This window comes from Primulina tabacum, chromosome 13 (genome assembly GCF_025594145.1).
Source record: "Primulina tabacum isolate GXHZ01 chromosome 13, ASM2559414v2, whole genome shotgun sequence".
Classification (NCBI taxonomy): domain Eukaryota; kingdom Viridiplantae; phylum Streptophyta; class Magnoliopsida; order Lamiales; family Gesneriaceae; genus Primulina; species Primulina tabacum.
Genome location: NC_134562.1, coordinates 920,868 through 992,956, shown reverse-complemented (window position 1 = coordinate 992,956; position 72,089 = coordinate 920,868). Strand labels below are relative to the sequence as shown.

General features: G+C 36.4%; 3 protein-coding genes across 3 annotated transcripts; 1 reads left to right on the top strand and 2 right to left on the bottom strand.

Annotated features, from left to right (window-relative positions):
• The first annotated feature begins 29,511 nt into the window (after window positions 1-29,511).
• On the top strand, window positions 29,512-31,837 carry LOC142522830 (uncharacterized). The gene is made up of 6 exons (XM_075626387.1): window positions 29,512-29,681; window positions 29,852-29,928; window positions 30,022-30,169; window positions 30,758-30,880; window positions 31,020-31,244; window positions 31,461-31,837. Exons 1-6 carry the CDS (start codon window positions 29,598-29,600, stop codon window positions 31,602-31,604), a joined length of 801 nt encoding a protein of 266 aa, XP_075482502.1. The 5' UTR covers window positions 29,512-29,597; the 3' UTR covers window positions 31,605-31,837.
• Window positions 31,800-32,549, bottom strand: LOC142522831 (uncharacterized). Its single transcript, XM_075626388.1, has 3 exons — window positions 32,282-32,549; window positions 32,073-32,187; window positions 31,800-31,992 (listed from the first exon to the last, which is right to left on the bottom strand). Exons 1-3 carry the CDS (start codon window positions 32,501-32,503, stop codon window positions 31,919-31,921), a joined length of 411 nt encoding a protein of 136 aa, XP_075482503.1. The 5' UTR covers window positions 32,504-32,549; the 3' UTR covers window positions 31,800-31,918.
• Window positions 32,550-33,089: 540 nt separating this feature from the next.
• Window positions 33,090-44,596, bottom strand: LOC142521760 (dynamin-2A-like). Its single transcript, XM_075624951.1, has 22 exons — window positions 44,246-44,596; window positions 42,527-42,577; window positions 42,302-42,425; window positions 42,119-42,208; window positions 41,792-41,853; window positions 41,495-41,609; window positions 41,074-41,416; window positions 39,671-39,818; window positions 38,601-38,702; window positions 38,376-38,495; window positions 37,904-37,987; window positions 37,675-37,802; window positions 37,358-37,442; window positions 37,012-37,162; window positions 36,200-36,276; window positions 35,825-35,881; window positions 35,222-35,369; window positions 34,990-35,138; window positions 34,700-34,813; window positions 34,568-34,635; window positions 34,193-34,365; window positions 33,090-33,613 (listed from the first exon to the last, which is right to left on the bottom strand). The coding sequence occupies exons 1-22, from the start codon at window positions 44,393-44,395 to the stop codon at window positions 33,384-33,386; spliced, it is 2,769 nt and encodes a 922-aa protein (XP_075481066.1). The 5' UTR covers window positions 44,396-44,596; the 3' UTR covers window positions 33,090-33,383.
• Window positions 44,597-72,089: the final 27,493 nt, after the last annotated feature.

The window sequence follows — 72,089 nt, the reverse complement described above, 5'->3', positions numbered from 1 at the left end:
CAAAGATTGGGAAATGGGACAAGAATTGGTGATTCCAGCTACTTCCCAAAGTCAATCTTCCGAAGAACAAGATGAACCTTCAAAGCATCAGCTAGAGCCATCCCAAGAAGCACTAACTGAACAGTCTGAGCGAGCAGCTGATATTTCTTCCAAGGATGCTCAGCATCCATCTTCTGCTCTTCCATCTCCTCCAGCAGATCTTCAACTTTACACCGATGCTGAGTTGTCACTAGCCAATGTTGATGAAGTAATACAATTAGTTGCCGCTGACATCCAGCTGAATGCTACAACTGATGAACTAGTTGAAGACCTCATCTATACTGAACAAATAGTCTCAGAGGTTGTAATTCCACAAGTCGTAGAACCATGTCAGTTGTCTGTCACAACTGAACAAGTGGTCCAAGCTGAAGCTGATATGGCTCAATTGCACTCAGAACCAACTGAAAAAGTGCCAACTGAAGAGCCAACTAAAATATAGCTGATAGACCAACTGAAGAGCCTATCAGCTCTACTGCTACTCAGACTTCCACCCAATCTCAAGAACCTCAACAGGAGGTAGTTGAAGAAATTATTCGAGAAATGATTACAGCTGTGACTGAATCACAAAATAGGGCCTTGGTCATTTTCAATGTAGAAGACATGAAGCAAGAACCAGAATCGTCTGAAGCCTTGTCTCCTCAAATATCAATGGCTACTGATACTATGATAGAAGATATTCTTTCCAGTCTGCACAATTTAATTTCAAATATCTTCGATATGAAGTCAACCCAATTGATGCCCACTTTGAAGATTGATTCTACAAAGGAGAATACAATAAAAAGCCTACACCAAGTTACTAAAGATATCACTTCCTTATTTCTCCAATTGGATTAATTGAAAAAGGATAGAGTGATAGTTCTAGCACTTTTCCAGACTCAAGACATGCTAATCAATAGAATGGATTTTATACAAACCAGCATGACCAAGAGATTGGATCTGATACAGGAACAGATGTTGAATACTATATCTATGGTCACCACAGAGTTCCGTAATTTATCCAGCAAGGTTGATGGTTTTGACAAAAAGAGGGAAGAGCAGCTATCTAAGAAAAGATCCAGTAATCCAATTGATCAAGGACCAGCTGATAAAAGAGCAAAGAAATAAAGAAGTCCAGATCAGTTAGAAGACGGAAAATTTTGGTAGATTTTTCATTCTTTTATTCTTTAATTCTTTGCACGAATCTGTATATTGAAAGAGTTATCAATAAAAGATTATTTTATCTACTAAGAGCTCAGTTTGATCAGTTCATATATTCTAGGTTTTGTCAAACACCAAAAAGGAGGAAATTATTGGAACGAAATATCGGAGTTTGATAAATTGAGCATGAAAAGATTGAACAACTGATCAAGAAAACTGAATGTAACTGAACTGAAGATTCGTAAACTGATAGCCGCCTAAACTGAAGATTAATGCGTATATAATTCTAGGCAACTTAACTGAGCGAAACTAACTGAAATGTGTTGTCAACTGAACGATCAGTTGAGACTGATCGTTACACTACAATCAGTTGAGAATGATCAGTTAATCATATCGGCTAAATTAGTCAACTGATTTTATCAGCTTTACACGTCATCAGTTAAGGACGTAGCCAACAACCGACAGTTTGTATAGAATCAGTGGGAACGCCGCATTTCATAAATGATACAGTATACGACTGTCAGAAGAATGGTGACATGGCTATACAACGGATATAAAGATTCAAATGCATTCATTGTTATCGTTGGAATCAAAGCCTATAAATAGCTGAGAAGATCAGCTGAGAAACAATGATAAAAATAATAACACATACGAAGTCAACTGAGTCATCCAATTATCAAGCCTTTCAGTTAGAACTCTACGCATATTCTTTCAAAGCTCGGTTTTATAAAAGCTCACACTTATCATACATATCCATAACTTTTAGGCTATACTTTGAGCTTCAAGCACATACATTCATTGTTGTTTATTCGATCTTAGTAAGATCGGTTGTGCTTAGAAAGTATATCAGTTGAGTACCGACACAAATTGTATTGATACTAAGATTTTCAGTTTTGGCATTGTTAAGACCAAACTGAAGTGGGTTTGTACAAATCATTTTATAAATCAAAGTCTTTTAGTGAATATCTTATCTTCGAGATAGAAAGGGTGACGTAGGAGTTGTTAAAATCTCCGAACATCCATAAATCTTGTGTTCTCTCTTATCAATTATATTATATTGTCTTTCAGTTATTTCCGCACCTTTATTAAGTTAACTGATTGACATTGACAACAAGATTCCTGAATTCAGTTTATCACTAAGCTGATTCATTCATCAAAAAGTTGTGAAAATTGTCAAATATTTATTCAATTCCCCTTCTAAACACTTTTTCACACCCAACCAACCGATCCTAGCAATAGATATAAAACTGTCTTTAATGTTCAATAGGACATTATGAATGGACAGTAATGTCATTTGGCCTTAAAAATACTCCTTCGGAATTTCAACAAATTATGAATGATATTTTTTATTCATACAGTAATTTTATAATTTTTTATAGTGATGATATTCTAGTTTTTTCAAAAGATATTAAAACACATTTTAAACATTTAGATATGTTTAAAAATATTATTATCCAGAATGGTTTGGTTATATCAAAACTAAAATGATTGTGTTTCAAATTAATATTAGATTTTTTGGTCATATAATTGAAAAAGGAAAAATAATTCATATTCAAAGAAGTATTGAATTTAGTTCAAAATTTCCTGATATTATAACTGATAAAACTCAGTTACAAAGATTTTTAGAAAGTTTAAATTATATTTCTCCTTATATTAAAAATCTTACTAAGGATTATGCTATCTTATACGATAGATTAAAGAAAAATCATATATATCATGCATTATCAAGAGTTGAATTTTCATAATATATTAAACATGAGTACTTTAATTAATTAATGAAAATAGAAATTCTGATGGGAGTATGGTTATGTATCCTAATAGGAGAAGGATTGCTGATGTGATTCGGAATCAAAAACCATAAATATTTTATTGATTGTCGTATGACATAAAACTATTTTTGGTCATTTTTCCTTCTTTCCCCCCTTAAACCAAAATTTCAGGCCATCTTGATTTTTTACAAGAAAAATTCCACGGCCACTTCCACACCCACATCGCCGCAGGATCTCTGAAATTCCATGAAACATCTGCTATTCGTTTTTCTTAAAAAGTACTAGAATGATTTTTTTTAAGTTATCGGCCGAACACTCACATATACATAAAAATATTTTTATAAAATATTTTGCACCATTTTAAAAATAAAATCACCAACTAGTATTTGAAATCAAAGGACATAATCAAATCGTTAAATATTTTACCAAACCAAAAAAGCACTAAATTTGAAAAGTGTAGCCCAAACTAAACGTCTCAAAATCTCTCTAAAAGCATAAATAAAAAGTCTTAAAATCTTTAACATAATGATAAACTTAAATCATAAGTGCGGAAAATAGAAACGTCGGTTCTCGGGTTATGTGCACCTCCAGTCCAGTCAAATTAGGCATCCAAGCCTCCCTCAACATTATTATCATGTTCACCTACATCAATCACACCTAGTGAGTCTAAAGACTCAACACATCATATTCTTGATATCAAATAATACGTATAAAACCACAAGCAACAGTGAAAAATACTTTTACGTAAAATCCCATTTTCATGACATGCATAAACTTCAAACATATAAATTTTCATATCATCTTAACATATTCATATACATATTATCATCAACATATATGTATTCTTTTTTCCTTTTCGTTGAATTCAGATCGTTAATTGTGACTTTCGTGTTCATCTACGTCTACGTCTACGTGTTGGGCGATTGATCCATCTACATGTAACCACAGTACTGGGCGGCAGGGACATCAGCAACACTCTCACCTGTCAACTGAGCCCTAGCCTTACGTATTAACATATCATCGTATACATATTCGTATCTACGGAAACACGATCGTCGGGCTCCCACTTGGACCATAACCCTCACGATATCTCCAACATATCATCATATTAGTCACAATTACTTCACTTCCTTCAACGTTTCATATTCTCATCACTTTATAAAATTTAAACATGCATATAACGTTTTTCTTTTAAACCAAGCATTCAACATATCTTTTAACGTTATCGTTTAATCATAAAAATACTTAAACATTTAAAATAAGCGTTTTAACATATAAAAATTTCTTAAATAGTTAGAATAAACATTTTAACATCATAAATATTTAAAATAAACATTTAAATCATAAACATTTAAAATAAACGTTTTGACATAATAGACCGAAAAAATTTAAAATAACATTTTAACATATTAAGAATTCATAAACATTAAAAATAAACATATTAACATTATAAAATTCATAATCATCCATAATCATTGAAAATAATCATATTAGCATATAAAACAGCATTCAGAACACTGCCATGAATGTTTATTATTTTTAGGTGTAAAATTACCGTTTTACCCCTGGACGTGAAATTCCAAGTTTTTGGACATTTTATTAATTTAGTTGACTCTAACATGTCCCAAATAATTATTAAAGGACTACATAAATTTTCTCGTATTTTTATTTAGCCTGATTCGACGACTTTCAAATTAATCTTTAAATATAACGTATTAATGCATTTTAATCCCGAATTAAACCAAACCTTAATATAAAATTCTCATATTAAAAACTTAGACTTTTAATAATTAATTGAGATTAAATATAATTTTTCATAATTTTATAAAGCTTAAAACTAGGTTTTTCAATTAATTCTTTAATTAATGTTTCGTGAGGCGATTCAATCTCGGATAAATCCGAAACTCCATATTTTGATCCACAATTTTAAACATGACATTTTTATTATTTATACAACCCTTCCAATCATGAGCCACACCCGTGGACACATGGTTTTAATTTTAGTTCTTTAATTTTCGTTTTTGCCACCTTATCGAACCACCCGAGCCATCTCCCAATTTACTCGAGCCATGGTCAAGCCACCTCGAGCCAAACCTGAGCCAACCCACCTAGGCACCCTCTGGACCAACCCTGACCCACAAAACCTAACCGTAGATCATGTCCAAGACCTGCAACCGAGCAACAGAAATCTGTACGTGAACACTTCCTTGCCCAAGACTCCTAGTGACCCTAGGAATCCTCTAGCCATCTAAACACTGACCACCCACGACCCTTATTGACCCTAGACTAGTCCCAAACCCGAGCCACCCCAAGCTCAAGCCCCTGAGCCACGCAGCAAGATCCTGCGCAATCCATCTTCTAGCCGCAGCCCCTCCCTTACGTGATTTAAGAGTTTTGCAATGCTAGGACTCCTCCATCCTCTAGATCCCGACTCCCTCTATCTAACCGTCCCTGCACCACCCTCTAGACCTTCCTGCACCACGCCTAGACCCATGCACCAGCCTAGACGCTTACACCAGCCGCGTGCCACTTTCTTCTTCAAGCGGGTCTCGCGCGTTTCCCTTTTTCCCTGCGTGCAGCAGTGCCCAGCCGCCCTAGGACACCTCCTAGCCTCTCAATGACCCCATCCAAGGCCCTACCAGCCCTAGCCGAGCCCCCTAGCCCCATGCAAACAATCGAGTCCCTTGGACCCCCACATGCACACAAATTCTTCAAAAAAACCTCACGACTCTCTTCCCTTAACCCACGTTTGTTCCAGTCTATCACATTGCAGCGTGTTTGTGCATGTTTCTAGACCCTTGAACTTTGTGTAAAACAATCTCATATTACTTACTAATCATGGCAGCCCCTTAGGTACATGAATTTCATGATTTATGGATCAAATTACATGTTTTCAAAATCACCTAAGATGCTTGTACGAAAATAATAAGGTGCAACTTGTTTTCATGCAATTTTCATAAAAAAAATACATAATATGGTGTGATGATGAGTAAAGGAAAGAATATGGCGTGCCTTTGCGTATTTTACGCACGATTATTCGTTAACGATTGCGAAGAATGACGACGACAACCTTGGCTTGATTTTTCCCCTTGAAACTTTTGAATTTCCTCTAGAATATAAGGTGTGTGCGTCGTGTGACTTGTGGGAGTATTTGAGAGTGTGGGGCGTGGGGTTTAGGGTTTTAATGGGGTAGAATTACATATTATATAGTTAATTATGTACTAACCAAGCTTAGGCCCAATAACCATGTTAATTAGGCCCATTGCTTAATTAAAATAATATTAAAAATAATTTTGTTTAATAAAGTTTGTGAATTTATTAGCCGGGTTGCCAAAGCGTTTGTATTTTGTTGGAAGTCCAATACCGATAAAATTACGTCCCTACGTATAAAATCACCTCAAAACCCCTTATTTTCACTAATAAGAAAAAGCATCACCCTTAATTTAAATAATCGAAAACAATTAATTAATATAAACATTTTACGTTTTTCAGCTATCGGTCTCCGTTCCTCGATCGCAACTTGAATAACCCTTAAAACTACAGTTTTATGCATAATGACAATAAAATCCTATTTAACATATAATCATGCATGTCACATAATCGATTAAGCAATTAAAATCAGTTAATTATCCATTTTTCATATTTCCTAGATTTGCATGCAGTTGGATTACGTCGTCTTAATTTTGGACCTTACAATTCCTCATCCCCCTTAAATAAAATTTCATCCTCGAATCGCTTATCTTTAATAACCAAAAGTTTAGGTTCAATTCTAATATCCCAAAAATCCACGCTTCCGCTGCGCTACTCTGATAAAATTTAAATGCTATAATGTCCTTATGTCTCCTTGATCCCAATTAAATTCTAATAACCAATTTAACATTTCATGCAATTAAAAGCAATATAAAAATGTTAAATGACTAGGTTACCCGTAATAAGCGTAGTGTCTGCCTCCTTTTCAGCTTTTTTAGCATTCATAACATATGCTCTTCCAACAGTAGGTCCATTCTTCTTCGGGCAATCAGCAGCCTTATGCCCTTCCTCCTTGCATATGAAGCATCGAAAAGATCCCCACATGCACTTGCCAAAATGAAACCGATTGCACTCTTGGCATGGTTTCCTCTCAACAGGTTTTGGTACTCCAGGTTTCGTTGTGGCTTTGGTGGTCCTGGCTGCTGTACTTGACCTTGGGGCTTTTGAGGCCCTTGAGGTCTAGGAGGACCCATATATGGCTTCTTGTTTGGCTGATTATTATTCTGATGCTGCTGCCTCTTGCGCTGTACCTCAAACTCAATGTCCTTCAAAGATTGCTCAAATTGAAATGCATAAGTCGTAGCAGTAGCATAATCCAAAGGACACATCATCATCACATTATTTCGATGGTAGGTCGTAGACCATCCATGAAGTGCCTCAACTTCTCTGCAGGATCCCCCAAAATAAGGGGTACAAATTGACAACCCCTATCAAATTTCTTCACAAATTCAGCAACGGTCGAGTATCCTTGGCGAAGGCCCATAAACTCCCTCTTCAGTCGCCCTCTAACATCAGCAGTAAAATACTTCTCATAGAATATCTCCTTGAATTGAGCCCAAGTAAGTGTAGCAAGATTAACACCATGCTCGGCTCCTTCCCATCATACAGAAGCATCATCTCTAAACAGATAAGTGGTACACCTCACACGGTCAGCATCCCCCATATTCAAATAACGAAAGTGTACCTCGAGTGAACGAATCCAACTCTCAGCAGCAAAGGAATCGGTGGTGCCAGAAAATTCCTTTGACCCTAACCTCCGGAAATGATCATATATGGCATGATGTGGCCTAGGTGCCTGCTGCATCTGCTGTAACTGCTGCTGTTGTAACTGCTGCTCGAAGAAACGAGTCATCCCCTCTAAGGCACGAGTAGCAGCATCCCCTGGAGGAGGTGGGGGTGCATTCCCTTGTTGGTTCACACTGTTTTCAGCTCGGTTCTCATTAACAGGAGCACGTCTATGAGGCATTTTATCTGAACGTTTTCCAAATTCTAACGTAACCAACATGCATTTAAATCTAAGCTTTCTTATCATGTGGCATATCCTAATTCATTTAGCAATTTAAGCATGCAAAGCATATATACACAAAAAGCTAGTAAACATATAACGTAAACATATTATTCATGTATTCATTCATGTAACATCATATTAAATCATATAAAGCATGTAAAACTTACAAATTGAGGCTTGACAACTGATCTTCCTTGGCGTTGATGGCGGCACAACCCTTTACAGAACCATTGCTCTGATACCAACTGAAATGTCTGCTATTCGTTTTTCTTAAAAAGTACTAAGAAGGATTTTTTTTAAGTTATCGGCCGAACACTGACATATACATAAAAATATTTTTATAAAATATTTTGCAACATTTTAAAAATAAAATCACCAACTAGTATTTGAAATCAAATCGTTAAACATTTTACCAAACCTAAAAAGAACTAAATTTGAAAATTGTAGCTCATACTAAACCTCTAAAAAATCTCTCAAAAAGCATTAATAAAAAGTCTTAAAATCTTTAACATAATCATAAACTTAAATCATAAGTGCGGAAAATAGAAGCGTCCTCGGGTTATGTTCACCTCCAGTCCAGTCAAATCAAGCATCCAAGCCTCCCTCAACGTTATTATCATACTCACCTGCATCAATCACACCTAGTGAGTCTAAATACTCAACACATCATATTCTTGATACCAAATAATAGGTATAAAACCACAAGCAACAGTGAAAAATACTTTTACGTAAAATCTCATTTTCATGACATGCATAAACTTCAAACATAAACGTTCTCATATACATTTTCATATCATCTTCAACATATTCATATACATATTATCATCAACATATATGTATTCTTTTTTCTTTTTTGTTGAATTCAGATCGTTAATTGCGACTTTCGTGTTCATATACGTCTACGTGTTGGGCGATGGATCCATCTACATGTAACCACAGTACTGGGTGGCAGGGACATCAGCAACACTCTCACCGGTCAACTGAGTCATTGCCTTACGTATTAACATATCATCGTATACATATTCGTATCCATGGAAATACGATCGTCGGTCTCCCACTTGGATCATAACCCTCACGATATCTCCAACATATCATCGTATTAGTCACAATTACTTCACTTCCTTCAATGTTTTATATTCTCATCACTTTATAAAATTTAAACATGCATATAACGTTTTTCTTTTAAACTAAGCATGCAAAATATCTTTAACGTTATCGTTTAATCATAAAAATCCATAAACATTTAAAATAAGCGTTTTAACATATAAAAATTTCTTAAACAGTTAGAATAAACATTTTAAAATCATAAACATTTAAATCAAAAACATTTAAAATAATCGTTTTGACATAATAGACCGTAAACATTTAAAATAAAATTTTAACATATTAAAAATCCATAAACATTAAAAATAAACATATTAACATTATAAAATTCATAAACATCCCTAACCATTGAAAATAATCATATTAGCATATAAATACAGCATTCAGGACACTGCCATGAAGTTTACTAATTTTTAGGTGTAAAACTATCGTTTTACCCCTGGACGTAAAATTCCACGTTTTTGACATTTTCTTAATTTCATTGACTCTAACATGTCCAAAATAATTATTTAGGCCTACATGAATTTTCTCGTATTTTTATTTAGCTTGATTCGACGACTTTAAAATTAATCCTTAAATATAACGTATTAATGTGTTTTAATCCGGAATTAAACCAAACATTAATATAAAATTCCCAAATTAAAAACTTAGACTTTTAATAATTAATTTAGCTTAAATATAATTTTTCATAATTTTATAAAGCTTAAAACTAGGATTTTCAATTAATTCTTTAATTAACGTTTCGTGAGGCGATTCAATCCCGGAGAAAATCCAAAACTCCATATTTTGATCCCAAATTTTAAACATTACATTTTTATTATTTATTCAACCCTTCCAAATCATAAGCCGCACCCGTGGAACCCATGGTTTCAATTTTAGTTCTTTAATTTTCGTTTTTGACACCTTATCGAACCACCCGAGCCATCTCTCAATTTACTCGAGCCATGGTCGAGCCACCTCATGTAAAACCCAGGACAACCTACCTAGGCACCCTCCTGACCAACCCTGACCCATAAAAACTAATCCTAGCTCATGCCCAAGCCCTGCAACCAAGCCAAAAAATTCTGCGCGTGAACCCTTCCTTGCCCAAGACTCCTAGTGACCCTAGGACTCCTCTAGCCGTCTAACCACTTACCACCCATGAACCTTATTGACCCTAGACCAGTCCCAAACCCGAGCAGCCCCAGCCCAAGCCCCTGATCCACGCAGCAAGCCCTGTGCAAGCCATCTTCTAGCCGCAGCCCCTCCCTTACGTGATTTAGGAGTTTTGCCATGCTAGGACTCCTCCATACTCTAGACCCCGACTCCCTCCACCTAGCCATCCCTGCACCACCTTCTAGACCTTCCTGCACCATGCCTGGACCCGCGAACCAGCCTAGGCGCTTGCACCAGCAGCGCGCCACTTTCTTCTTCAAGCGGGTCTCGCGCGTTTCCCTTCTTACCTGCGTGCAGTAGTGCCCAGCCGCCCTAGGACTCCTCCTAGCCTCTCAACACGACCCTAGCCAAGGCCCTACCAGCCCTTAGGTACATGAATTTCATGATTTATGGATCAAATTACATGTTTTCAAAACCACCTAAGATGCTTGTACGAAAATAATAAGGTGCAACTTGTTTTCATGCAATTTTCATAAACAAATACATAATATTGTGTGATGATGAGTAAAAGAAAGAATATGGCGTGCCTTTGCGTATTTTACGCACGATTATTCGTTGACGATTGCGAAAAACGGCGACGACAACCTTGGCTTGATTTTTCCCCTTGAAACTTTCGAATTTCCTCTAGAATATAAGGTGTGTGCGTCGTGTGACTTGTGGGAGAATTTGAGAGTGTGGGGCGTGGGGTTTAGGGTTTTAATGGGGTAGAATTACATATTATATAGCTAATTAAGCACTAACCAAGTTTAGGCACATTAACCATGTTAATTAGGCCCATTAATGCTTAATTAAAATAATATTAAAAATAATTTTGTTTAATTAAGTTTGTGAATTTATTAGTCGGGTTGCCAAAGCGTTTGTATTTTTGTTGAAAGTCCAACACCGATAAAATTACGTCCCGGCGTATAAAATCACCTCAAAACCCCTTATTTTCAAAAATAAGAAAAAACATCACCCTTAATTTAAATAATCGAAAACAATTATTTAATAAAAAAATTTATGTTTTTCAGCCATCGGTATCCGTTCCTCGATCGCAACTTAAATAACCTTAAAAATACAGTTTTATGCATAATGACAATAAAATCATATTTAACATATAATCATTCATGTCACATAATCGATTAAGCAATTAAAATCAGTTAATTAGTCATTTTTTATATTTCCTAGATTTGCATGTAGTTTGTTGGAAACTAAATTCTGGAGTTTGACAAACTAATCAACCAACTGAAAATACGAACCAACTGATCGAGCAAACTGGACTTAATAACTGAAAATCAACTGACTGATAAGCTGGAAACTGATCAGTTGATATATTCAGCCGTATGCTAAGCATTCTTCAGCTGAACATAACTCGGAAAAGAACAATCAACCGTCAAGAGACATAGAAGATTGCAACGACTGCACTTAAATCAATACAGCTTAGAAAAACGCATTTCGGCGAAAGCAGTTAAGACGTCGCATCACAATAAATGAAGGAAACAATATCCAAGGAATAATCAAGTAGAAATCAACGGATACAAAGATTCAAATTCATCTCAAGTTACCGTTGGAGAAGGGAAGCTTATAAATATGACAGAAGAGCAGTTGAAACAAGAGAGAGATCATTCTATTAAAAAGCTTGCTGTTACTCTGCCAAAATCTTAGCTCACTCTTATTTGATATATTCGTAGCAGTTAAGGCTACAATTTGAGCTCACTAGCAAGTTGTAAAATGCGTTGAAATTCGATAGTGCTAAGATCAGTTACGCACTGAGAACATTCTGTAATACTAAGAGTTTCAGTTTTTGGCAGTGATAAGTCCAAACTGAAGTAGGTCAGTACAAATCTTGTATTCGATCAAAGTCTTTTAGTGGAAATCCTATCCTTGGGATATAAGGGGTGGCGTAGGAGTAATTTAAATCTCCGAACATCCAGAAACAATCTTTGCCTACTTTATTTCAGTTTCGTATTCTATCTTTCAGTCAGTTACTTTCCGCAACTACTTTAGATTAACTGATTGTCATTGACCAACAAGATTCCGAGAATCAGTTTGTCACCAAACTGAACTCAAAATTCGAAAAGATCAGTTTTAATTGTGAGTGTTTATTCAACCCCCCCTTCTAAACACTCTTGATACGTTAATCGATCCTATCAAGTGGTATCAGAGCGGTTGAATCTTGTTCTTGAATACTCTTGATTTATAAACTTGCTAGCATGACTTCATTCAACAAAATTCCTATGTTTTCCAGAGAAGAATTTGATGATTGGAAAATCAGAATGCAGGCTCATTTGGCTGCACAAGATGATGACATGTGGTATGTCATAACTGATGGACCCATGAAGATTCTAAAAACAAATACAGCAGTTGCCATTACAGAAGGAGCACCGCAAAGAATAGAAAAGCCCAGAGATGAATGGACAACTGAAGATAAAAGAAAAGCAAATCTTGATAATGTGGCTAAAGACATTTTGTACAAAACGCTGGACAAAGTAACCTTCAGCAAAATAAAAATGTGTAAGACAGCCAAAGAAATTTGGGAAAAGCTAATCCAGCTGTGTGAAGGAAATGATCAAACCAAAGAAAACAAACTTTCTGTTGCAGTGCAAAAGTTTGATAACATCAAAATGAAAGCAGGAGAATCGATGCTTGAGTATGATGAAAGAGTAAGCAGTATCATCAATGAGCTAAATGCACTTGGAAAAGTGTATACCAACAAAGATATTGCACTAAAGGTAATGAGAGGTCTTCCCAAGGAATGGGATGTCAAGACTATGGCAATGAGAGAGTCCAAAGATCTGAACCAAATCGAACTTCATGATCTGTTTGCTGATTTAAAAGCCTATGAATTTGAGATGCAGACCAGAGAAGGAGAACCATCTACCTCTGCAGCCACAACTGCTCTAGCTGCTGTCAGAACTGAACCAATCAGTTCAGTCGAAAAATCTGCTGATCAGTTGAGTAATTATGCTATGTCATTGTTCATCAAAAAATTTGGAAGATTCATGAGAAAGAATCAAGGGAACTTCCAGAAGCCATACCAAAGGAACAATTCCAAAGATGAACCAAATGCCTGCTATAATTGTGGCAAATCAGGTCACTTTATTGCTGATTGTCCTAAACCCAAGAAGGACAGTCAAGGCTCAACTGATAGAAGAAAGAAATCATATGAACACAAAAGAAGACCCAAGGAAGATAAGAAGATCTTCAGAAAGAAACATGAGGTACTCTTAGCTGAAGAAAACAAATCTAAATGGGCAGAAACTGACAGTGAAGAGTCGGAACCAGAAAGCTCATGCAGTTCTAGTGATGATGAGGAAGTAAAGTGCTTGATAGCTAATGATGCAGCAGAAGAATCATCTAGCCAACAGGTATTTGATTTCAGTTCAACTGATTTCACACGAGAAGAACTCATTCTCACACTACATGACATGGTAAATGAGTATCAAAAGCTTGCATCATCATTTGAAAAACTCAAAGCAAAGCAGACTGATCCCACAGACAATAAAACCAAAACTGATGAATCAGTTGATGGGTTGAGTCTAAAAAGGGAAATTGCTGAGCTAAAAATAGAAAGAAACAAAAATCAGGAATTAATCCAGAAGTTAATTCTTGAAAACTCAAAACAAACTGAGCTTATTCAGGCTTGGAACAAATCATCTGTTGCATTGACTGATATACAGAACTCCCAAAAATTAGTAACTGATAAAACTGGTTTGGGGTTCTGTAACCAAGATGAAATGTCAACCAATGATACTCAACCAAAACTGAATATAGGGCAAAGTGAAATACATTCACTTTGTCAAATCAGTTATGGTACAAGAACAATCAGAGCCAAGTAAACTGGTTGAAAAGCCAACTGAAAGTATGAACAAGGGCAAAAGATATGGTATTGGTTATAGCCCAAAAGTGGTAACTGATTCATGCAGTCAGTCACCAAAAAGCTTTTACAAAAACTATTCGAATAGTTATTCTAATTACTATAACTGCAAGCCAGTTCAGAAGAGATATAGACTGAACAATCAGTTGAATAAAGCTAAAACACATATTGTATCATCCGTACACTACACAAGCACACAAAAGCCGAGAAAAACCATTTGGAATGCAACTACTGGAAAGTCTGTTAGACTATTCCAAGTATGGGTTCCTAAGGGACTAATCAGTTCAGGACCCAAATAGATATGGGTATCAAATTATATTATGTGCGTGACTGCAGGTAACAGGTACAAACAAGAACTCAATATGGTATTTGGACAGTGGATGTTCGCGACATATGACAGGAGATGCAAGTGTGCTATCTCAACTGATCAAATACAGTGGTCCAAATATCAGTTTCGGGGACAATTCCAAAGGTAGAACTGTGTGTAAGGGTAAGCTTATCCATGGTAATTTTACTTTTAAAGATGTTCTATTAGTAGAAAACCTGAAGTATAACTTGATCAGCATCAGTCAGTTATGAGACAGTGGATTCTCAGTACATTTTGACAAAAACTCATGTTCAGTCAAAACTTCAACTGATGAAATCATACTAACTGGCAAACGTTGTGGAAACACATATAAAGTCAGTTGGAATGATCAAACTTATGCACCAGTTTGTTTTATTGCTTCCAAATCATCTAAAAACTGGTTGTGGCACAAGAGACTAAGTCATCTAAACTTTAAATCCATTGCCTATCTGAGTAAACATGAACTTGTAACTGGTTTGCCCAAAATAGACTTTTCAAAAGAAAAACTTTGCTCAGCATGTCAGTATGGTAAACAAGTACGATCTTCTTTTAAAAATAAGGGTTGTAAATCTTCATCCCGATGCTTAGAACTGTTGCACATGGATCTCTTTGGTCCTATACCAGTCATGAGCTTAGGGGGAATGAAATACACCTTGGTAGTCGTAGATGATTTTTCAAGATTTACTTGGGTTATTTTTCACAAATCTAAAGATCATACTGTTTCACAACTGATAAAGCTCTTCAAAAGACTTTTAAATGAAAAATCGGTTGGAATTGATCGAATAAGATCAGATCGAGAAACTGAATTCATCAATCAAACTCTTTCAAATTTCCTAGAAAATGCTGGAATTAAGCATGAGCTCTCAGCAGCCAAAACTCCTCAGCAAAATGGTGTAGCTAAGAGAAGAAATAGGACCCTTAAAGAAGCTGCTAGAACAATGCTTGCTGATTCTGGTATTTCTCAAAGGTTTTGGGCAGAGGCAGTAAACACTGCATGTTATACTCAGAACAGATCAATGATTAATAAGAATTATATGAAAACACCATATGAGATCTGGCATGGAAGAAAAAGTATAATTACTTATTTTAAAATATTCGGCTGCAGATGTTTTATCCATGACAATGGTAAAAATTATTTAAAAGCATTTGATGCTAAATCTGCAGAGGGAATATTTCTTGGATACTCATCAGTTAGTATAGCTTATAGAGTCTTCAACAAGAAAACCCTAAATGTTGAAGAATCAGCTCATGTTGATTTCGATGAAACTGAACTAACTAATAAGCCAACTGATCAAGTTGAGTTAGTTGATCGATTTACAGATATCAGTTTGGAAGATGGTGACAAAAATGAATGTCATAATAATCAAAACATATTTCAAACACCTGAACCAGAAGTATTGGATCAATCAGATGCACATGAAGTCGTTAGTGATGATCAGTTGATAGAGCATAATGATAACACTCAAATACCAGTTGACGAAGCACCAACTGAGACTGAAAATTGTGTTCAGTTACCAACTGAAGGAATTGCTGATACAACAAATACTGAGTACAGATGGAAAAAATCACATCCACCTGAACTGGTAATAGGAAATCCATCAGATCCAGTAAGAACTCGAAATCAAATGCTAAACTTATTTATCCATTCAGCTTTTGTTTCACAACTGGAACCGAAGAAAACTGATGAAGCTCTTGCTGATCCTAACTGGGTAAATGCAATGCAAGAAGAGCTAAATCAGTTCACTCATAACAATGTCTGAAACTTAGTTCCAAGACCGATTTCAAAATCTGTCATAGGTACAAAATGGGTTTTCAGGAACAAACTGAACGAAGATGGTTCAGTTGGACGCAACAAAGCAAGACTAGTAACAAGAATACAGACAAGAAGAAGGAATTGACTATGATGAGACATATGCTCCAGTTGCAAGACTGGAAAGCAATCAGAATGTTTCTTGCTTATGCATCATACAAGAATTTCAAGGTCTTTCAGATGGATGTAAAAAGTGCATTCCTAAATGGCCCAGTTACAAGAGGAAGTATATGTTGAACAACCCCCAGGTTTTGTAAATCACAACTTTCCTGATCATGTATATCATTTGAACAAAGTCTTATATGGTCTTAAACAAGCTCCCAGAGCTTGGTACGAAACTCTTTCAAAATTTCTAACTGATCATGACTTTTCTGTTGGATCAGTTGATAAGACCTTGTTCAAATTTACTAAGAATGATCACATCTTACTAATTCAAATTTATGTTGATGATATTATTTTTAGGTCAACTAACCCCAAATTATGCGAGAAATTTGCTAAGTTGATGCAGGATAAGTTTGAAATGAGCATGATGGGTGAACTGACATTCTTTCTTAGACTGCAAGTGAAGCAATTGGAGACTGGTATATTCATCAGTCAGACTAAATATAAAAAGGAGCTGCTGAAGAAATTTGGCATGGAATCATGTTCAGCTGTAAATACTCCCATGAGCTCATCAGTAAAATTGGACACTGATCAAGGGGGAATATCAGTTGAGGCGACATTATATCGAGGTTTAATAGGGTCATTGTTATACCTAACTGCCAGTCACCCTGATATTGTATTTGATGTATGTATGTGTACTAGATTTCAGGCAAATCCTAAACAATCACATTTCTCAGCTGCTAAAAGAATTTTGAAATATCTTAAGGGCACACAAAATGTTGGGTTATGGTATTCTAAAGACTCTACTTTCAACTTAGTTGGATATTCAGATGCAGATTATGCAGGGTGTAAGCTTGATCGTAAAAGTACAAGTGGATCTTGTCAGTTTTTAGGAGACAGACTGATCTCTTGGTTCAGCCAGAAACAGACATCTATAGCCACCTCAACAACTGAAGCAGAATACCTTGCTGCTGGTAGTTGCTGTGCACAACTGATCTGGATCCAGCAACAACTAAGAGATTATGGAGTAATTACAAATAATTCGCCCATATTTTGTGACAATACGAGTACAATTGCCATCACCTATAATCCAGTTCTTCATTCAAGGACAAAGCATATAGATGTCAGACACCACTTCATCAGAGATCATGCTTTGAAGAAGGACATTAGACTGGAGTATATATCAACTGAGCAACAAGCAGCTGACATCTTCACCAAACCATTACCCGAGGACTAAGTTTTCTTACTTTCGCAATATTCTTGGTTTAATTGATTTGTCTTAAAATTATTACTAATGTTGTTTTACTAATAGAATTATTTGCAGAAAATAAGAACACAACAAATTGAAAATAATACTTTATTAAGAATACCATCGATCCCAGTTTACAGAAGATATCATAGAACCAACTGAATCCTGTCATTCTCTAATCCAATCATTCAACTCATAAATTTGGATTCTAGAAAATGACCTAGTTGTAGAAATCTTCTCAACCACATGCCATTCTTTCCATAACATTGCTTCTAACAGACATTTGTCATCAATCAGATCTATAACATGCCTAACTTCAAAACGATCAATATATTTTCTTGCTGTTGCTGCTTGAGCACGAGTAGAAACAGCACCACTGCTACTTACCCTCTGCAAATCATGAATCTTGAACCATGTTGACATCACTTTCATCAAGACATATTCTTCCATTGTCTTCTTCAATTCTTCTAAATAAGGACTTAATTGCTCATTAACTTGAATATGCGAACTACTGCATGCATCAGAGTTACTCGAATCCGACATATTGAACTGTTAATTGTCTCACATTCTATCATCTTATTTATAGACAGATGAAATTCAAATGTTGAAGAAACTGAAGAGACTCAAGTCAACCGAAGCGTTTTTTTTTTTTTTTGTTACCGAGGCTTCTTAACTATCAGTTGATCATCATCAACTGATATCAGTTTGACATTTATTATTTAACGCTTAACTAATTTCAGTTCATAGTCAAATTATATAAGTTAGTCTTTTATCAGTTCATTTGTTTAAATTCGCAATTCATATATAATAACTAATGAAACTTATTACTTGTAGGAAAAAGAAAAACAAAGTTAAACCAAATAAATGTTTTATTCAACCATAAATATTTGCTTGGATTACATCTTCATATTTTTCCTCTATATCATCTATCCACATTCTCAACCAAATGGATAGAGATGAGGTAGATGTCTTGAGAAAGCTGTGAGAAGAAGCTATGCGATTAAGGATCTCCAGTTCCTTTCGAAGCATCAGCTGATAGATACGACCATCCGTAAAGATGTCCACCCACACAGCTATGTGCAAGTGCTCCCGCACTTCTCTCAACTTTGCCATCAATTCTGGAGTAGTATCCTCGCCAGTATTATACAGAACTCAAGCTTCTGAAGCTTCTCCCAGTAGTGAAGACTCTCATAGAAGACTTCATCTTCTATCACAGCCTTCCTAGCTTCCAGAGAAAATGGCGAAGCACTCGAGCTACTCGCATCTGCCATTCTTTCGTCTTGAATATTTTCACCAATATGACTGAAACTAATCGTGTTACTTCTATTTATAGCAGAATATCAAGGAAAGCTGAAGGGTCGTCAACGTTTCAGCAAACGATAATCTTTCTGACCTTTAAATTTATTCGCTTTAATTATTTTATGCACTAATTAAGGGGGAAAAAATGGTTTTAAGAGGTTAACTGAGAAGACAAATGTTAGTAAATTCTCAACTGAAAGGACACAGTCTTACAACTGATCGTTCAGTTGGGTATTTCACTAATCTTCTCATATAAGTTAACTAATTAAAACGTATTATATTCCAAATCAAGTGACGTGACTGTCTATTATCTAATGATGAATCTCTTTTTGAAAACGTGGAAGCATTTGAACCGTTTAAATTGTACACACGCTTTTAGCACACGTACACACGTGTTTAGTCAAAATTTTGATGGACTGACATGTGTCCAGAATTTAAACAGTCACATACATATAAATAATTTCCCGCTTCAATTCAGCTTTCTTTCTTACGCGTACATCATCTCTCAGAGCAAACTCATACACTCGGAGCTTGTATTTCGCAAAATTTCAGGTTCCCTTACTCTCAGCAATGGCGAATCAAATCCCAGCTCACATGTTGAACGCCATGGCCATTGATTTTGACTCAGTTCTATTAGTTCACGAAGCTGAAATTAAGAACGTCTTTCTGAAGATTGAATCTGCTGGTCTCATAATGTTTTTGGGACAATATTCGCAGGAGATTTACCCAAAAGAACTCCAGAACCTCTACTCACATGGATACATCAACTCTGATGGAAGCATCATTGCCACTATTAATGGTCAGTTGGTGACCATTTCTGAAGATTCTTTCGGAGAAATCTTTTCATTACCCTCTGATGGATTAGCATACCTTGCTGATGTTAAAGCATCGGATATTGAAGAAATGCAAACTGCTCTCTCTGCTGATGGACGGAAAATCAAAGTTTCCGATCCTAAGAAGGAACTGAAACATGAAGTCCAGTTGCTGGCTGATATCGTAGCCAAAGGGCTTTTGGCCAAGGCAGGATCGTATGCTGCCCTGACTTTAGAGAAGTTTCAAGCTATTATGGTGATTATGGCTGGAAGAAAATTCAACTGGAAGCAACTTATTTTTAGTATCTTGAAGAATATGTTTTCCTCCACCAAGCAATCCAAAGGATTTGCAGTGCCGCTAAGCTATTTGATGAAAGTCAAAGGGTTGGTGGCTGATGATTCTGAGCGATTATCTAAATTCAAAATTTTCAATGGGAAGAATGTTCTGCCACCCAAGACTAAATTAGATATCTCTCCTGATCAGTTCGTGAAGATCAAGAAGGAGATTGGGACACAACAGGCTGCTCCCAAATCAGTTAAACAAGGGAAGACATTGGCTCAATTGAAGACAGTTAAAAGAAAACTGATTATTAGTGAATCTGATTCTGAGAAGACGCCCTCTCCAAAAATTGCCAAGAAATCGAGAACACAAAGGACTAAATTACCAACCGCAGTAGAATCTATTCCTACTGAAAGACTGATATCTTCAGATGCCCAACAGCCTATCAAAGCAGTGCCTCTAAAGATTATTCCACCAGAAATCTCAGCTGGTGTAACAAAGGAAACAGTTAGAATCAAAGCTCGTCTAATCCACATCAATCGTCCTACCATTCTAGCACCTGCCAGACCCAAAGGTATAAAGATTATAGAACTGGTGGATACTACTCGTACTGGATTAGAAATTCCACACATCCTCAGTACTGAAAAAGGCAAGGGCAAACTGATTGAAGAGCCAAGACCATCTAATGCCATTCAAACTCATATTGACCTTGTTTGGGAACAGGTTAATAATTTTGCAGCATCACAACTTAAAATCTATGATGATTGGACCGCCTACAGAACTCAAATTTTTGCTAAGCAGCTGAAAAAGAAGTCCCAGCTGAAAAAGAAGTCCCAGCTAAACAAGTTTATCAGACTAGAAGCAATTGTCCTCAAGGTGGTCAAAGCTGCTACAATTGTTCAGGCTCTGGAGAGAAAAACATATTTTTTTGATCAAATTCGAGCTAAGAAGCTATCTCAACTGCTTGAGAAATTAAAGGCAAACTACATTCCCACCAATCCAACTACCTATAATGATCGAGCTGTGATCACTCAGCTAGATACAGATCTTACTAGCTTGCAAGCTTAGATAAAAATGTGGGAAATGGATCAGGAGTTAGTTCTTCCTGAGGAAGCCTCTGAAGAAGAAGAAAAAGAACCCTCCTCTCAGCAGAAAGAGCCATCCTCAGAGCAAACTATTGTTACAACTGAAGAACCAGTTCAGGATGTGCCACAATCATCTGCTATGGAACATCAGCTGTACTCTGAAGCCGAGTTGAATTTAGCCAACATTGATGAAATCATTCAAGCAGTAGTGACAGAATCCATTAATAATGAACCCATTTCTGAAGAAATTGATCACTCAACTGATCAAATCACTCAAGAGATTCCTATCTCCTCAGAAGCACCAGTTCAGCCAGATTCATCTGCTGAACAAACTTTTTCAACTGTTGTGCCAATTGATCCCCAAGATCATCCTCTAGAGACACAAATTTTGGCTTCATCAGACTCTGTTATTCCTCCAGGCAGCTCATCTGCTGATCAAAATCCACTCTCCCCGCCTCAAGTTCCAGAAGAAATTGCTGCAATAATCACTTCAGTTCAGAATGTTGCTGAAACAGTAGCAACTGACCAAGAGTTGGTTATATTTGATCAAACCACAAGAGGACCGTAATCCTCTCATCAGTCACCTCCTCCTCAATCCACAGAAATGGATCTTGTTCTTGAAGAGATCCAAAATATGCAGCACAATATGCAGCAGATGATTACTGAAATCAAAAGCATTCAATCTACCCAATTCTCTCACACTGTCAAATTGGATTCTTCAATTGAATATGAATCTGCAAAACTGAAAGCTATTCAAGCAAACATGGAGTCTCTTACCCAAACTGTGGATGAGATGAAGAGAGGTCTAGCTCAAAGTCTATTTACAACTCAGGATATAATTAGTCAACGAGTTCAGCGATTGGAAACTTCTGTTTCTAATAAGATGGAATTGCTGCAGACTTGTTTACAAACTGCTGTCTCAAGTATCTCCGCAGATGTCAAAATTTTTTCAACTGACGTTCGAAAATTATCTGACAAGATGGAACTGTTTGACAAAAAGGGGGAAGAAATCAAAGATCAAAGAGCATCTTGAGAAACAGCAGAAGAAACCATCCTGTTAAAATAGCAGTTAATCAGATTATTAGATTCAGCAGTTATTAAATCAAGACTTCTGTCAGTTCAAGAAATTCAACCTCTTATTTTATCTACAATGAGTTCAAACGTTCAGATATTATTTACTTAGTTTTGTCAAACACCATAAAGGGAGAAATTGTTGGAAACTAAATTCTGGAGTTTGACAAACTAATCAACCAACTGAAAATACGAACCAACTGATCGAGCAAACTGAACTCAGCAACTGGACTTAATAACTGAAAATCAACTGACTGATCAGCTGGAAACTGATCAGTTGATATATTCAACCGTATGCTAAGCATTCTTCAGCTGAACATGTCTCGGGAAAGAACAATCAACCGTCAAGAGACATGGAAGATTGCAACGACGCACTTAAATCAATACAGCTTAGAAAAACCCATTTCGGGGAAAGCAGTTAAAACGCCGCATCACAATAAATGAAGGAAACAATATCCAAGGAATAATCAAGTAGAAATCAACGGATACAAAAATTCAAATTCATCTCAAGTTACCGTTGGAGAAGGGAAGCTTATAAATATGACAGAAGAGCAGTTGAAACAAGAGAGAGATCATTCTATTAAAAAGCTTGCTGTTACTTCTGTCCAAAATCTTAGCTCACTCTTATTTGATATATTCGTAGCAGTTAAGGCTACAATTTGAGCTCACTAGCAAGTTGTAAAATGCGTTGAAATTCGATAGTGCTAAGATCAGTTACGCACTGAGAATATTCTGTAATACTAAGAGTTTCAGTTTTTGGCAGTGATAAGTCCAAACTGAAGTAGGTCAGTACAAATCTTGTATTCGATCAAAGTCTTTTAGTGGAAATCCTATCCTTGGGATAGAAGGGGTGACGTAGGAGTAATTTAAATCTCCGAACATCCAGAAACAATATTTGCCTACTTTATTTCAGTTTCGTATTCTATCTTTCAGTCAGTTATTTTCCGCAACTACTTTAGTTTAACTGATTGTCATTGACCAACAAGATTCGAGAATCAGTTTGTCACCAAACTGAACTCAAAATTCGAAAAGATCAGTTTTAATTGTGAGTATTTATTCAACCCCCCCTTCTAAACACTCTTGATACGTTAATCGATCCTATCACAGTTGTGTTGGAACTTTTTAAGTTCGCAATCTTGATTTTGATGCTAACAAAACTTGTTATTGTGTTTCTAACATATTTACTCAAATGTGAAGTTATTAACACAAGAAGCAAACAGTAAATGAATTCTGCACAAACTGAATTTCTGGCAAGTTTCGAAGTTTGGAAGATATCTCTCATCTGGACGATCCAAATTACAATCCGCCGATTGGACTGATCAGAAAACTCAATTTGAAACAAGTTGTATCTCACGTCAGTTGGGCAAAATCGGATGTTATCATTGTCTAATGGATCGCTGAATTACTGAACTGATTGCACGAAAACAGCAATCAGTTGGGTATGAGAAGTTGCGATATTTTGCTCATATCTCTCAGCTCGGTTATCGAAATATAGCGATTCAGTATGCGTTGGAAAGATAAGACGATGATCTACAAATCACTTTCGGAAGTAAAAGTCTGAATCGAAGCTTAAGATACTGATAACTGACGATGAAGTTACTGATTCTGCACAAACTGAAATCAGCTAGGCTGATTTCAGCACACCAGCTGAAACTGAACTGAACCGAACCATTTGAACTGAACCAGACCAGCTGAAGACCAGTTGAACCAGATCAATTGAACGAACCAACTGAACTGAACCAGACCAGCTGAAGACCGGTTGAACCAGACCAGCTGAACTGAATCGAACCAGTTGAACTCAACTAGACCAACTGAACCAGCTGAACTAAACCGAACCAGCTGCTGACATGTTGAACTGAACGACCAGTTGAGTTGATCAGAGTTGACCAGTTGAATAGAGTTGATCAGTCGGGAAAATGCCCAGCAAGATGAATTTGACCTGCCAATTTCAGAAACAGTACAGAAACTTTCCAAACGGTCATATTCTTGTGTCTAACGTATATATCATTGTTGGGGCTTATAAATACAACATCTTGAAGATCAAACAAGAGATTTTGAAGGGGATTTAAAGCATGGGCAGTTAGCATGAAGAAATCAGCTAGTTGAGAGCACAAGCCCTTGTGTGAGGATGCATTTGAGATGAACAATGTAAAGGATAAATTCCTCACACATAATCACTCACACATATACAAGAGAGTTGAACTTCAAAGTTTAGTTGAGTGAGTCTTCACACAAAGACGTAAAACAATGTGTTTGTAGTCTTTGCATATGAGACATTAAACAATATGATGATTGTAAGGTGCTGCCTACAATCTTGAGTGCTAGGAGTTCAGTTTAGGCAGTGGGTAAGTTCTAGCTGAGTGGGTTTGTACAAGTGTTTATATAAATCAATTCTTCTAGTGAATATCCTTCCCAAGGGGAAGAAATGGTGACGTAGGAACATTTGAAGTCTCCGAAAATCCATAAACAAATTCGTGTCTATTTGTTTATTGCATTTACTTATCATTTCCATAGTTTTTGAAGATGCATTATTGAAACATTTTATGTGTTCTTCAAATACCAAAATATTGCATACCAAGTGTTTGATAAAATGCTTCAACTAAAATATTTTTACTCATTCAACTTGCATATATTTTAAATGGTTTACAAAATATTTAATCGATTTCTACGAATGATTATTTCGAGTATTTTCCGCTTGATTTGAACACCAAACTCGATTTAATTCATTGGTGTTCAATATTTCAAGAAGCGAGTTGTTGTAGCTCAACGGTGATGCCTCTAACGATCCTATCAAGTGGTATCAGAGCGGGTGTTCTTGAAAGAATATTGAAACAGATTTTGATGTTTAAAATTCGAAAATTTCAGATTTTTTACACATATATGCAAAACTGAATTTTCGCGCATCTTACAGCGACCGTGGGAAAAATGACATATCTCCTTGGTCGAGTGTCCAAATGACAAACTGCTTTTTGCGTTGCAAACTAGACTCATAGAGGATTACAGTAAAATTTGCAGCCTAATTATGCACTAGAAAATACAGTTTATTTGTTGAAGACAAAGCATATGTGCTGCAGCAGAAAATGAGTCATGGAGAAAATTGGTTAGTTATCCCTCTTCTTTTATAATTTTCAAAATTTCAAAAATATAGGGGGAGACCTCATTAAAATTTTAATGGAGTTATTATCTTTAAATATTGAGGGGGAGAAAATTTGTTTAAAATATTTTGAAAATATGACTTTTTGATTCACACAAAAAATGGGAGAAATATGTTAGTTGAGTTGATTGTTTATCCAAGTTTTGTGATCATCAAAAAGGGGAAGATTGTTGGAACTTTTCAAGTTCGCAATCTTGATTTTGATGTTAACAAAATTTGTTATTGTGCTTCTAACATATTTACTCAAATGTGAAGTTATTAACACAAGAAGCAAACTGGAAATGAATTGTGCACAAACTGAATTTTTGGCGAGCTTCAGTATTTGGAAGATATCTCTTAGATGGACAATCGAAATGACAATCCGCCAACTGGACTGATCAGAAAACTCAATTTGGAACAAGTTGTATTTCACGTCAGTTGGAAAAAATCGGATGTTATCATGATCTAACTGATCGCTGAATTACCGAACTGATTGCACGAAAACAGCAATAAGTTGGGTATGAGCAGTTGAGGTATTTTGGTCATATCTCTCAGCTCGGTTATCGAAATGAAGCGATTCAGTATGTGTTGGAAACATAAGACGATTATCTACAAATCATATTCAGAAGTAAAAGTCTGAATCGAAGCTTACGATGCTGATAAATGACGATGCAGTTACTGGTTCTGCACAAACTGAAATCAGCTAGGCTGATTTCAGTACCAGCTGAAACTGAACTGAACCGAACCAGTTGAACTGAACCAGACCAGCTGAAGAGCAGTTGAACCAGATCAGTTTAACTGAACCAACTGAACTGAACCAGACCAGCTGAAGACCAGTTGAACCAGACCAGATGAACTGAACCGAACCAGTTGAACTGAACCAGACCAACTGAACCAGCTGAACTGAACCGAACCAGCTGCTGACATGTTGAACTGAATGACCAGTTGAGTTGACCAGAGTTGACCAGTTGACCAAAGTTGACCAGTCGGGAAAATGCCCAGCAAGACGAATTTGACTGTTGCAATTTCAGAAATAGTACAGAAACTTTCCAAACGGTAATATTCTTGTGTCTAACGTATATATCATTGTTGGGACTTATAAATACAACGTCTTGAAGATCAAAGAAGAGCTTTTGAAGGGGATTCAAAGCATGGGCAGTTAGCATGAAGAAATCAGCTAGTTGAGAGCACAAGCCCTTGTGTGAGGATGCATTTGAAATGCACAATGTAAAGGATAAATTCCTCACACAAAATCACTCACACATATACAAGAGAGTTGAACTACAAAGTTTAGTTGAGTGAGTCTTCACACAAAGACGTAAAACAATGTGTTTGTAGTCTTTGCATATGAGAATTAAACAATATGATGATTGTGAGGTGCTGCCTACAATCTTGAGTGCTAGGAGTTCAGTTTAGGCAGTGGGTAAGTCCTAGCTGAGTGGGTTTGTACAAGTGTTTGTATAAATCAAAGTCTTCTAGTGAATATCCTCCCCAAGAGGAAGAAGGGGTGACGTAGGAGCATTTGAAGTCTCCGAACATCCATAAACAAATTCATGTCTATTTGTTTATTGCATTTACTTATCATTTCCATAGTTTTTGAAGATGGATTATTGAAGCATTTTATGTGTTTTTCAAATACCAAAATATTGCATACCAAGTGTTTGATAAAATGATTCAACTAAGATATTTTTACTCATTCAACTTGCATATATGTTAAATAGTTTACAAAATATTTAATCGGTTTATACGAATGATTATTTCGAGTATTTTTCGCTTGGTTTGAACACCAAACTCGATTTAATTCATCGGTGTTCGATATTTCAAGAAACGAGCTATTGTAGCTCAACGGTGATCCCCCTAACCGATCTTATCAAGTTGGATTACGTCGTCTTAATTTTAGACCTTACATTCCAGCGATCTAGTCTCAGTGCAAAATTGTTTGAGATCTCTAGTGCGATCCAAACAAGGAATTCAGTATCTAATTGTGGAACTGATTAGATGATTAAAGGAGGTAGATCTGTTTGAATAGATTTACAAGAAATGATATATCCACATAAAAACCGAAATAGTCGAAGCCGACGTTAAATATGCAAGGGTAAACAATTCTATGAACCCTATGGATGTTTTAATTCATGCAACGCGCAAGGAACTTTTCGAACATCAAAACTAAAAATTTTAAGCTTTCGCTGCGTTTTGGGCAGAAGAAAACGATACTCCAACAAAAAAGTACTTGTTTTGTATTCTTTTTAGCTGTATTTCACGAATGTTTTCTGAAAGTGTATGTATGTGCATAGGAATTGCGAAGACATAAAAGATAAGAAATCAAAGTTGAATGTTTGACAGATTTCTACTCCCCAATACAAAGGAAAAATAATCATAGAATATCTCCACAACTAAATTGGAAAAACATTGATGGACAGATTTCTACTCCCAATACAAAGGAAAAATAATCATAGAATATCTCCACAACTAACTTGGAAAAACATTGATTGATAGATTTCCAACAAGAATATAAGAAATCAGTGTTCTTTAGTAAATGAAAAATGGAAATATTGGTGTTAATGTATTTGAATTTTGGTGGGTACCGTTGACAAAGTCAACACCACTTACCTTATAAATCCACGCAATCACACCTATAAAAGAGTGCTGCAGCTACCAAAGTAAAATATAACTGGATAGAACAAAAATGAAATACTCCTTGGTCTTTTCCATCATGCTCTTTGTAACTCTTTTAGTCCCATCTTTCGGTAAATAAATATATATATATATATATATACCTATGTATAAAATTCCCATTATTTATATTTTTCAAAAGCAATGTCATAATAATATATTTATTTATTTTTGACAGGACAGAAAGAATTCAAATTCTGCCCGGCCAGGATCCCAAGAAAAGGTTCATGCGGTGCGGGAGGAAACCGTGATTGCTTTTTTCTTGTACTAGGCCACTTTCCAGCTAGCAAAATGCCCCGTAAAATTAAATGTGTGGATGTTAGACATCACAGCAAATGCACTTGTGAAATTGTTTGCGATTGATAATTAAATCCAAGTGTCATCCGTCATTTTCACATCTATTAATAAATTGTTTAAATTTCTACCTAGTAATTCCTATATATATATTGTGAAATCCATCTTTAAATTTCTACCTAGTCATTTTAAAGAAATGAATGTGAAAAAGGAAAAAAAAATTCCTAATGAGAAAGTATCCATCTTGCTAATTTCAATTTAATTGTGAATATTTAGTTTAAAAAATGATTAAAACCTCAAGTTGTGTCATAAAAAAAAAGGGAGATTTTCTTGAATGGAGCTTCACGCAATTACTATAATCAATTTTAATCTTCAGTTAAATTAATTTACTAAAATAGAGTCTTTTATCATATCAAATTACATAGATATCCCCTATCATTTAAACTCTATTCACTATCAATTTCTTTATCTCAAACTCTTTATTTGATTTTCGTAATTTCTCGAATAATCTTATGAATTCCATGCATTTGGACACAGAGTGGTGATAATTTGAGATAATTCTTTTGTCGAGTATCATTTTTATGCATTTTATTTGTTTAGAAGGTTTGTTGTGCATACTCATAAACTGTTAGAATGAAATAAAGTAGAGACTTAATTGAGATCATCAGATTTTTCGTTTATATTTGTATAAACTCACATTGATGTAATTATTACGTTTCATAACCATGGTAATTGGTGATTTTGTTTATATTATTTTAGATGAGCAACAATCGTAATTAAAATATTATAATCTTGGTGGTTTCGTATGCACTAATTCAAACTAACAATTCATAATTTTATTAAAATATGTTTATTGATATAAGTAAGTAGTATTAAAAAAATTAATATATTATAAATTAAATAAAACAGAACAAATGTTAAATCAATTCTTAAAGAGAAATAATAGATAATTAAACAAATAAATCACGAAAATGGAACATGTGTGTTCGTAGGAAAATGGTATTTTAGGATTTTTTAATTAAATAAGATATAATGCAAAATGTGTAATAAAGAAGGCCATTTTTGAAATTATGACTTTGAAATATACTACAATAATCAATTTCCCTAAAATTCAAAGGTTATTCAAAAAAGAAATTGACTTTAAATCCCAAAAAAAATGGAGGAGCAAATTGAAATTGAGATTGGGCCGTTTGATGAGCCACTTGTCGATTTATGAAGAATTTAGGAGTCAAAGCCCAATACGCCTTGGAAAGAAAAGAGGCCCAACTGCTAGGTCAATTTCACCACCCTCACGAAGAGAAGTTTTGTGATTCTGATCGATTGGGAATCAAACAATGGTCGGTCAATGGAACTGAAGCTTCTTGCTCAATCTTGTCCTCCGCCCAAAATCTTCAAATCCTCTGCATTGTTTGCCAAAAACTTCTCGCAGGTTTCTTTATCCCCACTTCATCTTTTTGTTAGTTGATGACATTGTTTTATAAGCAGTGGAGTGAGTCCTGAATGAGCTTGTATTTGTTTAGGAAATTGTAGGAAGATTGGGTTTTTTTTCCATTTTTGTGAAAATGAGCTAAAAACCGTTGCGGGTTTTCATCGTTACAGAGATGTAAGCTTCATCTTCAGCGGATATCTTGGAAGAGTCAAGATAAGAAAAGCTTGGTTCATGTTTTTGTCAAACAGTAAATCCATTTCACTGAATTTCATTTACGTTCATTTGCTACTTATTCTCTAACAAATTTGTTGCTTATGGTTTGATTGTTTGCATGTTGCAGAGATGAAACTCTGTCTTCCATTTCAAAATTATATGGAGTGCCAATTCTTGAAATTGCTACTTCTGGCAAGGATATTGAGGATAGTGGGCTTATTTTTGAAGGGAAACATCTTGATGCCGCTTCTCCTATTATCGCATATGCTCAAGTGGTGAGACTTTGTTGATTGATTTCTTGAATGCGTATGTTTGTCGGGATGGAGGTGTAGATAATCTAACAGGAAGTTAGAGAATAAAAGTCAAGAGCTTGGTCCTGTGTGAAATCTGTAGACTAATTGATGTTTTGGTTGCAATTATGTTCAGTTATAAATGAATGATGTGATTCTTACTATGCTATATTTTGCAACTTCTGAATCTCAAATTTGGCATCCCGGTGACTTTAGTGTGTTATGAATAGAGTGCGGAAATTTAAAATTATACTTGAAATTGAACTAGTTTTAGAAACACTTCCATACTTCATGAATTTTGTTTGGGGGCACGCCTTTATAGTCCAATATCTGGCCAACTTGTATACTTCATGGACATTTAGTTTCTGCCATGTGTTCCCCATGTCCCTCTTACACATTATGAATCCAGTGTTCAAGTACAAGAGTATTGTCAACTTACATCGCATCGTTCGAGCTTTTAGAAGAAGTTGGGTTCTAACAACCAGATGACAAATGCAGTTTAATCAATTGACTTGCCATCTGCTTGAGAAATCTTTGTTATTGTTTTGGTACTTTTATCTCTTTTCTTATCAGCGTCACTTTGGAGGCGGGGAATGGCTTAAAAATAAGTTGTCTAAAACAAGTCAAGACTTGGGATTTCGAGGCAGAGAATGGAATCAGATCATTATGAAGCCATCGCACCATCCTTTAATTAGAGTAAGCTTCTTGATTGTACTAATCTTCGGGTTCAAGTTTCACTAATGTGTTTTGTAAGTGAAATATGGTCAGCTTTTGGGTGCAAACGCACGCTAGAAGTTAGTTTCAACCTCAACAAACTTGTCCATGTTATCGTCAGGCTAAAACCACTAGTTCTTTTCTGGTTCTGGTACCTCTGGTAGCCTTTTGCATCGGATGCATAATGGTGGCTGTTAGAATTAGAAATGCTAAAGATCTGAGAAATCAAGAACCACAAATGTCCGGAGTTCATCAACGCATGTCTAAAAGCACGATATGGAGAACGGCTCTCAGTGACTTAATGAATCCAGATGGAATGGATACTGAATGTGAACCAGATTCTGCTGTAAGTAGTAAAGCATGTTCTTCACGTTTTATGCTCTTGAGCTTTTCAAGAGTGGTGTTGTTCGCACCATGATTCTTAACTTACAAATTTTTGTGGGTATTTCGAGGAAAATGCTGTGCTGCTTTTATACTTTTAGCATAATACAGTAATCAACTAATTTATATAAACTTTTTCTCGTCATAATTTTGATCTGGTTGCACTTGACATCCGTGGCAGCATGTCTCCGAAGACGAGGAACAACAACCTCACATCTATGAGCACTCTGGTGATTGTGCAAAAGTTGAAGATGACTATCAAAAGTTCCTTTCCGAGTGTGGAATGAGTGAATGGGGCTATTGGCGTGGAGGTTCACCAAAATAGAGCCTTGGAAGCTGCTTTTTACCGACTTTTACTGTGCGGAAGCTTTGGATGTCATTGTCGCAGGATTATGGCATCAATAATTGAGATGATTGTATAGTGTTATCTCGAGATAAAAGTTTGTTGGTAGACGAAGTGAGTCCGATTTCTAGCACTTCGCCATAGGATTGTCAATAGAGAAAAGTTTGTAAATAACAGTTCAAGATAAATGATACCTGAGATAGCATTTCAAGTTTGCTCATGAAATTTAGCAAAACAAAGCGAGAAATATAACTGTTCTGATGTACCCAAGAAATTCATAAAACACAGCAAATACATCAACGGACATTGCGAGCTTTCTGTTCCTGACCTAGTCCCAGTGATTTCTGTGCATCTGCTATACCTTCAGGATCTGGCACACTCAAAGAATTCAGAAAGGTAGGAAACAAGATGATGACATAACAGTAACACACTCTCCAAGGAACTACTTACCGAAGAATTGAGTAAAAATCCTGGTGAAGAAGCTCAAATTGCGTGAAACATTGTAGGCCATGGCGGGAGGAAGAGGTTTCACCATCGTGTCGATGCTGAAAACACGTTGAAGGAACTGCACAAGCACGTCAAAACGAACAAATTTCAATGGATATCAACACTTGGTAACCAGACAACAAAAAAAATGGATTCCTTCCATTTAAACATACCTGGAAGTTGCGCTGGAAGCTGTATCGCAGCTCGGGATCGATTTCAGTGAGGGAGTCTTCGTCGAAATCGGAATTTGGGGATTTCTTCTTGGCGGCGGGGACGTGCATCGTAGGTGTGGAACCTGGTTGGCTCGTGACTTTGAGCCGGGCGTCTTTGAATTTCTCGTCACTTTCAACTCTCCATGGAGCCGAAGTGAGCAGCTCTTTCTTTGTCTTCGCCATTAATTTGCAGGAATAGGAATAATCAACTGGGAAGAACAAGATAAGAAGATTTAATAAGACGTCGTTTGAGGGCTTGAAAAATAACTAAAAAAAATTTATTAAAAAATTCATAATTTCTTAGGCCAAAGTCTGATATACCAAAATAAATTTCAAAACAAATATAAAGTGATGTGTATGAATGAATCAAAATTTAAAAAAAAATAAAAAAAGGGTTCCTACTTGCGTTAATAATGATGCTACAAAATCACCGGGTCAGTAAATTTCTTTCTACTGCAACGTACGCTGACACTCTTGAAAATAATCAAAGGAACGTAAATTACGAATTAGTTCATTATTATTATTAATTATCAATCCACAATAGTAATAACTTGTGTCTTAAACACACGGGATCATCATGGATTCTTTTGACATTTGGGCTGTTCATCGGGCAGTGTTATAACAATAAACCTCCCACTAATCAACAGATCAGGTCTATTTGATAAATTCTGAAATAAAGTAATGATGTATCGTACACAATCAAACACAAAGAAAAAAGAAATGTACGACAGCGGTTACAAGAGCTTGAGAAACTCAATGACTCGCAGCATACTAAAGAGAGTATCAATATTTTCTCTTATATATAAAATACAACCGGTGACAACTTCGCAATGAAATAATGAATGTCCCATGATATGTTTAATTTGACAATAATACACAACAAAAAATTCACCCGTCACAAAGGCACCATCAATCCTCATATTTATCTACACAGGTGTGTGTACTGGATCTACAGATACAAAAGAGCATGATTTGAGATCGATGAGAGCTCAATAAAACGTTTCCCAATACACCCATCCATTCGGCAACAATGCAAGAATCAATCAGCAAAATTATCTAAAATCTATGAGCGTTGTCCAGAATACGGAGGAGCAGGTGGCACTCTAACAGGTGTGCGTCGACTGCTGGAGTTTGCCCCGGAGCTTAAATCACCATTTTGGGCTGGATCACTTTTCCGGCGACTGTGACCATTAGACTTAGAAACCCAGTATGAATCTGACGGACCATTGGCGGCAGCGTCAAACGCAGATCTCCAGTCATCGCCTGATGTACCAGAAGAAGTTGGACTACTCACTGCAAATTTCAGACAGAGCACAATTTACTTGACAGAGAAATGTACTCGTGAAATAAAAGGAAATAATGGCAATGATGATATAACATTAATTATAATAAAGAAGCTCTCTCATCATGATCCCAACTGCACTGAAATGACCAGATAGGAATTGAGATTAAGTATACATGATAACAAGTGTGAAAATACCATGTCTCCATACACTTGAGGAGGATTAGTTTTCAAAAACTTAGTTTGACTAAGGTTATTTTGTTATATTTTCTGCCTCCGTCTGCCTATTAATACCCTTCTCCAGTTACATTTTGTGTTTTCTCCTTTATAATGATGAATCATTAATTATCCAATCATACCAGTTGGATTCTCCTCCAAAAAGTATTCTCCACCACGCACAGTAGCATTTCGTCCAAAAAAAAAATATTTTTATCACTTAATTTGAGATTACATCTACAGAAACAGTTCCAATGCCATGAGATTTCATTCAGTAAACTATTATATCAGCCGAACAAAAGACAAATGAGTTGAAACTGGAGAAGTCATAGAATAGCTCATCGTGATAGAGAAGAGATAAAGAGAGTCATTACCTGCACCCCCACCATTTGAAATGTTGGAAGCTGCAGCTGCTTGATTGTCATGAATACTTAATTGCCTAGTAAGCTTGGAAAGTAGAGATGATTGTTTTTGGTAGCGTTCTCTTCTGCGCTTCACATTCTGGTCCTCCTGGAGTAGTTCTTCTATTCTTGCTGCACTTTGGGAACTATAATCCCATATAATGTTACTCGATAAGAGAACTGAGAATGAAAAATACAAATATTAAAATAGTATGTAGAATCCAAGCGCATAGATTTGATCAATAAAACAAGATTGACAAAATAAATTTTCCAAGAAAATTTCACATTTAATCAATAACACGAAAACCAATAAACATAGTTCTATTAGAAGCAAAACATGAAACTTACCTGACAGAAATGTACAATTTATTGAGCATGTCTTCTTTTGCCTTTTCTACTTGGCATAGAACAACTGCCTGAAATCAAATGATACGCATGAAAACGTGGCCTAAGATAAAACATGTCGCAATAAAATCTGACCTTAGGGACATTGGCAGCCAGACTGTTAAGAACAGCTTCAACATAACCACGGACTTCTTGAGACATCCATCGAAGTTCTTCGTCAGGATCAGCAGGTCTTCTGACCGCTGTATCCTACATGGGCCAACCAAAATAACACATGCTTATAGAGCTCTATATTGAAATATAGAAAAATAGATCTTAATGGAGCGAGCAGGCAAAAATTAGAACACATAGCAATCATCAAAATAGTTGGGATCATAGATGAACCAAGAAGGCAAGAAAGCCAAGGCAATTCATGAATCACTTACAAGTGAACCATCAGAAAGACTTTGTCGCATCGAAGGGGCAGATTCACCCTTAACTTGACCTCCCTTAGAAATAATAACATTTCTCATTTTATTCAACCACTCAGTTTTATCTGCCATACTCTCAGCCTTTAAAACAACAGCACTATGGGCTACAAACATCAAAGAATTACTAGTTAATTTGGTAGGAAATATAACAAAAAAAATGGAAAAAAAAAGAGAGTATAATAACGACCTTTTAGAACAGTCTTATATTGAACCTTGCTTGTTATCTTGAATAAAAGACTGGGTGTTTTCCCAGTATCAGGACCATTTGCCTTTTTATCCTTTGAACTCTTTGAAGGAGCTTCCTCTTCCTCTGAGACTTCATCCAAGTTACACTCCTGATAGTTTCAGCCACAGATTGCAGAAAGGAGAATTTCAAACTGCCAATTCTTCCAGGCATATCAAGCCAAATCGAAAAATTTAACGGCTAAACATTATACAATATGAAGAAAACCATAGCATTCAAAATACAACAAGTGTCCTAACTTTGAAAAAACGTGTATGTAGACCAACTATTGATCCATCAAACGATAAAACAACAAAAATGTGACAGGCTTTTCTATTTTGCAGTATGCCATAAATATTCTCTTCTTGTTAAAAGTAATAAGAGTATTGCCATCTTCAATTGTCCATGCCACCATTTCTCTAGACAGTACAAAGTGTCAACAGACATAACAACAAAAATGGAAAGCTGGAAGGATTCCCATCAAACAGGAATATTCATAAGGTCGAAAGTTTTTTTTCCCAAAAAAAGGAGAAAAGGTAGCAAACAGTCATCATAGGCAGGGCACACCTCCAACGTGATGACGCCTCGGAAGTGTCGTTCTTCTTGTTTCTTGGTGTATCCAAGCTGCGACAAAATGGAGACAATTCGACTGATTGAGATAAAGAGGTAAGAAAAAAGGAGATAAACAAGAATGCACGAGGAAAAAAGTCAAAAACTCTATATGGCACACCACCACTGCACTGTTCTATTATCTGCGCACTATGTACTATCAGTGCTCGCCCGAGTAAGCACTACAATGTAATGTTTAAAGGCAACTGGCAATCAAAATAATCCAAATACAGTCTCAGATTTTTTTTCTCTCACCAAACACAAACAAGGGATAGAAAATGTGTGGGTATCATTCAGCATAGCAATTTAATAAGTTAACTTCGAGCCTCTCACTTTTCCTGTTTTTTCATTCAAAACAAACCATCTTCTGCTCCAACCATTGGTTTTGGCACTCTTCTTCAATAAAAAACCTGCAGAAGTGACCAAAAATAAACCACAATTTTTCCCAATAAATGATCTACCAAACTAAATCACCAATCAACCCGCTCAAAGCTAAAAAATGTAAGTGTCAATCATGGAGTGAAAAGATAAAAAAAATTACAGAACAAGACTAGGAAGAAAATTAACACACAAAAAAAAATAGTGTTCCCAACTTCCAACCATCTGCAACTTAAACATCCTCCAGGTGGCTCACAGGGGTTAAAACAAAAACTAGCTTATTCATGCTATTCATAGAATCAATTGTGGCTACAATGATTTCTCAAAGTTCATGTTTTGCAAAAAATGAAAATGCCAGGATTCTGCCAACCACAATTCATCAAACTGATTCTTCTCATTCGATTTTACCATCAGTTTTCCCAGAATTGATAAATGCTCAAATTCACGATAAATACTTGGGATCAACTTGCAGAATACGACTGAAACTTTATAAAATGACAAACAAGGGAACAGTTCAGAACAACTATAATCATGGCATCATGCAGAACTTACAACGAGTTAAACGTATATACAGAACCATATATAGACTGAGAAGAAAAGGAAAGGAAAAATTCAAGAATTTTCAAGGGTTGAATAAGACGAAGCTTGGCAAAATACAAAATAAACTCCATATAAGGAAAAAAACAGGTTTTTAATCTTCAATCAAACTAGATACAGCACATATGTCATTAATACAAACAACAATGAGGCAACTTGTTAACACGAACCTGCTGTTATTTCCCCTTCAGGCCCTGCTGTCTTCAAGGCAGACGCTTCTTGTGTATCTTTATCTTTATCTTTATCTTGCTGATTGGGCTTATCTTTCATAGATTTTAAGTTCCCTCCACTTTGTTGACTTACAGTTTGCGGACTAGTAGCCTGATTCAAGCAATCGAGACACTTAGAGGAGCACATTAATAACAAATTCTAATATCATCAATAAAAAATAAACTTCTTCAAGGAAACTGTGATCACATGTCATTGTTACAATGAAAATACAATTAAAAAAGACAATCTCAGACATCCAAGAAATTTCACGAGTAAAATAATAAATAAACAAAATATATTATGTACCCTGTTCAATATGGACTGTTCAGCCTCTGATGCCTTTTTGGATGATCGGCCCTTAAGCTCATCCTCACGTCGTTGTCGATCCATTCTGTGAAAAAATCAAGCATACAGAGGGTAAGGATATTCCTAAATCAGTAAACAAGAGTGGGAAGCTTTTAGGGCTGTCATTGACACATCAAACCAAACATTGGGGTCAAAAGGACTCACGAAAGATACAGTGTGTTTGACAAGTAACATAAGGCACAGTTCCAATGTCTAAAAATTACTAAATATAGGGAGGGAGGGGGAATTTCCAAAACACGGCCATCAATTGAACGTACCGCCTCTGCACCAAGCGAATAAAATGCTGTGGAGGAACAAATGCCCGTTCCATGTCAACAAGCGCAACAACCATATTTCTTGCTTCAGTCTTGAATCCTTCCAAAGCAGATGTGGCAATTGTTACAACCTATGTGAATAACAGAGAATATTCCATCAAGAACTAACAAAATAAAATAAAACATATATTTGAATTTTGTGATTCACTCTAACATTACAAGTCATGTTTACCTCTCGCTTAAATGGAGGATATCGTCCAAGGCCTGGAGTCGCATTTGCAGCAGCTGAGACAATATCAACGAGTACACGGTGCACCTATTCAAATATTTTTTGTGTATAACCATTAGAACAAAAGAATGCACGGCAGGAAGAAGCAGGATGAAAAATGATCTATAACAGAAAGATGGACCAAAGAATATGGAGATAAGGGACCACTTGATAGGAGTAATTGTTTGTAACAAACCTGGAACTTCAGCTGTCGGGATTCATCGAACTCATTTACAGATCAATTTGAAGTTAAAATGAAAGTAAATTTATTTGACTAGATGTGGTAAGAATCAGGTAAATGTAAATAGGAGGGCTATTTCATGCCAAGATAGCTGATTAGGGAAAAAACAAATATATGTAGCAGAAACTATTCCAAGGGAAACATTTAATAAACAGCAAAAGCTAAAAAATGAAACAAAAAACAACACTAGTTTACCTCTTCAACACAAAGACGTGAAGGTTCTTTTGCAAGCTCCAGAACACCCTTGATTAAAGACCTCAACCCTTTCTCAGGAGAGATAAGATAAGGTTGATAACCATCTGCTTCAAGCACAATCTGAATCAAAAAAAAAAAATCATCCCATTAAGAAGGCAAAACAGACATCACGGCTTCCAAATTAGATACCTAGATAACGTGCAGCACAGGACAGACAACACATACCCTCTTCACATTATTTATGTCGAAATGCCTATCTAATGGAAGCTGCTTGATCCTATTAGGAAAATTCCCTTCAAAACTAGCAACAACTTTCCACCCTCCACCCTGGAAGAGAAGTGATGCTTATAAGCTTAACAAAGTAATATCATACTGATGCTGCTTGCATCATCTCACATATTATACAGTAGCACGATAATACCAAAAACAATGTCCAAAAGATTGTTTCAAATCGAGGGTAATGATGATACAAGCAAAATGTTGATACAAGAGGCATCAGACATAAATAAACGGAAGTGCACCATTGAACAAGCACTATATCATGGAGAATGGGAAATGAATAAAAGATCCAAATTCTATTTCTTCGTCAGAAATGCAATCACATCAAGGGGGAAAAACAGCTGGGAAAAAATGCCTGCCGTCCCTTACACGTGTTGCAAAATCCAAGTTGAAATTACCCAATTGACAGGTAGAAGGCAACATCTATTTAATAAGCACACGACCCCCAAAAAGAAATTTATCGAGCAAATCCAATAAATATCTAACCGGCATTGCTTCCAAAAGGAAACATTTCTTGTCAAGACATTGGAACAGATCAGATTGAACTGAATAAATATGGGCAAACAGATATCGTGTTAGACAAACAAAATTTGACAGCCTGTGAAATCCTAGCATTGTGAGACAAAGCGATTTCTAAACCAAATTCATACAAACTATTCAAGATTCTTTAGTATTTTAAGATGTATCGAATATCGATAATCTCAACGTGCAGCTGTTGATATAAATTTCAGAAAACAAGAGTACCAAACTCCACAAAACTTAGCGAAGGTAATTTATGCTAGTTGAGTTGTTCTAGTACAAGTTCACGTGAATTTGCGAAAATGCCAGGTTGTATACTGAGAATTGATTAGAAAGGAGAAGAACGGCCAGCAATTCCTGATATTACTACCAATTAACCATCAAGTATGCTACCAAAGATCCTCTTTCCAACACTGGTTTGTAAAAATGGCACCTTTTACAATAATTACCTTCACAATTGTTTGCAAATAATGATAGAGCACATTTTCATATCTCACCTCTCCAGTAGAAATATGCTGGAGAAACTTGTCTTCAAACTCGCGGCAAAGCTCCAGTGCTAATGCTTTTGTACCCTCAGAACTCTGAACCATCTGTTCACCAAGTCTGAAAAGCATATCCTGTACTGTTTGGGACTTACCCTGAAGCCTGAAGGAGTATCAAATTAAAAATATAATCAAAGAGCCAAATATAGGTTCTAGATACTGTAAGTCGACTGGGAGAGAGTGCACCTAGTTTAAATGCATCCGACATCATTAACATAATAATTTTTATGCATCGAAAAAACTTACAGCAGTAAAATTCCTAATAAATTTAAAGTTTCTCGAGAATGCTGGGATGTTATGAAAGAAGATCTAACAGAGATGAGATGTGAATCACGAATAAGACCTACATTTCCATTATACTAAGAATTCTGGTTGACTAAAAACTAATGACTTCAGGTCGATTAGGCTTACCCCTTATGACCAGTATATAAAAAATAATCATCCGGACATATTTTCCTCTAGCCAAATTTTTACTAGGTTAGATTTTTAGCCTCTCATTTCGAAACCTGGCAAGGTACAACCTGGCAATTTACAAGTTTTAATTTGAGTTTTTAATATGCTGAATACGCATGGTATACTACAACACACAAAACTTACTCCAGGATATTCCCAAGTTGGTGTACCCTATGCGAAGTGCCAAGGAATCCAGTGATTGCATCTTTCTCTTGAAAACTCGTATCTAAATGATGTAAGATCTTGCAGGAATACGGTTTTCATTTGTTGCGACCAGTAAGATAACACGCTTATGGAAAATCAATTATGTGTGGGAGGACAAATTTAAAAATTATGAAGTTGGTGATAGTACCAACTAAAAGGGAGCTGGAAAGGAGGAAACAAACAAGTCTTTGAAGGAATAAAAGGGGATGGATGGATCTAACGTTGAGAAAATAATATATTAGGTTGCACTTTAAGCACATCTAGACTGAGTTAAAAAAAAACTCTCTTTAATTCATTATTAATTAGTTGGTCATATATATCAGCATCGGTCAATAATTGTCATTTGATTGGGTTGAGGACCGGGCACTCCAATTGGGTTGGAATTCGGAGACATATTTTGGAGAGATAGATTACAAGGATGTCTTATCCTTCTATTGCATACATAATAATTATTGATAATTTTTGTTTCTTATAAAAATCAATACAAGTTTCTTCAGACTTCATTCTTAATATACAGCTGTAGTCAAATGCCAATTCCCAATGATATCGAATCATCTTTCCCAGTAACTGCAGCATAAATTATGTTTAAGAGGAAAAAAGTATAAAAATAATACCATGTTTAGAGGTGACGGAAAGAAACAATCTTTTCCAAATGTATGAGCACAGGTGGAAAACAAAAGCAACTTGAAGAAAGAGCATACCCAGAGAGGAGACTTGGAAGCCTGACTTTCATACGGCTTCTGATCTGCTGAGCAAGAGTCTCTACCAAGGCTAGTCTCCCAAGCTTGCTCTCCGGGGCCCCTGTAAGAATAGATTTCAAACTTTCATTCTCGGCTCGCCATGCAGCTTCCAAAGAGCTGTCAGATCCTACGCCTCCCGATTGAGCTGATGCTATGGAGACGGATTGTCCAATTAAAGCAACCCAGGGGATGTCAGCTGTACTTCGTGGTCCTTGATTTAATAAAAGAGCTTTTACAGCAGCAAGGATTTTTGGTTCTGAAGCAACCTGATCTATCTTACTAATGACACCAACAGTTCTCGTACCTTGTAAACAATAAGAAGAAATTATACAAAATGTACATACAGAATCTAGCAAAAACGCCACAAATGAATGTAACCTACATTCTCCATCAAGCTCCTTTGCAATTCTAATGGCTTTTGCTGACGCAACTTCTGGAGCCTGGGAAGCAGGAATTACAACCACCAATATTGCATCATTGTGTTCAGCATATTGACCCTGTGAGAAAAACAATCCATCAGACCACTGAATTAAATTATAATTCAAGTGTCTAGTTATGAATTTTTATTCTGATTCAGGCAAGATGCAAAAGGCAGAACAAAAGTACAAAACCAATATGCAATATGAAGTTCAATTACATATGCATTTTTAAGTATCAAAATCTCCTTAGAAGCACTCACCAATGCATCATCAAGACTTCCTTTATCCACCCCAGGTAAATCAATCAATTTTAACGATGGCGCTGCAAAACAATGTGACAAATAACTAGATGGTTATGAACATATAAAGCAATTCATTGAACATTTTTGTCACAAAATCAAACATTTGAATGTTTTGCGAAACAATAGTGAAGATAAAAATAAGTTAAGAACTAGTTTTGGAAGCTTAATACGTTGGGCAGAATGGGAATGTTTACAACTGGATCATCAGATGCAGGAGACAACATAAAAAAACCTCCTACAGTCCTGTACAATTTTTAAACCAAGAAATTCATAAGTTAAATGCACCTGTACTTGTTCGGAGTTTCAAGTATATCTCATCGCGACTCTTGCCCGAAATTTTGCTCAACATATCCTGTAATGAATGCCGAAGAGCAGCTACCATGGAGCAAAGAAAGAAGAAGAAACATATAAGATATAAGCGATGCTTATACAAGAATACTATATGCTCAAGTTCAGTTAGAGGCCTACTAGCGGAAACTTGTTGAGATTTATTGTCAATCTGCCAAATAATTGTGGATTTGCTGCTTAGAGAGCTATCCCTTGTTAAATCAACACATATCGGAGCACGTGTGGCACCACCTTCGCCAGTTGGCTGAAAAATCGAAGGTCAACCTTATGAAATATGGTTCAGACGGAAATACTTTAGGGTGCATGATAAAAACAACCAAGGATCAACGAACTAAAAATACTTACCAGTGCAGGATGCCCGATTAGACTATTCAATACAGCAGACTTACCTGCACCCTGATGTAATTGTTCAACGTCAAATACTATTATTCATTTACAACATTATGGTAAAAATCAAAAAATTAGTTCTACTACATTATTCCTGTGTGTATAAGTTACGAGGGATGTTCACTCAGATGGTGATTCAAAACATGCATAATTCTATAGCAGCGTCATCACAATTCCAACCTCTGTTGTCGATTGTCAAAATATCCAAAAAGGATGGTGCAGAATATTATTTATATACAGGTATTCCATGAATAGAATATTATCATTTCTCTGCATATCAAACCGGATGGCACAGAAAATATTTTATATACAGGTATTCCATTAATAGAATATCGTCGTTTTTTGTTTGAACTTAGTTGTGCTTGGGAGGATGCAATCCCACTTTGGTTAGGCCTTTTATAAATGACAATGTTAATGTTGATAGTTAATGAAATTGCACGTATTTGGGCAGGTTAAAATTTTTATGATTCAAAGAAGTACAAGTCTATCAATCAATGATCAACTATTTCCCAACCTCAAGCCTCAGGTACTCATACATGATACAACAGAAAGACACATGGCATGATACTCATAAAATAGAAAGACATATAACAACTACATGAAACATGACTTCTTTGGTATCTCTCTCTTCCTCTCCATCTCCCTATGTCTCTCTGCCTAAGGCCTCGGTACCCTTCGACAACGGACATAATCCATGTTAAATAAGTCAATATTTAAGCTAACAAATGTCACCAATAACGTTATTTATATATCATAAACTTTATTTACTCTATGCTTATTAATCAAGGAACTACTTTTCTACTTTGCTTCCTCAGGAAAACAGAATTCTCTTTTTTCTCCTTTCCAATTGCTATATAACTTGACTTTGATTGAGCGCACCTAGTTCTACAAGGACGAGTTAAGAAACTCACTGAACACTTAGCCGATATTTGTCAGCATTCGGATCGGATAAGGACACGGAACATAAAACATACAATTTAGAAAGTTCAAAATATACAAGCATAGTCACGAGAGAGTAGAAAAAGAATTGGCAGCACAGCAGAGTAAAGAGCATGTAGGTCTGCCAACCAAGAAAAATGGCTCTAACTGCATTCAAACTGAAGGATTCCAACTTTAAAGGTATAAACTAGAATATGCTGAATCTTGGAAAAGTAGATTCGATAGAAAAGGAGGCCGATGCTCAGAAAATACATATCATTTCAACCGAGTGATGACAATTGCTGTTGATCCATATATTTGTTTCATTCAGAAGATTCCAATACAAATCAAATGTCCAGTGATCTTCGAGGCCATTTTGACATCATACCATTGTGAAAAACTTCAAATTAATGGTAAATGCTGAGCACAGAACCAACATGGGCAATCACACCGTAATATAGCAAACCAAAACCACATGATCCATAACGACTCCAATATACCTAACCACAAATAGACAAAGAAATAATGATCTGCCACATTATTCGTTATTAACCTAAAACTGCATGCGCTAGTAGAATAAAAAGTTAATCAAGAGACACGAAATACAACACCAAATCACATTCCAAATGACTAGAATGAAATTGTAGATCCAAAACTGAGGTAGCTCGTGAGATCTAATAGCACCCCACTCGATCCAAGAACCAAAAATCGAATTGAAACGAAAATTATGATGAATAAAGGTGGGTATGATGAACCCACAGTGTTTCCGAGAGTGACAACATTGAGAAAAGTGGAGGCGCGTTTGGAGGAAGCAGAAGACGAGGTTTCGTCAACATCTTCGTCAGCAAGCAGGCTCCCCGCCTGGCGCATGGAATCGGACAGCTTGGACAGCTCGTCGATCGCCTCCATCGATTGGATCAACAAGAAATGGAGATCCAATGGTAGAATTGAGATAGGAGTGCGTTTGAATTTAGGGCTTCGAGGGGAGGGGAGGGGAGGGGAGGGGAGGGTGCCGGTTATATTTGAAATTTTGAACTTTTTGCTTTTCAAAATGAATAATAATGGTGACGAAGAACAAGATGGATCGAAATCGAAGAAAGTTTACTCGGTCAATTATGGGCTCCTCGACTTAATATGGAAGAAAATTATTCGAGGAGTGCAGTCAATTCAGAATTTTGATGATTTTAGACTTTTATGACTTTGATAAATTTTTATTGACTTCTACACAATTTCACAGATTTATAAACAGATTTATGTGGATTCATGTACTCTTTTTTGAAAGAGTTTTATAGAATTATTTGATTTAAAATATACATCAATTGGTTAATCCGTAACCTTGTTTTTGAATTGATAATATACATGTGAAAAGAATATTATTTATCATTGTGTGGATACAATTTTGTATAAAAATAACATAGCTTACATATTAATCGAAAATGCTAAAAAGAATTTAAAAAACCATGGTTGTTGCGAGGCTATTCAATTATTAAGAATTAAGCGTGTTGGGGATCGATATAGAGTCTAGAGGGGGATGAATAAACTCTATTCCTTTGACGGTCGTTTTTGCAAAGGGGTGCTAAAATCTTGTTAGAGATTATAGCAAATCTTGTTCAAGTGTATAACCAGCATACCACAATATAGTGCGGAAACAATCTGATGGTTTAAGGGTGAATAATGATAAAAAAAAAGTAAGCAGTAGACAATGGTTGTTTATGGAAGTTCGAAAATGAAATCTTCTACGTCTCCCCTTCTTCTGTTTCCAGAAGGTATCACTTGTACACACCCACTTCAATAGGACTTATCCTTTGCCTATTGAAACTCTTAGTTTCTCAACACAATAAAACCGATACAACAAGGTTTTGGAAAAGACTCTTTTCCAGTTTACAAACTCTTCTCAAATATGTAATAACGCGATAATAATTGTAGAGAGTAAGAAACAGTCAGCACAATATGATATCAAAGGATCAGATAACTTAAGTGAAGCGTGTGCTGCTTTTCTGTATGTTGAGCTTTAAAGATGATAAGAAAGTCTGAGTGCTCAAATCAACGTTCGTATGTTAGAGAATAAGCTCGTAGTTTTTGGTAACTTGTAAACGTCGTTGATCTCACGTATTTTTAGAAGTCTTGAATCAAACATCTATAAATAAAAACAGCTTCTTTGACTTCTGATAAAATTAGCTTTATTGCCTAAAAGAGTTCCTGCAAAAAGGATTCAAAACAATCAGTCTTGTTTTATACCAAAATAGGTAAGGCATATTAAATGACTTTGTTCAGCATTAATGAAGCATTTAATACTCGTACTTATTAGAGTAACGGTAACATTTAATATAAGATCAATTGGTTCTGATTCAGTAAAAGTCAAGTTCTGCTTCTGTTTCTCTAAGCAGATAAGTACTCGAAGAGTACTGCTTTTGTAAAAGCGATAGGGGAACTACTGATTTTATACTAAGTACTGCTTTAAACTATCTTCAGGTTTTTATTCACGCGATCTACTGGTTTAGACTATCATCACCACAATTAAATTAAATCTATCAATTTTTCCTTTTGCGGTGATGCCAAAACCTAAAAGTTAGTAAAGATGAATATAAAAACAGATAGCCTTTAAAAGCAATTGATAAGAAAATAAACAGTAAATCAGAGTTCAGAAAGCGTTAAGGAGTTTTAATCATCTGTTCCAATGTCTCGGAACAAGGTATCCTCATCCTGAGGATCTTGGTTTCTTAAGGATGATTCTGCGTGATGACCTCCTTCTGTCATTCTTCCTTCTGCTTCTGTTCTGCCTTCTGTTTCCCCTTTTTTCGCATCAAACCCCTGAACTCGAGTAAGTAAGAAATCCACTCGTCCAGTAAGAGTAATAAAGCCATTTTGCAGTATCTCCAGAATTGGCGTTTGATTCGAAACATGTTCATTTAGAGCTTGAATTGATTGAGATTGAGACTCAATCTTGTCGTTGATAGTTTCGATCTTGGAGTCAGTAGTCGCAATTTGAGTTGAGATGGATTAGAGAGACGATTCATGAGCAGAGATAGTACGAAGAACTTCAGTTTGACCGAGCACGAGATTAGTATGACTTGTCAAGACATTTTTCCGGAAGAGATCAGATTCTACTTCAAGCTTTGACAATGATTCTGCCGTTTTAAGGACATAATCCATTATGCGTTTGCGGAAAAAGTCGGTGGCACTGACCTCACCAGCACGATCAAAAGATAACTGCTTGACGATTTCAGAAATTCTATCAATAGATCGCCTCAGTGTTTCGATCTCAAACTCAAGATTGAATTGTTCTTCTTCTAGGGAGGGGCTTCTGGCCAGAAAACGTTGCTTGATTTCAACAAGATGAGCAACGTGAGCAATACGAGTCGGGGAGTCTTCAGGATGGACAATCAGTGCATAGAAGGGACAAGTTCTGTAGGAGCAGTAGCAATTACAACGGGCTGTTCAGAAGAGGTTCCTTCAGCAGCAGTAGATGATTCAGGCGCTGCACTTCCTTGTGGTTCTGCAGCTTCCAAAGCTTCCAGTTGTTCGGTGGCTGGAATGGATATAGATGGATCATTCAAAATAGCTTCCATTGCCACTCGATGTTCATCAGAGAAAATCTCTAAATTTGGCAATGATTGAGATTGAGTAGCATCTAATACTGCCATGGGTATGTCTGCCAGGTTGAGCTGTTGGTTGGACTGCTGGTTGGACCACGTCTTCAACCTGAACTGCTTCTGGTGTAGAAGAGGCGGTAATAACCATGGATTCAATGACTTCATCCACCGAAGCCAATTCTCGAACAAAAATAAGAGACGAAGATTGAGTAGGTCGCTTAGGTGATGCAGGAGTACTTGAGACCTTAGCTTTTGGTGACGCTGTAGCCCGTTCCTCAACTGGCTTAATCTGAGTAAAGATTGGAACGAAACCTACTGAACTATTGAGCAGGTTCTCCAAAGGCCTGTTCTTGAGCAAGAAGTTGCTCATTCATTATTCTCAATCGATCAGTCAGAATGCGAATGACGTGCTGATCTTGAGCAGCAGTAGGAATCATAGAACTGAAATTAGACTGAAGAGTCTTTAAGACAGATTTCATCTTCTGTTGCTCAAGAATAAAGCTTCGCCTGCTCATCGCTTCAATCACATTAACAGTTCTGGCAATTTCAAAAACTTTATCCTCATACTTCATTATTCTTCCAAAGGTACCTTTTGTCCTGAAATATGAGAGAGGATGAAAAACCCGAACCTTATGCCATTCATCGAAGAACTTCATGCCTTCATTGACAGTTCTCTCAATTTCCTCTATGTGAAGATCAACACCAGTGAAAACAGATGATTTGGTGCCTTGAAATTGTGATTCTTGAGCAAGTTTTCCTTTGCCTTTATCAGAAGATGATATAGGCATTACCGGTCTAAATGCAGAAGACCCAGCGGTGGATTCTCGAATGACAACTCCAGAAGTCGGTCTGAAAATCGGAGTAGTAGAGGAAGTGGTTGCAGTAGAAGTAGCTGCTGGTCTAGATGCAGGGACTGATTCTGGCACAGAAGAGGTGGCTTCTGGAAACACTTGTCTCAAGGGGACAGTGTCTAAATCAGTGATTGCAACTGTTTTCTTGATGCGAACAACAGTGCGAGCTTTCTTCTTGCTAGGAGTTGCTGGTAGAGATGATTTGGTAGGAGAAGCAGACTCCTCAGATACTGTTTTGTCAGAATCAGTGGAGATAACCACTCTTTTTCTCTTTGGTCAGCTTGTCAAAAGTATCGGAATTTGACCAACAGTGCTTCAGCAACAATATCAGCAAGCACCTGGTACTTCCATCTTGAGTTGCTTCTTGAAGCAAGAAGGAGAGAGTACCTCTCCAGAAGCTGAGTACGTAATGAGGGCAGTTGACATCTCCTCCTTATATGTATCAGAAAAATCTGAAATCCCTGAGCATGGGAGGCAGAAGGTCGATCCCAGAAGAGCAGCATCAATTATATACATCTCCTTGGGAATAGACAATTTTCCCTTCGAAAACCTTAGCTCTGGCATAGAAATCCAGGAGAGCAGTTTTGTAAATAACAGCAGGTGCCTCCAAGAACCGTCTTAGGCCAGTTTTCTCAAGAGCTTGAAATATCTTCACAAGATTTTCGTCGTTGATTGTTAAGACAGATGAGAAGTTAACTTGATAAGCGTTCAGTGCATATGCTCCGGCCATATCTGCAATTAGGATAATAATAAAGTAGAATTTGTAGAAGAGATGAAAGCAAGAGAAAACAGTAGCTAGAGATCAAAAGTTTGAAAGCATAAAAGTGAAATGAGATGAAAGAGGCGGTTAATATTCAAACATGTACAGCCGTCAGTGAAACATAAGGACACATGTCAATATGTTTACGGTTGAATTTGAAAAGTTGAGCAGAGAGTGTCAGATACGCCAAAATTTTGAAAGGTAAAAATAAAAGGCGAGCTGTCCAAAGCGGTTACTAAAAATCAGAATGTAATTTATCGTCTTATGTTATGAAGTGCTGAAATATTTTCAGCATCTGAATAAAAACCAGTAGACACGCTGTTTAATCGAAAATACAAATCGTCTTCTACTTCTGATAAAGCACGGAAAAGGAAAAGACAGAATAAATAAATATTCCTCCTCAATTAATGCAAGTAATAAATGCAAAAGATACGATATCTGAGAGAATGATAGATTACTCTTGATATTCGTGCAAGATGTGACTGGTAGGGCGTCTCTTTAGCTTCTCCAAGACTCTATATAAATACCTGCAATCTTACAAGTTAAAATAAGTACTTAAATAATAACAAAACACAAATGGATGATGCAAGTATGCTCTCGAAGTCTTCTCCAGAGACTGATTCAGCAGAGGAGTTCCAAGGATCATTTCCAGCTTCTCGTAATATGATGTCTGAAGACATCCTTTTTCAAGTTATGAAGTCTTGGAAGAAATTCCTTGGCCTGTAATATTAACAATCAGTTAGATTGTTCGTTTTTGTTAGGAGTAAGTTGCGGGATAATCCCGTTCAACAACCATGATCACGCCAAGCAGGGGATTCCCACAACGTTTAGTTAGGTTCATGCTGAAGTACTCTGCAGTACCTCAAGCTGCTGATATCAACACAATGTAATAGATAGGACAATGTAATGCATCTGGTTTTATGAATGAAATATTCAATTTTGTCATATTTCTGTTTATCTACTGCTTTTACTTACTGTAAATAAGCAAATAAACAAGTAACAAGAAATAAACAGAAGGAAGAGTGAGAAAAACTTAGTCTGAAAGAATTTAATGCTCGATGACTCCTTGTCTTCCTCAAATCTTATCTATAAAAGAAAGATGACTTCTGATTATAATGACAATAGTATTGTATTCCGATGGATTGTGAAAGCAGCACTCATGTCCCTCATCCTTCATGGACACCTCAACTTCTGCAAGAATTAAAACAAGGTGCAGAAGACTTCATTTTTGACGAGGTTATGTCCATTTGGACTGCTGTTCATGACCTTCAAACAATTAATACTGGAGAGTTTCCTGCTTCTGCTAAACAGAGGTCATTTGCAAGAAGATTCAAGAGGCTTGCTCGAGTTGATCACATATCCGATCTGGTCAAAGATGATGTGTTGAATCATTTGCTGCTGTCAAGAGAGTGGGAGTGGCTTGACCTTTTCATCAACTCTGAAAACTTACGGAATATTAGAAGTCAAGATTTAAATAACTAGATTAGAATGTGGCAATATGCTGTAGAAAGAAGTTTGAATCAAGTTGTAAGGCGTCGATTTCATTCTTAATAAAATAACAGTAGTTATCACAAATTGTCTCCTTTTCTTATGAACTCACTGATATTAGATGAGTAACAATTATCTGACAGCAATTAGCAGACTGATAGCAACAATATACTTAATTTAAATCAATTAAACTAAGAACATTTCAAAAATAAGAAAACTTATTCTCAGGCAGAGGCTTTGTAAAGATGTCTGCTGCTTGTTGATCAGTAGAAACGTATTCCAGACGAATGTCCTTCTTCTGCACATGATCTCTAATGAAATGGTTTCTGATATCTATGTGCTTTGTTCTGGAATGAAGCACTGAATTTTGCGTGATTGTTATAGCACTGGTATTGTCACAGAATATGGGTGATTCAAAAGCATGACTCCATAGTCTTTAAGCTGTTGTTGCATCCACAATATTTGAGAACAGCAGCTTCCAGCAGCGAGGTATTCTGCTTCTGCAGTAGACGTAGCTATGGAAGTCTGCTTTTTACTAAACCAGGAGATCAGCCTATCACCAGGAAAATTGACAAAAAGCCACTTGTGCTTTTTCTGTCTAGTTTACAACCTGCATAATCAGCATCTGAATATCCAATAAGATTAAAAGATGAATCATTAAGATACCATAAGCCGACATTTTGAGTTCCCTTTAAGTACTTCAGAATACGTTTAGCAGCAATATAATGTGACTGCTTAGGGCTAGATTGAAATCTTGCACAAATGCAAACAGCAAACATAATATCAGGTCTACTGGCAGTAAGATATAATAGAGAACCAATAAGACAACGATACTGAGTTACCTCTACTGGAATTCCACTATCGTCCTTATCAAGTTTAGTGGATGAGCTCATTGGAGTGGAAGCAGCAGAGCATGCTTCCATGCCAAACTTTTTCAGTAGCTCCTTGGTATACTTAGCTTGATTTATGAAAATTTCAGTATCAAATTGCTTGATCTGTAGTCCTAGGAAGAATGTTAATTCTCCCATCATGCTCATTTCAAACTGATCTTGCATTAACTTAGCAAACTTTGCACATAATTTTGGGTTAGTTGACCCAAAAATAATGTCATCAACATAAATTTGTCCTAACAAAATGTGCTTATTATTAACTAGGGTAAATAGAGTTCTATCTACTGTGCCGATTGTAAAATCATGATTGACAAGAAATTGTGATAGAGTTTCATACCATGCTCTAGGTGCCTGCTTTAAACCATACAGAGCTTTGTGTAATTTAAATATATGATGAGGTAAAAAATGGTCGATAAAACCTGGAGGTTGTTCAACGTAGACTTCTTCTTGCAGTAGACCATTTAGGAATGCTCTTTTAACGTCCATCTGATAAACTTTAATATTTTTGAAATCAGCAAAGGCTAAAAATATTCTGATCGCTTCAAGCCTTGCTAGTGGTGCATTGGTTTCATCATAGTCTATTCCTTCTTCTTGTCTGAAACCTTGATCTACCAGTCTTGCTTTATTTCTGATCACGGTGCTTTCTTCATTTAGCTTGTTTCTAAATACCCACCGAGTTCCAATAACGGCTTGATGAGATGGTCTGGGTACAAGAAACCAAACTTCATTTCTCTTAAATTGATTCAGCTCTTCTTGCATAGCTTCAATCCAACTGGGATCCAGAAGAGCTTCTTCAATTTTCTTTGGTTCATCCTGAGAGATAAAGGCAGCATGCATATATTCATTAATCATTTGCCTTCTGGTTCTTAATGGAGCTGCAGGATTACCAATAACCAAAGATGGAGGATGAGATTTCCTCCAAACAAAAGGGTTTAAAGAGATTTCTTCCTGGTTTGATGTATTCGAAATAGGCTCAGCTGGAGCAGTAGCAGGTTCTAGAATGTTCACTTCTGGTTCTGGTAAATCTTGTGTCTGAACAATTGGTTTGACCAGAGGAATGTCTGGTTCTGGATTTTGAACATCTTTAACACTAGGTTCTGCATCATTTTCACTATCCAGTTCCAGATGAATCATGCCTAACCTGTTACTTAGATTTGACACGTTAGAAGTTCCAGGGGCACTGCTATCTTCATCAAAAACAACATGAATGGATTCTTCAACATTAAGAGTTCTATTATTGAAGATCCTGAAAGCTTTGCTTACTGCTGAATAACCAATGAATAATCCAGCATCTGATTTTGAATCAAATGCAGACAAGTAATTTTTACCGTTATTGTGAACAAAGCATCTGCAACCAAATACATGAAAATAAGATACATTAGGCTTACTCCCTTTCCATATCTCATACGGAGTATGATTGTGCATTTTGTTGATCATGATTCTGTTTTGTGTGTAGCAAGCTGTGTTGATTGCTTCTGTCCAGAAGCGCTGAGAGATGTCTGCATCTGCTAGCATTGTTCTAGCAGCTTCTTTAAGAGTTCTATTTCTCCTCTCAGCTACTCCATTCTGTTGAGGTGTTCTAGCAGCTGAATATTCATGATTAATGCCATGTTCATCCAAGTATAACTCAAGAATCGTAAACTCAATTCCCCGATCACTTCTGATTTTAATGACAGAAATATTTTTTTTCATTTTGAATCTTTTTCAGAAGCTTGATCAGGAGACTACTGGTTTGATCTTTTCCAGCAAGAAATATTACCCAAGTAAATCTGGAAAAGTCATCAACAACAACATGTGTATATTTCTTCCCCCTAAGCTCATGATAGGGATTGGGCCAAACAAGTCCATATGCAATAATTCCAAACACCTTGAAGTTGATTTACTACCTTTGTTCTTGAAGCTAGATCTCACCTGCTTGCCAAGTTGACATGCAGAACACACATGATTCTTAACAAAGTTAATATCAGGCAAACCGTCAACTATATTCTGCTTCTTGAGATTGTTGATTGACTTGAAGTTCAGGTGATTCAATCTCTTGTACCATAGCCAACGTTTATCACTAAGGGAAGCAACTAAACATGTAGGAACATTAATAGGATCTGTATTCCAAGAAACTTTGTATGTGTTGTCTTCTCCTTTTCAAGTTAATACAGTAGACTCATCAACATTTTTAACTGTGCATGTGGGCTTCTGAAAAGCCACAGAATAATCATTATCACACAGTTGACTAATGCTAATCAAGTTGTAGCAAAGATTTTCAATTAATAGTACATCAGTGATAGTACCTTTTGAGTTATCTCCAAATGTTATCTTTGGTCCGGTACAACTCATTTCTTCTGATAGTAGATTTTTCTGTCCAATCATGTGTCTGGAACATCCACTGTCCAGATACCATGTGGAGCTGCTGATTTTGGCTTTCCTATCCTGTTCCTACAAACACAAATTTTAGTATCTGGTACCCAATCTATTTGTGTCCAATCCTTATCAGTCCTTTAGGAACCCACATTTGTACAATTCTAGGTGACCTTGTACTTCGGGTATCCAAAGCGGTGTGTGCAACAGAAGATCTGCTATTTCTAACAGAATGCATCTTAGAATGTTTTTCTTCCCTTCTGTTTTTGTTGTCTGGTCTGTATCTCTTTTGAACAGGTCTAGAATTATAGTGCTGGTAGTTTTTAACCTTCATAGGGGGTTATCCTCCTGAGTTGAATCCTCTGCTGGATCCAAAACTCTGGTGAACTCTTCCCTTAGGTTCAATATAACCCAGACCATAATGCTTCCTTCTGTTCGTCTGATCTACAGTCCTTTCAACTATAACAGTTGGTACTCGAGGTTCATATACCACACTGGATTTTACAAAATAAATGAATTTCCTTTTGCCTTTATCCAGGTCTGGCTTAGTACTAGTTTCAGAAGTGCTTTCATTATTGCTGAATCCGAAACCACTTCTGTCACCGGATTGCTTCTGCAATTCTTGCATCTTCTCTAAGGAAACAGAAGACTTGTTCCCTGCATTTACCAAAACAGATAGCTTCTGGTTTTCAGACATCATTGTTTGGTAATCTGCATTCACTCTTTCATTCTCAGTTTTTAACTTACTCATCTCAACTTTTAAATCATTGCAGTTGTTCTCTTGCAAACAAGTGAACTTACTGACTTTGATTTTTTAAGTCTTGATTTTCAATCTTAACTTCCTCGAATGATTGAGAAAGTCTTGAGTACTCTTCCACCATGTCATGCAGTGCTTTAATTAAATCAGTTCGTGTAAATTCATCAGAGTCAAAGTCAAGTACCTCTTCAGATGTCGAGGTTGGTTCAATATCTGTCATGACACATTTGATCTCTTCTGCATCACTTTCGCTGGAATGACTTTTTGAGTCAGAAGACTCAGAGCTAGAGTCCGCCCATTTAGATTTGCTTTCCTCAGCAATCATTTCTTTGCGGTCTCTTCTGAATTTCTTGTCATTTCTCTTGTATTCCTTTTTCTTCTGGTCATCCTTCTTGGGCTTTGGACAATCAGCAATAAAATGACCGATCTTTCCACAGTTAAAGCATGCCATTTTAGATTTGCTTTCCTCAGCAATCATTTCTTTGCGGTCTCTTCTGAATTTCTTGTCATTCCTCTTGTATTCCTTTTTCTTCTGGTCATCCTTCTTGGGTTTTGGACAATCAGCAATAAAATGACCGATCTTTCCACAGTTAAAGCAAGCCATGTCACCAGGTGGTGAATCCTTCTTGAAGTTCCTGTTAGGGCTTTGGTAGGCTCGGTGATTCTTTTTCATGAATCTGGAGAATTTCTTCACAAAGAGAGACATAGCATCATTGCTGATCTTTTCAGAAGTGCTCTCAATAGTGATAGCAGGTAATGCCTGCGGAACAAATACATCAGCTAGCAACAGTAGAAGTAGTAGCAGCAGTAGCAGCAAGAACCTTGGTTGGTAGATTTGTTGAGGGCTCTTTTCCGCTTCTTACTTCCAGTTCGAACTCATAGGCTTTTAAGTCAGCGAACAAGTCATGTATCTCCAACTTGTTTAGATCTTTAGGGACTCTAATAGCCATTGTTTTAAGGTCTCATTCTCTGGGTAAAGCTCTCATCACCTTGAGTGCTATTTTTCTGTTGCCATACTCTTTCCCAAGAGTTGCTAGGTCATTAACCAGGCTGCTGAACCGTTCATCAAACTCATTCAGAGTTTCTCCAGCTTTCATTTTGAGATTCTCGAATTTCTGCATTGCTACAGACAGTTTATTCTCCTTCGTCTGCTTATTTCTTTCACAGATTTGGATGAGCTTCTCCCAAATCTCTTTAGCAGTAGAACACATTTTGATTTTGCTGAAGGTATTTTTGTGGAGGGTTTTGTAAAGAATGTCATTCGCAACATTATCAAGATTGACTTTCTTCTTATCTTCGCCAGTCCATTCAATTATGTTCTTTTCAACCATTTGAGGCGCTCCCTCAGTAATAGCAACAGCAGTGTTAGATTTTAAAATCTTCAAAGGACCATCTGTTATGACATACCACATGTCATCATCTTGGGCTGCAAGATGAGCTTGCATCCGAATCTTTCAATCATCAAAGTCTTCTTTTAAGAACATAGGAACCTTACTGAAGTGTGCCATATCTGTTGTAAACAGAGAACAAGAAAAATCTGCTTTGATACCACTTGTTGGGGATCGATATGGAGTTTAAGGGGGGGGGGGGGGGGGGGGGTGAATAAACTCTACTCCTTTGACGGTCATTTTTGCAAAGGGGTGCTAGAATCCTGTTAGAGATTATAGCAAATCTTGTTCAAGTGTATAACCAGCAGAGCACAATATAGTACGGAAACAATCTGATGGTTTAAGGGTAAATAATGATAAAAAAAAAAAGTAAGCAGTAGACAATGATTGTTTATGGAAGTTCGAAAATAAAATCTTCTACGCCTTCCCTTCTTCTGTTTCCAGAAGGTATCACTAAAAGACTTTGGTTTTTACAGTACAACACTCGTACACACCCACTTCAATAGGACTTATCCTTTGTCTACTGAAACTCTTAGTTTCTCAACACAATAAAACCGATACAACAAGGTTCTGGAAAAGACTCTTTTCAGTTTACAAACTCTTCTCAAATATGTAATAACACGATAATGATTGTAGAGAGAGTAAGAAATAGTCAGCATAATATGATCTCAAAAGATCAGATAACTTAAGTGAAGCGTGTGCTGCTTTTCTGTATGTTGAGCTTTAAAGATGATAAGAAAGTCTGAGTGCTCAAATCAACGTTCGTATGTTAGAGAATAAGCTCGTAGTTTTTGGTAACTTGTAAACGTCGTTGATCTTGTGTATTTATAGAAGTCTTGAATCCAACGTCTATGAATAAAAACGGGTTCTTTGACTTCTGATAAAATCTGCTTTATTGCCTAAAAAATTTCCTGCAAAAAGGCTTCAAAACAATAGTCTTGTTTTATACCAAAATAGGTAAGGTGTATTAAATGACTTTGTTCAGCATTAATGAAGCATTTAATACTCGTACTTGGTAGAGTAACAGTAACATTTAATAGAAGATCAATTGGTTCTGATTCAGTAAAAGTCACGTTCTGCTTCTGTTTCTCTAAGCTGATAAGTACTCGAAGAGTACTACTTTTGTAAAAGAGATATGGAAACTACTGGTGTTATACTAAGTACTGCTTTAAACTATCTTCATGTTTTTATTCACGCGATCTATTGGTTTTGACTATCATCACCACAATTAAATTAAGTCTATCAAAGCGGCATATTTTTGGATCATCTTTTATTATTATCGATTATTACATTAATTTGTATAAATCATAAATTAAAAATCACAAAATCAATTCTAGAATTCGAATTTCCTATGATGTTAATAAAAAATTATTAAATGAACAATCAGAAAAAAAAATAAAAATTTTGAAAGGAAATATGAAAATATATATATAGAGACACATTTCGAAAATTTGAGAGAGTGATAGAGACAGATGAGAGGAGAGAAGATAAGAAGAGATATGATGTAAAGCGACATAGAGATAAATAAATAGCTTATGTATGAGTTAAAAGTTTTAAAAATCCATCCAAATATTTGGTGTGAACCTAATACAACTTTTGACAATTTATAGTTGTACCTTAGGTTTTAATGTTTGTATGTTAATGAATTCCATGAAGTTATTAAACGTTTATTGAAAATTTGAATACCTCTAGACTTTTATAGAGTTTTTAAAAGTCAATGTTGAATATCACTTGACTTTTGAAAACTCTATGAAAGTCTATTTTGAATATCACTAGACTTTTATAGAGTATACAAAAGTCTTAATTGAATACATCTAGACTTTTAAAATCTATAAAAGTCATTAAAAATCAATAAATCTTCTACATTGAATACACCTCCCTTAATGACTTTCAATGATCTTTTTTTTAAATGATAGATTTTTCGTGGATTTGGTATATTTTTATTGACTCTTATGGAATCTTACAGATTTGTAAACAGAATTTCATGGACTTTTGTAGACTTTTTGCAAGTTTTGATAGATATTTGCAAATTTATTGATTGATGATGCGAATTTTGTACTTTTATGAATATATATATATATATATATATATAATTTCTTTGAACTAATAATTATTTAACATAAATAACATCTTTACTTTGAAATAAATTTATTTATTTAAAAAGTAAATATGTTTAATATATGAAAAAAATCACAATTAATTTAACAAAATCAAAATTTCAATCCCCATTTCTATTCAACAAGCATAAATGATTAATCAATAAAATTATAATTTATAAGCATATATATAAATTTTATCAATATAGATAAATAATTAATCAAAACATTATGAAATTTGATAAATTTTAAGCAATTTTTTATGAAAAAATCTAAGATTCGTTATATTCAATTTGATAAATTTTAAGCAGTTTTTTATGAAAAAAAATATTAGCATTTCTTCAATACAAATGTATCTTGTATCTTGCAATAATGCTTTTTCTTTAAGGAAGTTGCACAATTTTAAAAATACGTCAGGGTACATTCTATAAATTTCTCGAAAGTTTGTTTGATCATCTTTTAATATTTTATGAATATAATCATATCCACTTGAAGTTATTGGTCGTTGTTATGATCGGGAAAAGAGTTTAGAGGGGGAGGGGGGAGTGAATGAGTTCTTTCAAATTTTCTCTTGTAAAAGGTTGATCTCAACCATTTTTAGGCGGTTGAAAATTCTTCTCAAACGATTGGAAATGTGAACCACTATTAAATGCGGAAAACGGTTCACAATCTCCAATAAAACTTAAACACGTTAACAGGCTTAATCAATAAGTAGAGACTGGAAAAGTAAGTGCTTGCGAGAAGTAAGATGACACAAGGTTTTTATGGATGTTCGGAGAATGAATACTCATATGTCACCCCTTCTTCCTCTTTAGAAAGGATTCCACTAAAATACTTTGGCTTTACAATCTTCTTGCAACAGCTCACTCCAATCAGAACTTATCACACTATCTGTTTTAGAACTCTTCATGATCACTTTACACTTCTGGATTTTTAAGAACACTTAGTTCACCAGACACCAAAACTTAACCAAATAACCAAAAGGTTACTGATATGAATAAACAATTTGGTTTGAGTAGCACGAAAATGATCCTTAGATGATCGAATGTATTTCTGTTCAAAGCGTGCTGATTGAGCGATAAAGTATCTAGACTTTTGATAGCGCTCTGGGATCTTTAGAGTATGCAAGCAAGCAATAATGTTTCAGCTGTGAATCGATTTCTTTTTCTGTTAGCACACTTCTCTGTTGATATAGCCCATTTTCTTAACGGTCGTGAAGGACAAGCAACGTTAACCTGATCATCTGAACAGATGTGTTGCTGTCGACTTTATGAGCATTAAATGTTCTTTAATAAACGCATTTAATGTTCCTTTTGCTCAGCATAGTTATGAAGCACTTTTCTTGAAGAGTTCCCTTTCTGGTAACTGTTTTTAGCGTCAGAACTTGAAGTCTATACTTGATCATCCTTTTCTGGATAGAGACAGAAATGCGTATCATTCTTGGGACTCGTGAAAGGATAAGTTGAATTCGAGGCGGTGTAATACTTTGAATGTGTAGAGCTGGTTAGAGAATGTCTTTGAGCAATAAATAGTTCTTTTTAATGATCCGGTTCTAAGCTTCTTTTTATGCAGACGATTGAATTTGCCAGAGGTCTGAAATTCACGTGGTTTAGATTTCTTGAGCTTTGGCCGGTTTTGAAGCTGGGCGGTTGAACTGATACCTATTACATCGAGCTGTCTTTATTTTGTCATACACCAAAATTCTTGGGTAAATAATATTTTCTAACAATTTTCCCCTTTTTGATGATGACAAAACACAGCTGCAAGGCTATACAACACAATGATTTTTAAGGAGATACAAAAGAACAAAAGATTGTATTTCATTAAGTAAATGAAATTACAATCTTCAAAATAACCAACTTAATGTTTCTTTTGTCATGAACTCTGTTCCCCTGCTTTGGCCCTGTCTTCCTTTTCTTTCAACTCCCGTAATACTTTCATTACAGATAATTCTGCTTCTTGAATTACCCTTTGTCACTCTCTTTCCCCCTTTTTGACATCACCATGAACAAGGAATTCCATAATCTCTGCAAACTGAGCACCTTGGGCATCAATACGTTGTTCTAGATTTGTTTGAAGATGAGTCATTTGTTCCGATAGGCCAAGGCACATGTTAAGGTGTGCAGAATTATGTTTTGCTTGCTGGAGGGAAACACTTGTTTTCAAGGTGAAAAAATCGTTGCATAGAGCAGACTTCATTGATGAAAAGGCTTCCTTGAGATCAAATTGTTTTCGATTGAGAGCCATAATGGATTGATCCATAGTGATTAGTCTGGTCAGAATCTGCTGTTGGAAACTTTCTTCTAGAAATTCTTGTTCTTCATGTTCACCTTCTTCAGTTAGTAACATGTTCTTGAAAGAGGCTAGTTGAGAGGAAGATAGTTTACCAGCAGATTTTGACGGCTCGGGCTCATGTAGTTCAGTCGTTATGCTCTCAATGATTTGGTCAATATCTTCAGTTGAAGCAGAGGGTTTAGAGATGATGACTTCTGGTTCCTCTGGTTTTGCTGATGGAGGACTAGGTGGAGGAGAGTGTGTAGGAATTGATGAAGTGGTCAGTTCGGCTTCCTGCAGCTCTTTGGGAGAGGTCATCAACTGTTCTTGAAGAATGGTTGGATTATCATCAGTGAAAGGGGCTTTTGGGGAAACCGATTTCTCTTTAAATGTGGCAGCTTTATAAAAATCAGATAAAAACTTCACGGCCTCATCAACAGAAAGAGTTTGAGCTTCTGATGGATGAACAGGAGGCGGTTGAGCAGATGCTGTTAGAGTAGGTGCCCGTCGAGCCAAGTGTTGGCTGAAGGTTCATGTTGAAACTCTATGTATAAACAATCTTTATTTCAATAATATTTGAAATTATTGTTTTGGCACATCTTTATCTGTATACCCATGCTAGTTGCACAGATAAAATCCTTGAATATACAAATAGTAGAAAGAATATGAGATGCTCATATGATGAGTATCATGAAACTCATATTTGCAATATTGTATATTCTAAATAGTTCCTAGTCGATTCAGCCGCCGCTAAGAAGGATATAGGCAGCTCGAGTTCGAGACTAGTGTCTGCGATATGAGTACCATGTTTCATTGGTAGGAGACATTGTGATGTCCAAATATGCAGATAGGTGCTCCTTGTAGACTGCACTGAACAACCCTCCATAAAGGACTTTTCAAGTGGTTCTCACTTATCGAGTGGAAACGTCTTAGTTTATGATTGTACACCATTAGTCCTTATGACCCGGGACAATATTGAGACTCTATATGCTAGCATTGCACTTTCACTTGTTTACCGACTCATATGGGGTCATCAGGTGGCAAGGTTGGGTGTTTTGTTGAAATATATAGGAGTCGATGCATTTTAGTTGTCGATTCACCGCTTACCTTCGGGTATGGATATCCTATGTGTATGTAGTTTGAAATACTTGATCAGAGTATGGTGGTAATTAAGAAAGAGGTTTCTTAGATTACACCATCGATGCAACTATGACATGACACATAGTATCGATTCTTTGACAGCTCTTGATATACCAATAGTTGTCGAATCGGTCGGGATATATGGGATGAAGGGACCGTACTGTACGCTAACTATAATTGAATGGTTCTTGCAGGCACTATCATTTGATACCTAGGGAATCATGTAAGCGATACTGCTAGGCGTTTAACATGATTGATTGGGTACTATCAGACTTGAGTTCTGACTTTCTTATTATCAAGGAGTTGATAATTAAGAATGGAGCAATTGGGGTATGCTCATATAAGGACATGTTTAGTCCCAAATCACATTAAGATGTGAACCCACAGCTAGTTGTATCAATGAACCATTGAGGGTCACACAAGTGATAACTTTCTAGATCCCGTTGAGAAGTAAAAATAGTTCAATGTGTTGAACGACTTATAAAGGAGTTTATAAGCGCAAGGAAAAAAATTAGAAGTATGACTTCTATAAAAGGAATGTGACTTTTAATTTGAGGAAGTGTTCCTAAATTAAAAAGTTGGCCAAACAAATAATGTATTTGAAAATTGTGATTTTCATAAACATTATTATGGACTAAATTAAATTAATTCAACTGTTGAATTTATTAAACACTTGTGGACCTAGTAGAGTCCAAATAATTAAATTAATTCAAGTGTTGAATTAATTAAACAACATTGGGCTTTGTAGAGCCCAATTAGAAATAATTATTTAACTAGTGGGCTTGAGTAAAATCAAGTAAGGTTTAATTAGTCTCAAATATGTTTGAGACATTTAAATAAAAGTACATGGGCCTTGTAATTGTTACAAGCCCAAATAGGATTGCATGCATGAGAGGTGAAGGGTTGGAGGCTATTTTTTCAACATCCAAGGCGTGACATGCACATGCTTACTTTTTCTTTTTCATACATCAAGAAAAACATTCATCCCTCTCTCCTCCAAGGCATATGGCCGAAATTTGAAGATAATTTCCCTTCAATATTTTTGCTTCTTCAATTGTGAAGATTACATACACTTCTCAAAGAAAAATGCCTTACATTTTCTAGTGCAAGTGTAAGGTGGATCTTCCTTGTTGGTGGTGAGCTTAATTTTTGAGCAAGGAGTGCTCATTGGAAACTTGTAGAATAGTCTACCATTCAAGAGCTAAGGTGTTTACATCTTAGTTGGAGCCATAATCAATCTTAAGAGATTGATAGGTAAGAATTTCTAAAACACCCTATGAATGTGATTTTGTGTTTTATTGTATTTAATACACACTATAGTTTAGGGTGCTCGATTTTCTTGCTAGAAAAATAGTTTTGAAACTTCCGTTGCGCAAGCAAGCACCTTAATTGATCCCCTTTCAGATGCATTAATGTCAAAGATTGTTTGTGAGACAGATAGAAGGTCTGGAGCAATCTGATGGTATTGTTCATCACCGGGAATGTCCTCCGGTGTGATCTTCTCAGAGGGAGGTTCAGTGTTCTCCTCATCATTCAGTTGAGCGGTTTTGGTAAGTATTCCTGGTGATGAAGGCTTAATGTTCGTGCTGGATGATGTAGATGATTGATCCTGAATGGTAGATGTGTCTTTGAGCTATTCAGAACACGGGTCTTCATGCAGTTCCAACATAGAGTCGAGCTTACTCTGTTCTGTAACTGCTGGAAGGTGAAGATCCTGTCGCATTAGAGCAACATGTGTAGCAAGCGATAAGGCATCTATCTCAAGTTGAGATATAACAGCTGAATCATCCTTTGCAGTAGGGCAGAAAGGATCAAAATTATTTCTTTTTAGTTGATGATGGCTCGGAGATTGCTTTCTTTCATCTGTAGTTCCAAAAAGTCTCGACGACGTAGAGCGGTTTGAATATTAGATCTTTTTGTCCATTCCAAGATGGACCGGACCGTTCAAGTTTGGCTGCTGCTTTTATTTTACCGGTTTGAATCAATGAGTCAAATGTTACAACTGTTCGATATTGAATCCATTGATCAAAATTTTTCATCTTCTTCTTAACGGCCTCATTGACACGTTCGCTGGTGAGGACTATGGCTATATGTACCGAATTGCTTTTTGGTGGATTTTCGATCATGACTTGTTTACCCTTTTCTGTGGAGAGAATAATAGGAACTCCTTAGTAAGAGGACTCAATCTCTGTTTCAGTAATTTGAATTCTTTTTAGCTCTTTGATTGAGGCTGCGGGGATCGATGCAGGAATTAGTGGTGCAGAAAGATGTTTAACCAGTTTGATCTTCGCTATTTTTGATATTTCAGTTCGTTTCTTCTTGAAGACTTGAGAGATGGGAATGTCGTACTTGGATTCATCATCGGAACTGGATTTTAGGATTAGCTTCCTCTTGGTTTCTTTGGGAGTGGAATTAGTCTTTGATTTCTTCTTTTGTTCCACAAATTCTACCCCAGTCTCGGTTTTGATGGAGACTATCTCCTCATCAGCCGGTTGATTTTTCTTGATGAATTTTTCAACCGTTATCCAGTTGAACAGCTTGGTCTTTCCAACTTCAGTCATATCAACCGGTTGAACCCCTGCATCAATCAGCATGTGGCAAATTTGAACCTCAAAGCCTTGCGATTGGTTTTCTTTCTTGATCATAGCTACCAGTGTCTTGAATAGAATATCAAACCAGTTGATCTGCAGTTTAGATGAGATAGTGGCCATAACAAGAAATTTTTCCAAAGTTATCTTGTCATATGCATTAGCCTTGGCAAGAAGTCCTTTTGCCACAATATCAGCTAACAATCTGAATTCGATCTTTAAATCGCGTTTTTGACAGGTTGGAGATGAAATCGGAGAGTCTTTGATTGAGAAGGTGCTATGCCAAATGTCAGTGTTTCCTTCTGGTAGTGTGGATAAATCAGTAATTCCAGCCGTGGTTAAGCTGAACAATTCAGCAAACATCTTTTGGGTGAGTTGGAGGTTTATATTTTGAACAGCACAAAAAATTTCTATAAATATAGGTAGAAGGGTTAGTTTCACAATTACTTGAAATACAAAGCAGATAAAATCAGAATGGTTAAGGACAACAGTTCAAGCGAGCTAGACTTGGCAGATGCATTCATGGAGTCAATTGTGGCCTCCCGCAAAACCGCTCTGGAGGACGAAGAAGCTGTCAACCTGGACTAAGGTCCAGGAGCTTCAATCCTCCCTCGGGAGAGGACTAGTTGGCAACTCTGAATAAATATCAATGACGCCTCCGCGTCGCTGATACTGTAGACGTCTTCTCTGATGACGGCGTCTACCTCCTCATGCTCCTAAAGGAGCAAAGGGCTCTGAGAAGGATTGCCTTCTCAGAGGAATTTTTATGCACCTCCACCGGAGGGCTGACCGCCTGGTTGGCCACATGGAGGAGGGTGGTTAAGGAAAAAATCAATGTTGTACGCGCCCGCCTATATTAATGAAATTTCCTATTTTGTATTACTGATTTCTTTTTGTCTATCCCTTTTATTTCCTGCATTACAAACTAAACATATGCAAGAAGTAATCATATCAAGATAAATCGATTAATCCAAACATATTTCGGAAATGTGAAAACTTAGCCTCTGGTAATGGTTTTGTAAAAATATCGGTTGTTTGTTGATCCGTATGAACATATTCAAGCCGAATCTCTTTCTTCATGACATGTTCTCGGATGAAATGATTTCTGATGTCAATATGTTTTGTCCGAGAGTGCATAAAAGGGTTGTATGTGATTGCTATTGCGCTGGTGTTGTCGCAGAAGATAGGAGATTCAGTAGCTTGGATTCCATAGTCTTTCAGTTGTTGTTGCATCCACATCATCTGAGCACAACAACTTCCAGCCGCAAGGTATTATGCTTCAGCGATTGATGTAGCAATTGACGTCTGTTTCTTACTAAGCCATGATATTAGTCTTTCGCCTAAGAACTGACATGAACCGCTCGTACTTTTTCTGTGGATTTTGCATCCAGCATAATCTGCGTCTGAATACCCTACAAGATTAAGAATTGAATCTTTGGGATACCAAAGGCCCACATTAGTAGTACCTTTAAGATATTTAAGTATGCGTTTAGAAGCAATAAAATGATATTGCATATGTTTAGCTTGAAACCGTGCACATAGGCATACAACAAACATAATATCTGGTCGACTTGCAGTCAAATACAGCAAAGAACCATTTAACCCTATGTACATTTTTTGTATCCACAGAGATTTTTCCTTCATCTTTATCCAGTTTGATTGATGAACTCATTGGGGGTGGTGGCTTGAGAACAATTTTCCATGCCGAATTTCTTTAGCATATCTCGAGTGTATTTGGCTTGATTGATAAATATACCATTTTCGAACTGCTTGACTTGCAATCCTAAAAAGTAATTTAATTCGTCCATCATGCTCATTTCAAAGTGCTCCTGCATCATGTTGGAGAATCTCTCACATAGCTTAGGGTTAGTTGATCCGAAGATAATATAGTCCACATATATTTGCAAAAAAGTGAATGATCATTTTTTGAGAATTTAAACAAAGTTTTATCGACCGTTCCAATAGAAAAACCATGCTTAAGCAAGAATTTGGTTAATGTGTCATACCATGCTCTCGGGGACTGCTTTAGTCCATACAGTGCTTTGTCAAGTTTGTAAACATAATCAGGGAGAGTGTGATTAACAAAGCCAGGTGGTTGTTCTACATGAACTTTTTCATTTAACAACCCATTCAAAAGTACAGATTTAACATCCATTTGATATACTTTGAAGTCCTTAAATGCTGCAAATGCCAGAAATATTCTAATAGCTTCTAACCTGGCTACTGGGGCAAATGATTCATCAAAGTCTTTACCTTCCTCTTGTCTATAGCCTTGAGCTACTAGTCTAGCCTTGTTTCTTATGATTAAACCGTTTTCATTCATTTTGTTCCTAAATACTCATCTAGTTCCAATCACATGAGTATTATTAGGCCGAGGGACTAGCTGCCAAATTTTACTTCTCTCAAACTGATTAAGTTCCTCTTGCATGACTTCTATCCAATTTGTGTCGAGTAATGCATCATCTATTTTCTTAGGTTCTATCTGAGAAACAAACGCAGCATGCATAAATTCATTTATCATTTGATTTCTAGTTCTAAGAGGATCTGTAGGGTTACCGATGACTAGCTCGAGTGGATGATCCTTTTTCCACTGGAGACATGGTCCATATGGATTTGACTCGGTTGGTTGAATGATTTCGTCTTCTTGCTCCAGTGCTCCTTCTTCTATTTGTATATTTTGCGTTTTTTGGTTGTCCTCTGGTTCGTGCACCTGTTGAGTTTGTTCTTGAACGATTGGATTTTCTTTTGATACGTTTTCACCTGTTTTTCTCATATCTATCTCATCATCACTGATGGCTTCAAGGTTAGTAGCATCAAGATTATTTATTAAATCATTTATGCTGCTACTACTATCTTCATGACATATAGAAGATTCATCAAATACAATATGTATGGATTCTTCAACAGTGAGAGTTCTTTGGTTATAAGCTCTGCATGCTTTGCTCACTGCTGAATATCCTAAAAAGATACCATTATCATCTTTTACATCAAATGTGGTGAGATGTGTTTTGCCATTAATATGAATGAAACACTTACAACCAAAAATGAGAAAGTATCCAACTTCTGGCTGCTTGCCGGTCCAGATTTCATATGGAGTCTTTCATGATTTTTATTGATCATGGAACGGTTTGAGTATAACAAGCTATGTTAATGGCTTCTGCCCAAAACCTTTGTGAATTACTAGATTCGGCCAGCATGGTTCTAGCTGCTTCCTTCAATGTGCAGTTTCTCCTTTCAGCTACTCCGTTCTGTTGAGGTGATCTTGCAGCTAACAGTTCATGTTTTATGCCATGATCTTCAAGATAGGATGACAGAAATTGGTTCAGAAATTCAGTTCCTCTGTCACTCCTGATTCTGTCAATTGCTTCACTTTTCTCATTTTGAAGTTTTTTGAGCAGCTTGATTAGTTGGGCGGCGCTTTGATCTTTGGAGTTTAGAAATTATACCCATGTAAATATGGAGAAGTCATCAATTACTACAAGAGTATATTTCTTTCCCCCTAAGCTCATTAAGGGTATCGGTCCAAACAGATCCATATGAAGAAGTTTCAGACATCTTGCTGATGAGTTTCCTTCTTTGCTTTTGAATGTTGAGCAGACTTGTTTACCTAATTGACAGGCATTGCAAATTCTATCTTTGGCAAAGTCAATGTTAGGTAAGTCAGATACCAGTTTAAGTTTGCTAATGCTAGCAATGGATTTAAAATTGAGATGATTGAGTCGCTTATGCCAAAGCCAATTTTTATTACCATATAAGGCCATAAAGCATGTAGGTGCATTAAGATAATCATCATTCCATTTTACTTTATATGTATTTTGCTCTCTATGACCAGTCAACATGATATTACTAGCTGTGGTTTTAACAGTGCATATGAGTTTTTGAAACTCAACGGTGTAACCATTGTAACATAGTTGGCTTATGCTTATCAAGTTATAACATAGATTTTCTACAAGAAGAACATCTTTAATGAAAACTTTGCCGTGGATAATCTTACCTTTACCAACAGCTCTACCTTTAGAATTATCACCAAAGATGATTGTTGGACCTCTGTAATTGACTACTTCTGATAAAAGATCTTTATTTCCAGTCATGTGTCTAGAGCAGCCACTATCCAGAAACCAGATGGATTCCTCAAACTCCTTTTTCTTTGATGCCTGACATTTTTGAAATAAGACATTGGTACCCTTTTCTATTTGGGTCCTGAGTTTATTAGTCCTTTAGGAATCCACACTTGAATTATCCTGAAGGATTTTTCATGGTGTGTCCTAAGGTGAGTGCTGTGATATGCATAATCAGGTGGTGTATGCAGTGTCTTTCCTTTTTCAGTATGTTGTTTTGACCATCTGTAAGGCCCTGTAATTAATTATCCGGTAATTTGTCATAATTAGAATAATTATTGAGTTGTAAATTAAAATAATTATTTATGCCAAATAAATTCAGGAAGTGTGTTAAAAATATGTATTTTAGAATATCGAAGAATTTAACGATATAAAATACGTATAGAGTTTGAATAACACACGAGAGCAAAATAATTCCAGACCGGGATAATTGGGCTTGAGTTACTATTTTAGTAACCAAATACACAATATATCTATATTTATATACATATACATACACACAACTTTATATTAGAAGGAAAGGAGGAATCGGAGAGAAGGAAAGAAAGAAACCTAATTCTCGTCACTTTCAACACCTTCATATTGGAGAAGCAATCACTTTCCCGTCCGGCGTCGAAATATCGTACGGTTTCAGGGGTTGTCTTCCTTACATCAATAGCTTCATTTTGAACCATGGATTTCTATTTTTGATGCTCGTTTCAGCCCCAATCGAACCCTATTTTGTGGCTGCTCCTGTTCGAGTTTCTTGTTCGATTTTAGGTGAGCTATTGCTTGGTTTTTCTTGGTTCTTTGGAGTATATTGAGCAAGGATTTGAAGCTTAACTTTTACCTTGCTGTTCCTGCGTTTTCCAGCTGGTTTTCAGTTCGGTTTTTGGTCGTGAATAGTGTTTTCCGGCGTAATCTCCGACGAGCATCACCTTGAAACCAATAGCGAGTAGTTAAACTCTGATCTTGGTAAATTTTTGCTAATTCCAGCCTTTGTTTGATATATTTATAGGCTGTCCGGGGTTGGGTTTTTACCCTTTTTGATTTAAATTATTTTCGTCATTCGAAGAGCGTTCTGTTGACGTATTTATTGGATAATTGTTGTAGGTTTGGTCATTGGAAATCTACGAGGTATAATTCGGCGAGCCTATTAATTATATCGAATCATTTTGTGTAATATTGAAAGATATTATAGTACGGTTATTATCGTTGGAATTAATCTAAGGATTATCGAGTTGATAATGGTTGGAATGTAAATAATGACGAGTGTGGAATTATTCGGCTTATTTTATTATTTTAGGCTAAGATAGTTCAGTAGATCATTTTTGAAGATCATTTTCGTGGTATAGGTATGTTACAACTCGGTAACATACGATGGTAAAACATAAATTATGTGTAATTTCCATTCTGTGTTACATTGATTGTGTTTTTGACTTGTTGACTGTTGTAATTTGTTAAATGCCTTCGTTGTGATATATGTTTCTTATTGTGACATATTATTGGCATTTAGCACAGGGCATACTGTTGCGACATTAATGTTGAGCCCAATCGTTCTTGTTAGCCCATTGTTGATATCCATTGTTATCTGGCACTGTTGTTTATCTCGACATCATAGTGTGGCTGATAGGACTATAAACATGAGACCGTAGATGTGATTGAACAATTCCGTGGTTAATGCAGCCTTTTGAGGTGAGCGCTAGGATTGTGTCATCTAGTTCGTTTTGTTGTTCCATCCTGTTATATCGTATCAGCTGTATGGAGGCCGAGTCAAGGGTGTTTTTCAGCACAGCTTGGCATACATCGCATACTTGGCAGGGTGGCTTAGCTGCATGACGATGTAGCTCTCCTGTGTTGTTGGTCGAGCATTATTCCAGTTGTTATCTTACCGTTTGTTGGCTCATGTTATCCCGATTATTCGTTGAGCCTTTCATGCATTGCACATTACATTTTATTATATGATTATGCATGATTTATGATTATTGTTGTTATTGTTGAACTGTTTAATACCAGAATCCTAACCTCAGTTGTTTTCTGGGGGGCTGTTGTGGTTGCTATTGGGCACCATGGTAGATCTCCCGAGTTGTTTTGCAGCATCAGGCCGAGGTTCCGCCAGTGGAGCTCGGGATTGAGGTTGGATTGCTTGGTTCTGTTCAGTGGGGTCTCCCAGTTTGTTTATACGTACGTCTTGAGTTTGTTTTAGTCTTGTATTGTAGTTTATTTGCAGAGGAGATGCCCCGTGTATCTGTAGTGGTACTTGATTGTTTTTGTGATGTTCTGAGTCGACTCTATGATTCTTTTGATCTGGTGATTATTTGGTAAGTTTTAATTTCTGTTTAGTCATGACCAGTGCGATTATAGGTTGTTGACTTCGGTTTTTGTTTTTATGACTCTAGTTGGAGTATATTTTGATATAAACTACTGCTTGAGTTTTCGGGATGTCCTACTTACGGGGAGATCGTGCCGAATTTTTTTCTAGGCCCTGAGGTCTATTTTAAAGTATTTTATACCTTTTTCCGCTGCAGCTTCAAATCAAACCATTATTGTTTGATCATTAATTGTCGTTAGAGTAAATGGGCCTCACATCTTGGTATCAAAGCGTAAACTGGGATACGCTCGAACTAGAGTCTAGGACAATTGAGTCTTGGCAATAAAATGGTTGTTGCGTCTGTGTATGCTACTTGACAGCATGCTTATGTGATTATATGATTTGTTTACTTCCATTCTAATTTTTTTGGTGTTTTATCGTATAGAATGGAGGTAGGTGGAGAAATTCCTGTTGATGAGATTCCTTTAGCTCGAGGTCGAGGTTGTGGACGTGGTTGACCTCGTGTTCATGTTGTTGATGATACTTTTGTTGAGCAAGCTACTGATCATCTAGACCAGCTTAGGATGGATGAGTTAGTTGCGCATTTCCATTCTATGCATATACCTCGATTCAGTGGTTCTGAAGGAGCTGAGAAAGCTGAATTATGGATTTCCGAGATTGAGAAATTGTTTGATTTGATCGAGTATCCTTCAGAGCTTCGATTGAGATTAGCTATGCATCAATTGAAAGATCGTGCCAAAATGTGGTGGTCTACTACATTGATGACCTTAGATGCTCAGAGGATTGTTCCATCGTGGGATATATTCAAGCTGGAGTTTAAGGAGAGTTACCGTCCTCCCTCATTTTACAGTTCTAAGGCTTCGGAGTTTCATAACTTGAAACAGGTCGATATGTCAGTAGCGGAGTATGCTGATACTTTATATGCTATGCTGAGATATGCTCCTCATGTGGCTGCAAGTCAGGTTGCGGTTGTTGAAAGTTTCATTGAAGGATTGAACGATCATCTGCACCCTTTTGTTTCTACCGGTAAGCCACTGAATTATCTTGAAGCAGTGGAAATAGTAAAAAAGGATGAAGCTAGTCTTAAGATGAGTGGCAATCGAGTGCCTACCCAACATCATCATTCGGGAAGGCAACAGTTCAATCAACTGGTTCTGCATCTCTTCGTCCACGTGAGAAGCAGTTTAAGAAGTCTGGTTCTAGTTTTTCGAGTTCAGAGAACCGTGATGGATATCTTTATAGTGGACCTTACTGTGATCACTATGGAGGCAAGCATTCCAGTAATCAGTGTGTTGGAGTTCAAGGGGTTTGTAATAATTGTGGTCAGCCGGGTCATTTTGCTAGAGTTTGTCCTCGTAAGACGAGGAAAGCAGCCCAGGCAGGTAGTGGAGTTCAAAGTAAAAGATTCCCAGCAGCATCTCAGTCTTCCCACCAGCCTAGTCGCCCTTCACATCAGTCCAGAGGGCAAGGTGGCCAGCTGAATCAATCACCTGTTCGTGTATTTGCCTTGACTGAGGATGAGGCTCAGGCAGTTCAAGGTACTGTCATTACTGGTAACTGTACTTTATGTGGTTTTATATCACGAGTGTTATTTGATACCGGAGCATCTCATTCCTTTGTTTCTCATGCATTCATCATTTCGTATGATCTTCACACCACTAGTATGAATTCCAATCTATCTGTTGCTAATCTGATGGGCAAAATGATTATCACTGATAATGTGTTGATCAATGCAGTTTTGTTTCACGATGAAAATGTTCTATATCTGAATCTCATAGTTCTACCTATGCATGACTTTGATTGTATCGTTGGTATGGATGTTTTGACTGCAAATCGTGCCACAGTTGACTGTTATCGAGGAATAGTTCGTTTCAGGCCTAGCTTTGCTCCTAAATGGAATTTCTATGGTCGTGGTTCTCAAGCAAAGATTCCTCTAGTTTATGCCATTGAGATGAATCGATTGTTAGATTCTGGTCATGAAGGTTTTCTGGTTTATG

Excerpts from the sequence above, each read along its gene's own strand:
- LOC142522831 (XM_075626388.1), bottom strand. The coding sequence starts at position 32,503 with ATGGCGAAGACAAAGAAAGAGCTGCTCACTTCGGCTCCATGGAGAGTT. Across the intron at positions 32,188-32,281 it reads GCTTCCAGCGCAACTTCCAG|TTCCTTCAACGTGTTTTCAG; the intron begins GTATGTTTAAAT and ends GTGCTTGTGCAG. Across the intron at positions 31,993-32,072 it reads GATTTTTACTCAATTCTTCG|ATCCTGAAGGTATAGCAGAT; the intron begins GTAAGTAGTTCC and ends TGAGTGTGCCAG.
- LOC142522830 (XM_075626387.1), top strand. The coding sequence starts at position 29,598 with ATGGAACTGAAGCTTCTTGCTCAATCTTGTCCTCCGCCCAAAATCTTC. Across the intron at positions 29,929-30,021 it reads GTTCATGTTTTTGTCAAACA|AGATGAAACTCTGTCTTCCA; the intron begins GTAAATCCATTT and ends TGCATGTTGCAG. Across the intron at positions 30,170-30,757 it reads TTATCGCATATGCTCAAGTG|CGTCACTTTGGAGGCGGGGA; the intron begins GTGAGACTTTGT and ends TTTTCTTATCAG.
- LOC142521760 (XM_075624951.1), bottom strand. The coding sequence starts at position 44,395 with ATGGAGGCGATCGACGAGCTGTCCAAGCTGTCCGATTCCATGCGCCAG. Across the intron at positions 41,610-41,791 it reads GAAGTCTTGATGATGCATTG|GGTCAATATGCTGAACACAA; the intron begins GTGAGTGCTTCT and ends TTTTTCTCACAG. Across the intron at positions 35,139-35,221 it reads ATATAAGACTGTTCTAAAAG|CCCATAGTGCTGTTGTTTTA; the intron begins GTCGTTATTATA and ends TGATGTTTGTAG.